The 72,089-nt window shown below is 38.6% G+C and overlaps 1 protein-coding gene across 4 annotated transcripts; it reads right to left on the reverse strand.

The window, feature by feature from the left end:
* Positions 1–16,769: 16,769 nt before the first annotated feature.
* On the reverse strand, positions 16,770–51,163 carry pwwp2b (PWWP domain containing 2B). 4 transcript variants are annotated; one of them, XM_062058784.1, is made up of 4 exons: positions 50,692–50,836; positions 40,572–40,674; positions 31,407–33,132; positions 16,770–18,404 (listed from the first exon to the last, which is right to left on the reverse strand). In XM_062058784.1, the coding sequence occupies exons 2-3, from the start codon at positions 40,595–40,597 to the stop codon at positions 31,407–31,409; spliced, it is 1,752 nt and encodes a 583-aa protein (XP_061914768.1). In that variant the 5' UTR covers positions 40,598–40,674; positions 50,692–50,836; the 3' UTR covers positions 16,770–18,404. The 4 variants fall into 4 exon arrangements, 2 of the variants coding, with proteins under 2 accessions (XP_061914768.1, XP_061914767.1); XR_009827263.1 differs by lacking the exon at positions 40,572–40,674 and having other exon boundaries at positions 16,772–18,146; positions 18,232–18,404; positions 50,692–51,163; XR_009827264.1 differs by lacking the exon at positions 40,572–40,674 and having other exon boundaries at positions 16,775–17,558; positions 18,232–18,404; positions 50,692–51,163.
* Between the last annotated feature and the right edge of the window lie 20,926 nt (positions 51,164–72,089).

Here is a 72,089-nt window from a genome sequence, read left to right on the forward strand (position 1 = left end):
TCTATGCTTTTATGCCCGTGTCTTATGTCCTCTGTGTTCCCCGCAGTATTTCCTCAGTATCCTGTGATCGAGCTGTGCGCCTCTACTTCCCACCGGACTTTGGACTGCTTCCCTCGATCCTCGACCCCCGCTTGGACACGGACCTCGTCGCCTCTCTTCAGACCCCAATCTTTCGCTTGCCCACGGACTGTCTTCTTGCCTTGCCCTTCTGGACTGTCGAAGGATTCATCCAACACGCACAAACAACAAGCTCTAAAAACATTTACATTGCTAAATCTTCACATCGTCTTGCACCATTCACTTAGAGTAGCATACACACCCCAACATATCATCAGCTTCAATAAACCTATTGAACTGATCCCTGCCATTGTGTCTTCTCCTTCCCCCGCCGTACGTAACAATGTCCCCGTTGTGGGATGAATAAAGTCTATCCTATCCTATACTACTTTCTTGAACTCACTTCAACTCCAAATTAAGGGCATTAGAAATTGTCGAATCAACTGCATTATGTATAATAAAAGTGTATATATAGACTACTCGCAAAAAGTTATAGCTCAAGTGAAGATGCTAAAATGCAACCTAGTAAATCATCGCTATTTACAGGAGTTTTGTTCAGAAACCACCTGTAACGCGGTGGTTGCATGGTGGATTGTTCTTCCAAGCGATGCAGCAGGAACTCTGGAGACAAAGGTACAGGTAGGAAATTATTTATTCCTATAAATCATTCAAAAGAAATACAAAAACGAACAAAACAAGCGTGCCTATAGCACGGGAAGCTAACGGAATAGCTCACAAGGAAAACAAAGCATATGGACAACAAAACGCAAAAGGCAAAGCTTAGTTCAGGAATCCAGAGTGACACACGTAACCGTTGCATGAGAGCAAACAAAACAGCCAGACCGTGTGTGGCGAAAGGCAGGACTAAAATAGCTCTCTGGTTAGTGCCCAGGAACAGGTCCCAAACACTAATCAGAGGCAGGTGACACATGACAACTAAAACACAAACCCAGGGGTGCTGAAAACGGAAAGTGAAGGAAATTAAAACAAAACAAAAGTGATCTGGGCAGCGGATCATGACAGTACCCTTTTCTGTCTACACACATTGTGTGCGCTGTCGAATCTGCTCTCAAAACCAGCAATGTCATGACGTGACAACGCGCCGTCATGCCAGGGAACCGGTACTTTTCAAACCGAGTATAGTACCGTTATTTATTCATTAGTACCGCAATACTATACTAGTACCGGTATACCGTTCAACCATATTTCAAACGCGATCCCTAAAATCAGTAGCAACCTCGGGGGGAGAAAGACTGAATGAGAACTTGCGGAAAAACCGAGAAAGAAGATCAAAGAGAGGAAAAGATGGTACACTGTTAGTATTCTATTGTGTCCTCTTCTACTGATGTTTTCCTCAAGACGCTTGAGAACATTCTGAAAGAGCATAAAGAAACAGACTATGGTGTCTATTGAAGAGCGGGGAAGTCAGGAAATATTTATTTTTTGATAATAATGTTAACCATATCAGTTTTGAAGTTTTGATGGATTGATTGAAACTTTTATTAGTAGATTGCACAGTGAAGTACATATTCCGTACAATTGACCACTAAATGGCAACACCCGAATAAGTTTTTCAACTTGTTTAAGTTGATTCATGATACAGCTATATACTATTTTCATAATACAGTCATCACACAAGATAATCATCAGAGTATATACAATGAATGCCCGTGTTTACAATCCGGGGTGTTTACAATCCGGGGTGTGGGATATGTAGGGGGGGCGGGGGGGTTTAGGATTGGTTGGTATCAACACTTCAGTCATCAACAATTGCATCATCAGAGAAATGGATATTGGAACAGTGTAGGACTGACTTGGTAGGATATGTACAGCAAGTAGTGGACATAGAGAGAGAGGGATCAGAAAGTATAAGAAAAAGTGGCTACAATTGATTATTTACATTTGATTATTTACAATCCGAAGAGGTATGATGTGGAAGGGAGGGTGTTAGTTTAGGGTTGAAGTTTGAGTTTGAGTTTGAGTTTGAGTTTGAGTTTATTTCAAACATGCAAGCATACAACATGATACATCACAATTTCCAGTTTCTCTTTTCAACATGTTCGAAGTTGCCTGGAGGTGTTGTTTTAGTGCGGTTTTGAAGGAGGATAGAGATGCCCTTTCTTTTACACCTGTTGGGAGTGCATTCCACATTGATGTGGCATAGAAAGAGAATGAGTTTAGACCTTTGTTAGATCGGAATCTGGGTTTAACGTGGTTAGTGGAGCTCCCTCTGGTGTTGTGGTTATGGCGGTCATTTACGTTAAGGAAGTAGTTTGACATGTACTTCGGTATCAGTGAGGTGTAGCGGATTTCATAGACTAGGCTCAGTGCAAGTTGTTTTACTCTGTCCTCCACCCTGATCCAGCCCACTTTGGAGAAGTGGGTTGGGGTGAGGTGTGATCTGGGGTGGAGGTCTAAATGTAACCTGACTAGCTTGTTCTGGGATGTTTGGAGTCTAGATTTCAGGGTTTTGGAAGTGCTAGGGTACCAGGAGGTGCATGCGTAATCGAAAAAGGGTTGAACGAGAGTTACCGCCAGAATCTTCATGGTTCTTTTGTTGACCAGAGAGGAGATTCTATAGAGAAATCTTGTTCGTTGGTTGACCTTTTTGATTACCTTGGATGTCATTTTATCACAGGAAAGATTAGCCTCTAGAATGGAACCTAGGTAGGTGACCTCATCTTTCCTGGTGATAACAATGTCACCCACTTTTATAGTGAAGTCATTGACTTTCTTAAGGTTTATGTGGGAACCATGAACCAGGGAAACAAAAACATGAAATTAAGTAATCAAAATAATAGTTTTCAATCCTTTATCCACAATGTCTATGCGGGGAACTGGCTCCAGTTCTGTAGATGACGTCACACCAAGTGGGAACAGCATATTGAGTCTGGCGATGGAAAGGGGGTGTTCTAAGTACAATTAGGTATCTACCCAATTACTCAAACTAATGGATATTATGGGAAATTACTTCCACATTCATTTTCAGGAGCAAAAAGTACATAAAGAGAAGTTGTTAGTAACACCTTGGTCATCTGGACACATTTGGTCCTTTAATTGTTTTTAACTTTTGAATGTTTAACTCTTCAATATTTCAGTACTTTATCTAAGTTTTCAGGAGCCGCTTTGGCGGCGTAATTGGGCCCCAAAGCAGAGATCCGGGTAAAAGTCAACACAAAAAGACTTAACAAAAGGCAGCACAGAGGTGTGGAGAAACTCAAAACAACAACACAAGGTTATCGTGAAAAAGTAAGTTTGAGAAAAACACAGTACAAAAAAAGGGCAAAACCACAGAACAAAAACAGGGAAAAGGGGGAACATGGCCAAAAGTCAAAAGTCACTCGACAAGACAGGCAAAGGGTCAAAAGGTTAACACAGAGCTGGCATCAAACTCAGATCCTGGAACAGGCATGGCAGAGGAACAATCCAGTGACCAGAGTTGAAACAGCATGATCGCAGATGCAGTCGGGTGTGGGATAGTGGCCCCACCCCAGGAACACTAAATATGGGCTGTGCAGTAGAAGACATGTTCGGAGCGGAGCTGACAAAGATCTATGAATCGATAAGTACATTCTCATACAAAGTAGGCTTTCCAGTTTCTCTTTAGCCTTGTTGAATTTTTCTATCGAAAACTGAACCTTACTAAAAGTGGGGCATATAAAACCAAGCTACTTAATTACACCATACAATAAAAAAGAAAAACAGAAAAAATGCAGGCTACCTAAATCTTCAATGAGTTAAAAGTGATTAAAGGAGCACTTTTGGACATGTGTTGTGAAAAAAGCTGCAGACCTCAGCTCACATCACAAACAAATGCGACCAAAGGGCAATTTTAGCAGATTGCAGCTATTTCTTTGAGGCTGTTTTACTCACATCTATGAATAAAATCTAATCTAGCATCTTAGATAGTGCTGGAATGTGTGCCACTCAGCCCACGGGGAACAAACAAGAGCGGCCATGTTGTCCTTAACTATCTGCCAAGCAGAAACTACACACAGGATGGTTGCTTTTCTCTCACCTGTCTGACAGATTTATTCTCAACGTCACTTTTAACTGCTGCACACGTCTTAATGTACTTTTCCAATCATTATATGGATCAACATTATTATTGTAATTACAGTTTGCCCTCCTTCCTCACCTGCACAGTGCCTTGTGAGCCAAACAACCCACTGAGCTTTAGGGATAAGCTTTTGATTGCAACATTAACATAGTTTTGAAAACTGTACATTTCACACAGTTCAAATGAAGGATGTTCCGATCAGAGTTTGATGCTGCCGATTCCGATCATGAGTGAGACCGATTGACAGAGGTGGGACCAAGTCATTGCTTTGCAAGTCACAAGTAAGTCTCAAGTCTTTGCCCTCAAGTCTCGAGTCAAGTCCCGAGTCAAGACAGGCAAGTCCCGAGTCAAGTCCAAAGTCAAGACTAGAAAGTCTCAAGTCAAGTCCCAAGTCCTGCATTTTGAGTTTCGAGTCCTTTCAAGTCCTTTTAACCACAGACTAATATTTTTACACAGATTGTGTATGCTTTTAAAACGCTGTATTTATTTATTAAAACAAGTGCATTTGAAATTGCAGGAAAAAAAATAGTGCTGACATTGCAATTCATAATAGCACTATTAACCAGTCATTTTAATAGTTTAAACAATTTTAAACATTTAACTCATTCCTTTACAGAATAAACACATTTGCAAAAACAAACATTAACATACTATTGGTTGTATTTTATGAAAATAACATTACCACAAAGTTGAGAAGGAGCAAAGATCTTCAATATTTGTATGTGAGAATCACAAAGAAATCTTCCAGGGGAGGATGACGCCCCTACAGGGGTTTGGTTTACAAACTTTCAGCCCCACCTAAAACAAAATTCACCAGCCGCCACTGATTATGATGCATTCTCATTTTAGGCAAAGTATAAGACAATACTTTCTTAACAGTATAATTGTAACCAGGAATAAGTCTTCAAGTAACAATATTCAAATACTAACATTGTTGGGTAAGACAGCATTTGGTTTTATTCTGAATCCAGTGAAACAGATTGGTGGTTTTAGCTGATATAATGACTTTCAGGTGTTTATATATGTTTAAGTATTTGGCAGACACTTTTATCCAAAGCGACATACATAAAAAATAGATATAAAACAATCACTGTAAACATTATCATTTAAGGGAAGAATGTAACACAAAATATCAATACAAAGTGTCAAGACAGAATAAACTCTCTGCTGCTGCAGCAACAGAGTTACAGTCTATAGGTCCCTAAAATATATAGATATCTAATGTATTCATACATTGTTTATGTAGGATATACGCATGTATATATAATCTAATCATATTGTTCCTTCAATTTAAAAATAGCTGACCGTTTTTTTCCCCCTTCTCTGGGATTATATTCCCAGTTTTGATCTCGGACGTCTGGTCACTTATAGCGTATAAGAATATTATATTACTGTTAAGCAAACTATGAATAATAAAAACGCCAAAACATGTGTCCGTTATCATAGCTACACGTATGACAAAAAAACGCGTGAAAATCAGTGGTATTCAGTGAGGTAAGATGAATTAAATTTGCTGACAGTTCATTGCTCCTGCCAAATGAATTGCACTGAGTGGAGCGGATCACCACTCCAAGATGGCGGCTCCGCGTCTCGTCTGCGCCAGTAGGCAGTAGCGCTCAATGCTGCGTACCCTTATAAGATGTCTATGGTTATAACGTTAGCAGTGAGTTTGCAGCCTCACTGATTTAACTACACAGCAAATAAAAGTCATGTTACTTAGCCAATAAACGTTATCTTACATTCAAAACGTACCCTTCTTTGTGCAACTTCAAATGTCGAACGAAGTTGGAAGTTGTTGCGTCTCCGTCTGTAATATTCGAACTACGTGATTTGCATACGGCAATTCGTTTTTTGTTGACCAAGTCGTAGTTTTTATACCCGAACGAAACCAACTTTGGCATAATTGTTTCTCACTGCCGCATTGTTTGACAACTCATGTTCGGTGGTTGTCCTGCAATTTGATTGGATGAGAGCTGTGTGATGAAAACAACGTAGATTTAATTTGATTGGCTGTTGTACTGACAGCACACACGCTGACACGCAGCACACACGCTTATAGACACAGACGTATAAAATGAAAGATACGGAGCGCTCCCAAATAACTTTTTAAGGTTTGGGTTTTGGGGAAAGTAGCAAGTCATGTCAAGTCAAAAGCCTCAAGTCCAAGTGAAGTCACAAGTCATTGATGTTAAAGTCTAAGTCGAGTTGCAAGTCTCTTTACATTTTGTCAAGTCGAGTCTAAAGTCATCAAATTCATGACTCGAGTCTGACTCGAGTCCAAGTCATGTGACTCGAGTCCACACCTCTGCCGATTGATACTAATACCCATAACAACTGCTGTGTAACAATATTTCCTTATTCCCTTTTATTAAATATAATTGTTTGTGCAAAACAAAGTCAATAGTAGACAATAACTAAACAAAAGCCAAAACTACTACTATGGTTTATGATATCTGTTTAGTTAAAAAAATGCATACAATTACCACTCATTGAAATACTTTTTGCCCTCAAAGTCTTCCTGTGTCCGGAGAAATTATTCCCTAAGTTTGTACACATTAACAAAAACAAACAAACCAAAAAAAAACATCAATCTGATCTGTCTAGTATCAATCGTATACTGATACTACCCTTGGTATCAGTCATGATACCATATCTGCTTTTTGTTGCAGTGCCTGGGTCATGGGTCGAAGCCACATGCCCGCCCACCTGAGACTCATTGCCTACTTAGGCTCTCCAGTTCGTTCACTCGGCGCCAGTAGATTCCTGATGGTTCACCCTTCCAGTTGTGTACATCGCCTCTGCTTTGGCTCCACTCACGCTTCTCGTTCCCTATAGCTCAGTCCCGCCGTTGCCACGTAGATGCTACCTCAGTAGAAGCATTTAAGTCCCATCTTAAAACTCATTTGTATACTCTAGTCTTCAAATAGCCCCCTTTTTAGACCAGTTGATCTGCCGTTTCTTTTATTTTCTGCCCCCTTCTCCTTTGTGGAAGGGGGGGCCCAGGTCCGGTGGCCATGGATGAAGTGTTGGCTGTCCAGAGTCGAGACCCGGGGTGGACCGCTCGCCTGTGCATCGGTTGGGGACATCTCTGCGCTGCTGACCCGTCTCTGCTCGGGATGGTCTCCTGCTGGCCCCACTGTGGACTGGACTCTAACTATTATGTTAGATCCAGTATGGACTGGACTTCCACAATATTATGCTAGACCCACTCGACGTCCATTGCATCCGGTCTCCCCTATAGTGCGGTCCTCTCCAAGGTTTCTCATAGTCATTCATATTGACATCCCACTGGGTTGTGAGTTTTTCTTTGCCTTGATGTGGGCTCTGAACCGAGGATGTCGTTGTGGCTTGTGCAGCCCTTTGAGACACTTGTGATTTAGGGCTATATAAATAAACATTGAATGATTGATTGATAGTGTTAACTGTTACTTCTCCACATCTTCTGTGTGCCGTTTCTGTTTCTCCACACCTTAAGTGTGCATCTTGATTATTTTTTCCTCACTCCTTTTTGAGTGCGATTTGTCATTATTCATATTTATTTTATGCCGTGCGTTGGGGTCCTACTCCGGTTAAGCCGATCGTGACAGTATCGACACCACCAATTAATGGATCGATCCGCCCTCCTCTTCCATGTCGTGTACTGACTGTGACAATGCTGACACACCAACAGCTGTTGTTATATTGTCCTCTCTCTAGAACAGGGGTGACTAAAGTGCAGCCCGGGGGCCATTTGTGGCCTGCAGTTAATTGTTAATTGACCTGTGGCACATTCTAAAAACATTATTACCAAAAAATTTAAAATGAAAAAAAAAAATAAAAATTAAGAATGTGAAATAGAAGAGCAAAGGTGTTATATTACGAGAAAAAGTTCACTGAAAAAAAAATATTGTTACAATTTACAGTGTTTTTTTAAAGTAAATTACTGTAAATTGAAAAACAACACCAGTTATTTCAACAGAAAAATTCTGGCCAAAAAAAAAAAAATCTATATATTGTATTGAATTTTAAAGTAAAACATATCAAAATGGCGCCCACATCCTTTGATTTTAAGTCTGCGGCCCTCTTTAGAAACCCCTGCTCTAGACTTATCTACTTTTTAATTTCCTGTTTGTCAGAATAATTGTATCTAAGTTATCACAAAACTTTGTGTTGCCATGAGTTCCCGGCGAGAAGACAAAAGCTGTCTTTGATCCTACGAAGAAGAATGCTTGTAAAACTCCACTGTGTAGGATGGGAAGCAACATGAAGGTGTTTTGTTTCTTTGATGTATTGTAATCCACAGAAAGATTTTGTCTTGACCCGAGAACTACAAAGCGGAGAGGAAGCAGGACCAGACTCCCCTCCAGGTGACATGTTCTTTGAACTGTTTTACGACCTCTTCTTTGAACTCTTTAACAACCTTTTCTTTGAACCAACCTTTTCTTTGAACTGTAATCAGAGGCGATGGCTGTTTACGACCCCCGTCCCTTTACAAAAAGCAGTTGCCATGTAATCAGGGAAAGTCCAAATAAAAGAGGAGGCGTACAATCTTTCGTCAGAGCGCGTTGAGACACTGTCCAAGTGTATAGTGTCTACGCGTTTCTCCTCATTGAGCTAAATTTAATTCTGTCTCTGTTTAATTCCTTGCTTCTTGTCTTGTTTCATAGATGTCATCAGTGTTTGAACCTGACACTATTATTAACTGTTTACTTTCTGCTATAACATGCTTACATCTACACTTCTTTAAGCACATATTTCTTGGTATTCTTTAAAGCTAGCTTAACAGTTAGCTTAGCTATTAGCATGCATGTGTAACATGTTTAGCCTTATCCTTCGGTGATAATGTAACTTGATAATGATATCTAATATACTAAGAAATGCAGTTTGTTTGCCATAATGGAGGTGGTTAATCTCATTATCTTTAGGGAGCGGCTCCACACTGTGTATGGAGTACTAGCCGCTTGTCAATAAAGTAAATACAGTGTCAGCCAGAGGGGGTCGACCATTATGATCCGCATTATTAATCACCAATCAAATACTTTTTCACAAAAATCCCTGGTCGAAGAAGCTTGCAGAAATAACAAATATGTAAGCATAAATGGAACTGCTCCAGTCTACACGATCTTTAGAAGAATACTTTAAAAGCATTTTGTGAAATCTCAGCTGGTAAAAATAGCAGAATATAATAATAATACATTCCAACAACATTTTGGTTCATCGTGTATTAAGTCAAGACCTGCCCATGGTCACGTTGTACCATAATGCACCTAATATTTCCACTAAAATGTTTTTTTTTTAATTTTATTCCTGAAACTGACCAACACAAAAACTGTTGCCTGTAGTCGTGGTAATAAACTAATCCGACAAGCAGATGCCTCCTTTATGGCCTATCCCTTCCTGCTGACTCAATGCTTGCCATGAGGCGACTCTGCTCTGACAGAAACCTAACTGAGGGTATGATTATGAAACACATGAAAGGACACTGAGCCAAACCACATTTATGAAATATGAGCGGGCAAGGTGGGGTCGAGGAGGGAGAGTCCAGGTGAGTATCGCTAAATGTTGGGATCAAGTGACCTTTCAAGGGTGTATGGCTCAGCTCACATTAAATATAATATCCTGTTCAACACCACTACTGCCTTCAAAGGAACACGTATTGGTGGAGGCAGAGCCTAAAGTTCATGCAAATGTAGTGCTTTTCTCGTCTAAATGTGCAATATTTTATGTCTTTCAAGTACAAAGTGTCATATAAGTAATATAAGTACAAGTCAGTTCGTTTGGAAACAGCGTTTTGGAGTCATTATATCTGAGCACTTTCTTCGTAAATATTCGCAAAGTTAGCTATCATTTATATGGCCTGGCTAGCACACACACCAGGATTTATTACTTCAATTGTTCATTTTCATCTCAAATCAACGATACACGACATTAAAAGAGTTTGTTTAGTTTTTAGAACAATATGCACACATTTAACACCAGCTAGCATAATGCTAATCCTTCTTATCTCAAAAATAAGGCTACACTAAGCCGGATAACCCCTTAAACGAATAATTATTTAGCCTAAGCCTCGTGTCAGCCACACTAAACCAGCGTTTAAGGTCCCCCTCCTTGGAGAATTTTTTACACGGGTAATTGCGCCGTCTATTTCTTGAATCTTCGGCTCTTAGCTTTGTATCATTGATCGTTTACAAACTGAGTTCGGAGAGAAAGTGACGCCAGAAAGACCGCGCCCCACACAGGAAGTGACATTGGAAAGATGGAGGCGAGTCATCCAGACATGCCCGTGTGGAAATCACACATGAATACCTTAAGAGAAGCAAACGCGCGATTGCAGCTATTTAGGCTACAACACATCTCAGACGGCAACATAGCAATGTTGAGCGACGGTTTCGGATAAGGCCTGGAAGAACGGCAGCCTGGTGGGATATGTTTGTCACTAGAGATGCGCGGATAGGCAATTATTTCATCCGCAACCGCATCACAAAAGTCGTCATCCACCCGCCATCCACCCGAACCAACATTTTATCAAAACCACACCCGCCCGCCACCCGCCCGTTGTTATATATCTAATATAGACGATGCAAGGCATTAGTGAGGTTAGAAAGCTTTTGCCTGTTAAAGAAAGGAGACTGATCCAATGCAACAAAGACATTCAATGCGTTCCACGCATGAATATCTCTTGGCCACGCATTAGTGGCTAAGAGATGTTAATGCGTGATAATATTATTTATCATTATTATGATATTATTGTCATTTCCATTAAGAAAGTGTTGACTATTGTTGCCAATGCCCTCAGATCAGGAGTGCGTTCCTCACACTTTGTGTGCGCAGTTGCAGCAAGCAGAACGATGCTTTTAAAAAGTTAAAAAAATGTTTTAGAAAGACCAGGCCTATATTTTCGTTAGGTAAAAAAAGGTTCTGAATTTATTTCAATGAATATTAACTTGTTAACATTATAATGCTCAAATAGGGACGAGGGCGGGTGCACAGTGAAACAGTGTACAATTTCGCGACAAAGATGAACCTTTATTGATTGATTTGCAGCCATGACAAAATATCAGACAATCTCCATAGTCAACGACAGGCAGGAAAATAAAGATAAACACATAGCCTATGTTGTAGGCATAGGCATAGGCTCATACGTTTTTAAGTTGAAATAAAAAAATAAATAAAAAATGTGCCTCATAAGCCTTAGGCTGTCAATCACGCGCACAAACTTAAATTATACAATAACATATGTATGTCATCCCTATTTAAACAAAACATTTTTTAATAAATAATAATAAATTACCTGCAACTTATTGGCCAAGGCAAATAGCTTAAAGGCCTACTGAAACCCACTACTACCGACCACGCAGTCTGATAGTTTATATATCAATGATGAAATCTTAACATTATAACACATGCCAATACGGCCGGGTTAACTTACAATGTGACATTTTAAATTTGCCGCTAAACTTCCGGTTCGAAACGCCTCTGAGGATGACGTATGCGCGTGACGTAGCCCGGCGAACACGGGTATGCCTTCCACATTGAAGCCAATACGAAAAAGCTCTGTTTTCATTTCATAATTCCACAGTATTCTGGACATCTGTGTTCGTGAATCTGTTCCAATCATGTTCATTGCATGATGGAGAAGGAAGCTGAGCAAGCAAAGAAGAAAGTTGTCGGTGCGAAATGGACGTATTTTTCGAACGTAGTCAGCAACAACAGTACACAGCCGGCGCTTCTTTGTTTACATTCCCGAAAGATGCAGTCAAGATGGAAGAACTCGGATAACAGAGACTCTAACCAGGAGGACTTTTGACTTCGATACACAGACGCCTGTAGAGAACTGGGACAACACAGACTCTTACCAGGATTACTTTGATTTGGATGACAAAGACGCAGACGTGCTACTGTGAGTATGCAGCTTTGGCTTCTAAACATTTGATCGCTTGACCGTATGTGCGCAACTTTTTTTTGCGTATGTACGTAACTTTTTTAACATATATAAGCTTTATGAACCTTGGGTTAGGTGAACGGTCTTTTGGGCTGAGTGATTGTGTGTGTTGATCAGGTGTTTGAATTGTATTGGCGTGTTCTATGGAGCTAGGAGCTAGCATAGGAGCTAGGAGCTAGCATAACAAACACGCAGGTGTTTTTATGCAGGATTAATTTGTGGCATATTAAATATAAGCCTGGTTGTGTTGTGGCTAATAGAGTATATATATGTCTTGTGTTTATTTACTGTTGTAGTCATTCCTAGCTGAATATCAGGTACCGTGAGTATGCAGCCTTGGCTGCTAAACATCTGATAGCTTGACCGTATGTGCGCGTCACGTACGTAACTTTTTAAAAATATATAAGCTTTATGAACCTTGGGTTAGGTGAACGGTCTTTTGGGCTGAGTGATTGTGTGTGTTGATCAGGTGTTTGAATTGTATTGGCGTGTTCTATGGAGCTAGGAGCTAGCAGAGGAGCTAGGAGCTAGCGTAACAAACACGCAGGTGTTTTTATGCAGGATTAATTTGTGGCATATTAAATATAAGCCTGGTTGTGTTGTGGCTAATAGAGTATATATATGTCTTGTGTTTATTTACTGTTGTAGTCATTCCCAGCTGAATATCAGGTCACCCCCGGCTCTCACAGCATCTTCCCTATCTGAATAGCTTCAACTCCCCACTAGTCCTTCACTTGCACTTTACTCATCCACAAATCTTTCATCCTCGCTCAAATTAATGGGGAAATTGTCGCTTTCTCGGTCCGAATCTCTCTCACTTCATGCGGCCATCATTGTAAACAATAGGGAACTTTGCATATATGTTCAACTGACTACGTCACGCTACTTCCGGTAGGGGCAAGCCTTTTTTTTTTATCAGATACCAAAAGTTGCAATCTTTATCGTCGTTGTTCTATACTAAATCCTTTCAGCAAAAATATGGCAATATCGCGAAATGATCAAGAATGACACATAGATCTGCTATCCCCGTTTAAATAAAAAAAATTCATTTCAGTAGGCCTTTAAGGGGGGAAATCAAACCCATCAGACTGCACTTTATCATCAAACTTGAATTATAATAAAAATAGACGGTCGCGACAAACAAAGCAGGCTAAATAGCCTTACATTGTAGCCAATCGGAGATGCGTCTTTAGTATTCCCTTTTTTAGTTTGTCGCGTACCACGTTTGCTGCCGGCGTTGCCATCTTTTTCTTTTTTTCTTCTTCTTCTGTTGTGTTGTGTTGTGCTGCAGTGCCTGATGAATAATTGACTGTTTCAAAGAGTGCTGCTCGTTTTTCGTATGTGGGTAACAACATTTAACTATGTATACATATTTCCGAATTTGTTCAACCGCCACCTGCCCGAATCTATTTAAAGTCTATTTTTTTCGTCATTTCACCCGCCCAACCCGCGGTTTATCCGCAGACTACGCGGTTGTGTCCGCAAACCGCGCATCTCTATTAGTCACCGAGTGTGTTGCGCCACCTGAACGGCAAGAGAACTTTAGAATGTCCAGGTCAGCTGTGATTCCACTTAGTGAAAAACTTTGTCCATTTGTCGAAGGAGAGACAACGACAGACTACGAAAAACAGCGAATACATTTGGACTGGCAAAGCAGACTATCAGTTATTGTCCGCGATGTATGTCGAGGGATTACTCAACGTCTAGTTTTGTACTCCATAACAATTGTGAAGTCATGAAGTGGTTGCGGCTGTCAAGTACGACCGCCAATTTCAGCCTCCAAGCACAGTGTCCTGACCAGATATCTATGATTGTTGTAAAATGTTCTCTATCACATTGTTTACTTTCACACGTCCATTAAAGATACTATTCATGAAAGATGGCTCAGGTGTGATTCACTACAATAGTCTAACAGCTGCTGATGGTGAGGTAAGCAAGGTTTAGTGTTAAAAGAAATGTGGCAATAGTCTACAATGAAACACAGGGTGAGGATACACGGATAAAGTTAGGTGGGATTTACCCTGGATAACCTTAGCCGCAAAACACAGCAACAAACACAGTTATGGTTTAGGTTTATTTCCAACAAGTGCGCAACTACAAGTTTAAAAGAAGCACAATTCAAATAAATGTCATTGATTTTGAGCTGTAATCGATCATGTTACAATTTTACCCTGGAGGTGGCGCTCACACCCGTTAGCAAAAGTAAAGTCTATCATCTATCATCTTAATTGTGAATAACATGAACCTCTGACATCTTACGATTCAGAATTCAAACAAATTGAGGGGAAATATGCTTTTACAATAAAAAATGTGCAAGTGAAACCCACCATCAGCAAGCAGTCGAACATTTTACACGCTGTAAAAAACACAGATTTTACAAAAAAAAAGGGCAGAATTTAATTGTAAAAATAAGTGGTAGTTTTCCCATTTACCGTAATGCACTGTCAAAATGGCCGTAGATTTTACAGTACAAAAAAAACAAAACTAAGAGCACAGCTGCAAGAATTTTACTGTAAAAATAAAAGTGGTACTGTTTTTCCGTTTACTGTAACCCAGTGGTGGGCCGTCCGTTTCCCACCTAGGCCTTCAGTGATGTCCGACTTCAATGATTACCTCTCAAAATACCATCATGTATGTCACCACATGACCATTACTGGAGAAATACTATACAGAAACACATTTACGCACTACTAGACATTGTACAAAACGGGTTATTTTCTGGCGCATTTAAAAATCAATAAACCCGCATCAGCAATTAAAACATATCTTATGTGGTACTGTCAAAATTACAATTTCAAAAAACATAATAAACGTGAAAAAATTAAGGACTAAAATATTTGAACTCACAATTTGTAGCACCCATTGGACGCCGTATAAGCCAGTGGTACCCCTCGTCAATTCGAGTGGAAATGGCGGGCATTTCCCCATTTCATTGCTGACATGGTCTCACAAGATGAAGTTTCTCTTTAAATATCCTTCTTGAAAACAGCCTTGCAATTATATATCTGCCACCTAATCAACATTTTGTTCTCCTTCTTTGTGGGTCAACACTTCCTACTTCCTGCTAAGTAACAAGTGAGTATCCAATCACAGGACGGGGCAGATTTGGTACAGCATGGCAACATAAGCTAGCTGAATTCTGATTGGATAAAAACTCTAAACTAAAAACAACAGCACTGGAAGGAGCATAATATGACATTAAGATAATATGAACACTTTTAGATAAAGTAAATAAAAAAATACTTTAATCTTTATTAGTATGATCATGATTTCTGGTTATGTTAGGCCAGCAGAGAAGGCCTTGCTTGCCCTGACGGCACACCACTGCTGTTATGCAATATAAGATAGGCCGTAGGTTTAAGGTAAGAAAAATAAACTGTCAGCTCAGTTGCAAAAGTCACAGTAAAATTAATAGCGGCTTTTTCCACTTACAGTAATGCACTGTAAAAATAACCATATATATGTCAATAAAAAATAGCACAGCTGCCAGATTTGTACCGTAAAAATAAGTGGTAGTTTTTCCGTTTACCGTAATGCACTGCAACAATGGCCATAGATTTTGAAATAATAATACATTTAAAAAACTCAGGCTGTAACTTTATTGCAAAAATACAAGTGGTACTGTTTTTACATGTACAATAACACACTGTAAAACGACTGTAGATTTGACATTAAATAACTGGCAGCTCAGTTGCCAAAATTTTACAATGAAAATAAAACTGGTACTATTTTTACATTTACGGTAATGCACTGTAAAAAAAACAATCGTTGATTTGACTGTAAAAAAAAAACCTGGCGGCTCAGTTGTTAGAATTTTACCGTAAAAATAATGGTAGTTTTTTCTATTTACAGTAATGCACTGTTATAATGGCCGTAGATTTTACAGTAAAAAAAAACAAAAAAACTGGCAACTCAGACGCCAGAACTTTATGGGCAAAAATAAAAGTGCTAGTTATGAGATTTACCTAAATGCACTGTAGAAACAGCAATTGTAGGCTACAAAAATGGCAGCTCACTCGCCAGAATTTTTCCGTAAAAATAAGTTTTTCCACTTCCAACGACAACCGTAGTTTTTTAGCGCAGAGACTGGCAACTCAGTTGTCACAAGTGTACCATTTAGCGTACACCGTAAAAACCACCGTAGATTTTACGGTAAAAAAAACTGCCGCCTCAAACGCCAAATTTTACTCTGAACATAACAATGGTACCGTTTTTCCATTTGCAGCAATTCTGTGTTAAAAAACCCCCCAGTAAATTTTATGGTAATCTTCTGGCAACAGAGCTACCAGTTTTTAACTGTAAAATCTACAGATTATGTTTTTAACTCAGTTTAGCTCATTAATATTTATTGGCACAATTATTGATGTTTATGCATATGTTCAGTAAAATATTGCCACAGCAATGTATGACATTAACAGGAAGTGAAAATGAAAGAAGTCCTTTAAACCAGTGATTCTCAAACTTTGGTACATGTACCAATCTCCATCTAGTGGTACACCAAATAAGCTCTTTATTAAAGTACAATGTTTTATTTACCTACATTCAAACACAGTGTTACTGTTCAAACCGTGTGTAATGTTATAGTGGCCAAAAACATATTTACTTGTTAAAAAAATTAATGTTTTAATGGATACCTAGGCCTACTGCGCTACTGTATTTTAATGTTGGTCGTGATGGTGGTACTTGGAGAGCTAAGTGTTTTCTGAGGTGGTACTTGGTGAAAAGTTTGGGAACCACTGCGTTCAAAAATTTTTTTTTCATTAATGGAAAATTGGTGAAACATTTCCCAACATGTGATAACGCTGATTTAGTCAAAGTAATCAATTCACAACATCGCTGATATTGCTTGTATATTTTATTTTATGTACACGTAAAAAACAAAAACAAAAAAGAAAACAAAGTAGCCAATAACATTGACCAATATGGGCAACAGTTGATAGCCGTGTTGCACACACATGGGAAAATCCTCACACGCGTTTCCCCTTTTGGGCGTACATACATTTAGAATCTGTGTAAGGCTGCCTGGAAAACGAGCCGGGCTTGATGGCAGTCAAAGCGCAGAGAACCAGAATGGTCGTCATCTGCTCCCCTTGGAAAAAAAACTCAACAAAAAAAGTCCCTCATTCTTCCGCCTTAATCACAAGCTAAGCGTTTGTGGCCAAGCGGATATTAGCCAGGCTGCTTGTCCGAGGGCGACTGTGTGCAGTTCTTAGATACAGGCTGGCCTGTGCTCTACACCAGTGGTCTCTGCTCCTGCCCCTCTCCCTTATTCAAACAGTGCGCCTTTCAACACAAAAGCTCACTAAAGGTCAGCGCTTCAGTTTGCTTTGCCGAATGACTCGATAACCGCGGGCTATGAGCAGTTGACTTCACAGTATTCTTCCAGCATGTTCTGTTGTTCTTCCAAAGTCGACCGTAAAGCTTGAACTGATACTGCATAGGGAAGGTTTACACGCATTTCACCCAGGTTTGTCCAGTAGGAAATGTCACATGTGGGGTTTTTGTAGTGTGGTAGACGAGCTGAGAAAGAAACACACCCATGTGAGAATACAGTGTACGCAACCATCCAAAAAACGTTAGTCATATCTCCAAGGCCGTTGGATAGTCAACCACAAATGATTTCCTAGCTCCCCTGCTGCCTATCAGGGCTGTAGCTCACAATAATAGTGTTTCTGACAGTGAGCTTACAGCAGGCCACCGAGGTACAGATAAAGTGCTTTTTCTTAATGCTTTAAATAATTACAAGTGACGGGAAAAGAAGAGTGAGAAAGGGGCCGACGCCTCTCAAGTTCCAAATGAAATGTAGGAGAGACATACAATGACTGAACATCAGTATCAACATGCACAAGGGGAACACTGGTCACTAGAAGAGCAGGTTACTACCACTCACTGGATGGAGCTGTTCACATTTTATAAACGTAGGTCTGTGGGCGCGGGGGGGGGGGTTGGGGCGAACAAAAAGGGTAAGACTTTTTTAAACCCTTCCATCAAACTGTGCCGAATGACAGCAGCACACTGGGAAGTTCAGAGACAAAAGTGGATTCTAAAACAATAAGAGAATAAATACATTCTGGTTCTTGTAGTGTTGGTCCATTCTAGCCACTCCTTCTAGAAAATTAAACAAGGAGGAACAGTCACAGCATACCATGGGGTGCATGGCCTTTTTTCTTTTTTTTTGCTCCCTTGTCCTCACCTTGGCAGCCATTTTACATCAGCCTTGTGAACAAGAAATGAAAGAAGGGGGGGACAGCATATAAATAGTAGCCCAGGCAACCACACGTATTCCCTCCTGGGTCTTGATGACCGGGGTCTGAGAATTCACGAAAGAAGAAAAACCTTTGCGACCTCCTTTCTGCACCCAGCCTCCTACAGAAGACAAAAGACAAGCAAAAACACAAAGTAAAGACAACGAGCAAACAAGACAGGTTTAATTGTTGCTTTGAGAGTTTCAACACAGATGGTCACCATGTTTGTCATCACTGATTGCACTTACAGTATTCAGTTTATAATAGGAACTACCATTATCTTCATTTATGGAATGTTTCCTCTCAGCAGTAGAGTTCAGCACGGTACAGTTTGGAACACTAAACTTAGGGATGGCCATAACCGATTGTTGGGGATCTTCTGATTGTGTGGAAATTATGAATTGTGTCTTTAAAGTGAGGTAAATGGGAGTGTTCCTTCAGTCTCCAACAACAATCAATACAACCGATTGATAATGCTTACCAATAACTTACTTCTGAAGAAACTAGTGAGTTTTACTTGGAATATGGAGAGGTTTACTTCGTTTAAACGCATTTAATGTGTAAGTGTTAAAAACGGGTTGCAAAAAATATCAATGAAAAATATATCTCTGTGTATGAATGTCAATTATTCACCAAAATAAAGGTACACAACACAGTAAAGGATGCGTTTTACAAACAGTGTTTGTCCTGTTTCAGAGGTGACAAATCTCTGTCACCCAGACAGACAGTGTGCTTTAGTTTGGGATTAGGGATGTAACGATATGAAAATGTTTTTTTTTTTTTTTAAACTAGCATGGTTATCATTATCACAGGGTTGTTGCATTTGCTCATAAAATCTGTATGTATATATTTGAAAAATAAATAAAACAAACAATATATTTTCCTTTTCAGAAAAAATACTAAATAATGTTTTGGCTTCTTAAGAGTAATGTTATTGTTATTTGAGTGTTTTAATGTATTCATAGTGTACTGTAGTGTTGTAACGATACCAATATTTTGGTACCAATACTAAAATTATTTCGATACTTTCGGTACTTTTCCAAATAAAGGGACCACAAAAAAATTGCATTTTTGGCTTTATTTTAACAAACATTTTTAGGGTACATTAAACATGTTTCTTATTGCAGTTAAGTCCATCCATCCATTTTCTACTGCTTGTCCCTTTTGGGGTCGCGGGGGTGCTGGAGCCTATCTCAGCTGCATTCAGGCGGAAGGCGGGGTACACCCTGGACAAGTCGCCACCTCATCACAGGGCCAACACAGATGGACAACATTCACACTCACACACTAGGGCCAATTTAGTGTTTTGATTGATTGATTGAAACTTTTATTAGTAGATTGCACAGTTCAGTACATATTTTGTACAATTGACCACTAAATGGTAACACCCAAATAAGTTTTTCAACTTGTTTAAGTCGGGGGTCCACGTAAAACAATTCATGTTGCCAATCAACCTATCCCCAAGTGCATGTTTTTGGTTAAGTCCTTAAACAAAAATAGTGAACATACGTGTCTTTTATTAGTAAGTAAACAAACAAAGGCTCCTAATTAGTCTGCTGACATATGAAGTAACATATTGCATCATTTATCATTGTATTATTTTGTCAACATTATTAAGGACAAGTGGTAGAAACGGAATTATTAATCTACTTGTTCATTTACTGTTAATATCTGCTTACTTTCTCTTTAAACATGTTCTATCTACACTTCTGTTAAAATGTAATAATCACTTTTTCTACTGTTGTTGATATTTTACAATAGTTTTGGATGATACCACAAATTTGGGTATCAATCTAATACCAAGTAGTTACAGGATCATACATTGGTCATATTCAAAGTCCTCATGTGTCCAGGGACATATTTCCTGAGTTTATAAACATAATATACATTTTTTAAAAACAAAAGATGTTGTGATGCCAAAAAATACCGACATAATCATAGTAGTATCAACTAGATACGTGCTTGTACTTGATATCATTACAGTGGATGTTAGGTGTAGATCCACCCATGGCGTTTGTTTACATTTTGATGCCGCGAGCTTGATTGATTGATACTTTTATTAGTAGATTGCACAGTACAGTACATATTCCGTACAATTAACCACTAAATGGTAACACTCAAATAAGTTTTTCAACTTGTTTAAGTCTTGGTCCACGTTTATCAATTCATGGTAGCTACGATGTGTAGTGAAGCATGTTTAGCTATTCCTCGTCCTGCAAGGATGATAATTGTAAGAAACACTAGCCGCTAGCCATGTCTTAAAGCACCTCTTCCTGAGGGCGTTTCAGTGTTATAACTTCACCTTTATCGTTAGTTTTTAAAGCAAAATGTGTCCGTTCTCCCTTTTCTGTCTACACACTGTGTCTGCTTTTAAGTACTCTGTGATTCTGTGCTACCGAACGTTCTCGTCTGCTCGTAAACCAGCAATGTCACGACGTGACTTCGACGCGGGACCGGTACGTTTCAGAGACAGTATAGTACCGAAAATGATTCATTATTATTGCGGTACTATACTAATACCGGTATACCGTACAACCCTAGTGTACTGTTTAAATTTGTAAAAGATTTTAAGAGTGTTTTTAAGTGATCAAGACAAAACAAGCCACCACGATTTTCAGTCAGTCAGGAATTTTACCGCACATTATCATTACTGTTGGTGATCGAAAAATTATTAGTTGGGGTGCTGAAGAAAGAAAAAAATCATATACGCAACGCAATTCTTATTTATTCTGCTTCTAAATAGGTGGATCATTTTCAAGAATCAAAAAAAAAACTTTAGATTTTTTAAGAATCAATCAAGTGTTTTTAGGTCATCTCTGCAGTTACTTACAGCTTGTATATATTTCATACGTCAGCAGCCAAGAGGAGCTCTTGTAACCTGTAACCCGTTTTGAAATAGTTTTATTATATTTTTTCTACTATATAATTTATTGAAATAATCTGTTTGGATTCTGAATCAAATTGAATTGCGAGTTATTGCATGATTCACACTCCTCATGTTTAGTAGTTCATGGTGGGTAAGTACAGTATTTATGAAGACTACTTTGATATTAAACCCCCATGAATCATGAATCTATCTATCTATCTATCCATCCATCCTATCCAATCCAACCTCATTTGGGGCTTTCACACTCACATACATAATTTAGAGCAGTGGTGTCCAAACTATGGCCCGCAGGACAAGTGTGGCCTGTTGAAGTCACTTGAAGTTATGTGTTATTGTTCAGTCTGTTTATTCAACGCAAACTAAAGTGTTATTTTGGTCCAAATGATTGTTAGTACGTCACAATGAACGCTCTGCTGTGTGGCGAAAAAAAGCGGTGTAACGTGTGTATTTGTGTCTCTGTGTGTGAGAAAGTTTGAGAAACAAACATAACTTTGTTTCATCAGACAACATTAACCCATCGGTCAAACAGACCGATGTGTATAAATATTAGACCCATTTAGCTGCAGCAATGGGTTAGGCATTGAAACCTTTCCAACAAATTCTGTTGAGTCCCATTGAGCATTAATGGACATACGCTAACAGTTTTTAGATTATTCACACACATTATCGCATTGTGGCAGTTTCCACGGGAGTGCATTGTCCCAGTGCAGCGCAGTACACTCCTTCTAAGTCATTGGAAAGTAGTGATGGGTTGATGAGGCCTCATGAAGCGTTTCGACACATTGCAAAACTGTATTGATACTGTGTCGATACTGTGTCACTAAATACTGACATCTGCTGGACATTAAAAATCCCTACAGGCAACCTATGGACCGACTCAACTGACACTGATTTTATGACCTAGTATATACAATAATATAAACCAAGTCATTGTATTTCATTTAGGATTATTTCATATCTTCATTTAAATAAAAATATATTTTTATCTTTTTTAGATACAGTCAATAAATAATGTGAACATGTATCGTGACTAGGATGGTAGAAGGTGGGGATTGAACCCCAGTAACCAGCAACCCTCCGATTGCTGGCACGGCCAGTCTACCAACTTCGCCACACCGTCATCCCTGTACCTTTCTCTAGTAACAGTAGTGATGGGTCCGGCAACACCGATGCATCTGCGCATGCGTAGAGCTCATAGAGCGAAATCCTGTGTCGGTGCGCGTACCGCTTTTAGAAAGTAACATGACCGATCATGAGCTGCTTTGGTCACGTGACCGATACGCGAACCGTATCGCACTGACGCCTCCTCTGTGCCCTGTGAGCAATGTTCCCTCTAAGGTGCGCGCCTGCGCAATTGCGCAGTTCTCAAGCGTCCTCCGCGCACACTGTGCGCCGCACAGCAAATATGTGCCGCGCACCAAATCAAACCCATTTGAATTCTAAACAAAATAAACACATTTATACTGTGTAATTTTGAAATGCAACTTTGAGTGACAGTGACAACAAGCGGCCCTAACGGTGTTCGTCAACAACACGCATTGCGCCGCTTCCTAATAAACACAGTTTGGCGCGCAGGCGTCAGTGCGATACAGTTCGCGTATCGGTCACGTGACCGGAACAGCTCACGAGCGGTCACGTGACCAGAACAGCTCATGAGCGGTCACGTGACCAAAACAGCTCGTGTTCGGTCACGTGACTTTCTAAAAGCGATACGCGCACCGACACAGGGTATCGCTCTATGAGCTTGACGCATGCGCCGATGCATCGGTGTTGCCGGACCCATCACTATTGGAAAGGTTAGTTAAAATTTGGAGATCATGTGAGGATTTTCCAGTAAAAACATCTCTTTTATCCAAACATCCATAAATTTGCAAGGATCCAATGTACAACTTTATGGGAAGAGGTCGCACAAAAACATGGGGGAGGTTGAAGCATCAAAGAACTTAGTTAATCTTCACTTAAAGCAGTGGAAAGCTCCTGAATCCACTGTGGGTGGTAGTGTAGCCAAAAATTGTACTCAAGGTGACTCTTCCTGTTTTATCGACAATTTATTCGCCCTCTGCAGCACTCATTTTAGTGTCTCTTCTCACTCTGCACAGAATCAAACGCGGGACAACAAGATGGCGCAACTAAACGTGATAGTTGATACTGTTACCTGATTGGCTGTTAGTGTCTCACTCCCACTAATCAGTGATCCCGTTTTGCTCGGTTACCAAAGAGTGCCTTTGTTCATGCAACCAACCGTCCTTCGAAACTTCCCGTTTCTTCCGACAAAGAAAAAAATATATACACTACCGTTCAAAAGTTTGGGGTCACATTGAAATGTCCTTATTTTTGAAGGAAAAGCACTGTACTTTTCAATGGAGATAACTTTAAACTAGTCTTAACTTTAAAGAAATACACTCTATACATTGCTAATGTGGTAAATGACTATTCTAGCTGCAAATGTCTGGTTTTTGGTGCAATATCTACATAGGTGTATAGAGGCCCATTTCCAGCAACTATCACTCCAGTGTTCTAATGGTACAATGTGTTTGCTCATTGGCTCAGAAGGCTAATTGATGATTAGAAAACCCTTGTGCAATCATGTTCACACATCTGAAAACAGTTTATAGCTCGTTACAGAAGCTACACAACTGACCTTCCTTTGAGCAGATTGAGTTTCTGGAGCATCACATTTGTGGGGTCAATTAAACGCTCAAAATGGCCAGAAAAAGAGAACTTTCATCTGAAACTCGACAGTCTATTCTTGTTCTTAGAAATGAAGGCTATTCCACAAAATTGTTTGGGTGACCCCAAACTTTTGAACGGTAGTGTATATATATATATATATATATTTCCAATGTTTTATTAATCACATTTTTATTGATATTCATTATGTGTCTATCACGATATATATTGATATTGTTTTATCGCCCAGCCCTAGTTTAAATGACACTCGTGTTTATTGTGATCGTCAAAGACATACAAAAAAATATCTATTTTGGTCAACTTTTTGACTGCAGTGAATTATTTTCAATTACCGGTTTACAAGTCAATGACATTGCCAAAATTGTTGTATAAATGGACATTTAATTCTTACATCACTAAATAAAGTGTGAATAACGATGTTGTGGATGATTTGAATCAATAAGATCAATGGTTTCTTGAAGTTCTTTGATCTATGTGGTGTATTATTTTTGGTCTACTGACTAACGAAACATTCAAATTATTTTACGCCGAATTAATTTCACGGTGTAAATATAACTTAAGCTAGACGGTGGGGTTATTGTTATATTTTTTCCTTTGAATTATATTACTGTCACACTGCAGCATGTGTGACGTCATGACATTATGTCTGAATTCGAGTCAGATTGTGTTCACAGTAGAGTTCGCATTTTATGTAATGTGAAAGACTACATAAAAAGATCAGATTTAAAAAAAAAAATTGGAATTGGACATCCTACTCTGCAGTGTGAACGTAGCCGAAAAATGTTACGGTGAGAAAGTTGCAAACAGTACCTTTAAGTAAATGTACTGCGTTACTACTCACTTCTGGTGGCAATAAAGTACAAAATCCACAGGGATGAGTCAGCGTAATAAAAACTGTGATGTAAAGATATTAAAATCCATACAGAGGTGCTGACTTATAACATTAGCAACTAGCACTAACTACTTTAACACCAAATGTCAAGGTAACTGTTAAAGTAGCATTTTACTGATTTGACAGTGATTAACTTTTGACATGTGTGTCAATGTTAAGAAATTTTATGTGAGACGGATCTACGTTCAATTTCTCATTTTCAAAAAAAGAAAAAGTAAAATAAAAGTTAGGAGTGATTACGAAGTGTATTGCATTATATACATTGGCACCTCAACTTTAGAAATACCCCAACTTATAGTAAGTGTATTTTGTGATACAAGCTGCCTCTAAACTTTTTATTAAGTTGAGAGCATAAATTTGAGGTATGAGTTTTTGAGTTATGAGCATGGTCGTGAAACCAATTGAGCTCGTAACTTGATGTACCCCTGCTATACAGTGATTAACTTTTTAATAATGTTAATTAAAACTGCCAGTAAAGTTAAACGGTTTTATGATGGCAATGGACTCTAGAAACGATCAAATCATATTAGTTTTCTTTTGAAAAAATTATTTTGAAAGCAAAACAATTTGGAGGTCGACCAACATCAGAGAACAAATTGTGTTCCACTGTATGTTCGATTTACACTATACAATGGTACCTCGATTTTTGTTTGTGAGCTGTTACAAAAGTTCCAACGAAAACCGAAGCAAAATTTTCCATCAGAAATAATGTGAATCTAATTCATTTGTTCCAGACACCCAAAACACCATTTTAAAGATAACTATAATTTTACATGCAGCAAATGTTAAATACATATATTATTAAAGACTCTAATTGGCAGAGATGGCGATATGCGCAGAGGGAGGAGGGAAGAGTTGAAGGCCTTGTTCACACGGCAGGTCAATTCCTATTTATCTTTCCATATGAAACCTGTATCCCATTTTTTTCATGTTGATGTGAACAGTGCAATTCCAAATTTTTTAAATCCTACTCAGGCCTCCTTTGTATATGGAAATAAAACAGATACGTATGTATCGCTCACCCGAATAATAAGTAATAAAAAGCGATAAGCGTTATTTCATAATTATTCGTCAATATAGACTGTTGCTAAATAGTTGACAGCAGAGGTCAAAGCAAATGCCCCACAAACTGCACAAGCCAGAATGCTTGCCCTCTTTCTTCTTAATCTTCTACGTGCAATATTTTGGTTCATAAAATTCTTGAAATTGCCACAAATGCGCCAGGACTGAGACCTACTCGAATTGGAGCCATGTTTACTTCTGTCAACACTGCAGCGTGTGTGACGTCATGACATCATGTCTGCATGCCAGTCAGATTGTGTTCACCTTAGACATCGCGTGTTTATGTAATGTGAATGACTACATAAAAATATAATTTTCCACCAAAAAATAAGAATTGTACATCCTACTCCACATTGTGAAAGTAGCCGAAATGAATAGTGTTTCACACCTTCTTCATCAAAGTGCTGACATTACATCTTTCTTTGGCCCCCCGGGGGTTTTATTTTGTAGTCATTGTCAGTTAACAAAAAAGCACAAGGACTGAGTGGCCAACATGTCGGATTTTTTGCTTGAGCACTCGATTCCACGGAGTTATACGCAGGCTCGGAATGCAACGATAAGTGGTATTAATGATAACCACGGGAAAACTCCTGACAGTTAGTATTACCGTTTTAAATTGAAATTATCAAAAAAAACGTGATTGATAACTGCACTTTGATAAACTAAGACTGAATGGTGACAGCTTGCTGGCTTTAATGCTAACATAAAAACAAGTGACATTGAGGTCTTTCTCCATTAGGAGACGACACACCTCAATCTAAATTTATATAAACACATTGCTGTCTGCAACTAAGCTATTTAATTGTGCACATTGAACCTACAAGATGTGCTCTCTGAGCAGTGCACATAGGGATCATTCTATATACTACAATACGAAACGGAGTGTTTACGGTGTGTTCAAGGGCCGCTCAAAAGCGTAGAACGCCACGTCTGCCAGAAATAACAGATTTTGTTACACAATTATCACGCGTGTATGCTGTCTGACCCTTGATCCATTCTACAGTGTGGGAAAATGTAGTTGCGTTCCGTTCCTGTTAAGCCACGAGCGGGGTTAAATAGCGAGCAGAAATGGAAAATCAAAATGGTCCATTATGGAAAGCCCAGGTCCAAAGCCATGGCAAGTCGTTCCCCCGACAACTCAAAACTATTTTACTCAACGATCGCCGTGAGCCGTCATCACAAATCAGCAAATGCCTGCTGGCACACTTGCACTCAGAAGGGTGGAGCTTCACTTCCGTGTTTGGATTACAGTTTACTGCATTGATAACACGAAATGTAGATTCTTACTGCAACTGGTTTTGTAAAATGCAATAAAAAGCTCAGCAGAAAGGAAAACCGCTAGGCAGAAAGTTTAGAGTCACTACTTTAACAAAGACTTTCACGTCTTCAAAACATGTCTTCTTAAACCAATCACACACTTGCAGCTTCACAGAAGAAGCAATATGCGTCACATTTGGTCTAACTCCACTAACAAAATGAAAACATTTCTTACATAACGATCATGGATAGTCAAAGATGTTTTGTAATGTAATCTGTGATATACATAAATACGAGTACATCAGTTGAGGAATATGGGGAGGTGGGGGATTCTGGCAGGCTGAACTATTGTGTATATTCTTTGACAACATGTTCTGGTAGATAGTCCTCAATTAAAGAATGTTTAGCAGACTGAATATTTCACTTAATTAATAAATAGAGAAGGTAAAGACATGCAGTGATATGAATACCATTAACTTGTAAACCAAGTAATGTACAAAATATCAGAAGCATTTATTCAGGTAAAAAAAATATCACAGATTACATTCCCAAACATCTTTGACAATCAAAGCATGATCGTAACAGTCCACATTTTGTGTTGTTAACGTGTGAAACTGGTATTTAAACATGGAAGTGTAGCTCCTTTTCTCTAAATGCAAGTGTTCTTACAGCAGGAATACAGAATACAAATTCTGTATTCTGTAGGAACACAAATTCTGTCCATCCATCCATCCATTTACTACCGCTTGTCCCTTTCGGGGTCGCGGGGGGCGCTGGAGCCTATCTCAGCTGCATTCGGGCGGAAGGCGGGGTACACCCTGGACAAGTCGCCACCTCATCACAGGGCCAACACAGAAAGACAAATTTCAAAAATTCCTACAAAATACAAAATCTCGCAAAACACCAACACACTGCAGGTAATTTTCTTATTGTTTATGTCTATCTTGTGTTGAGCTGTTTAAAAAAGTATATTGTTTAAAAAAACTAACATTTAATTAAAACTAAATGTCCAGTCATGGTCTGAAAAACTTAAAAATGATCCATCCAGGGTGCACTTAATAATGATGAACAAAATATATGTCATTAATTGTGATTCATTTTGAGTTCACTTTGAACAAAATGTGATTAATCGCATTAATATTTTAAATAACTTGAAGGCCCGAAAAAAAAACAACATTCAAATCAGTGGGTTTTCTAACAGTGTGACAATTTTTTTTTGTTATTTGAACAAATAACTTGATCAAAAATGTTTTGTGTGTGCATAAGGACTTTTTGAGCACATTCAACAATATCGCAATGTTAACGTGATCATTTTGGTCAAGATAAGCGTGATATGAAATGTTCATATCGTTACATTCCCAACACAGGCAAATGATCTAGATTGTTACGCGTAATGTAATTGTGCGTAATTGTAATTGTCACGCATGATAACTAAGTCGAAATATGAAAACGGGGGGAAAATGTTTGCAACATTTTTCATCAAAAACCAAATAATACAAAAAGTGGGGCATACAAAAACTAAGGGTACCGCTCCGGCTGGGCGATAAAACGATAAGTATATATCGCAATACACACATAATCGATAAAAATTCCGTTCGAAAAAACATTACGATAATTTTTTCGTCTTTATCGGAAGAAATCAGACATTGCTAAGCAAAGTTGGTTGCCTTAACAAAAGAACTCGCTCTCTGATAATCAAGCAACCCAGAAAGTGATCACTGATCAGTGGGAGTGACATGCCAACAGCCAATTTGGTAACAGTATCAACTATTAGGTTTGGTTGCGCCATCTTGTTGTCTCGCAGTGGATTATTTGCATGGAGCTAGAAGAGACACTAAAAATGAGTGCCGCGATAGGGATGGATACTAAATCCAGTACTTTTTTGGCACAGACCAAAACCAGCCGGTCGTACCGGGCACTGTTTCACATAAATCCAACGGTGCCATATCATAGTACCTGAGTTGTGCGTGACGACACACTTGTTTGCCGACTCTATTTGCACTACAGCACTTGGCAATCTCTCCAGCAGCACTGGCAGTGGGCTCAGCCAAACTAATTTTAGATAATGTTGCAATTTTCAATGCCAACAAGGAAATTGACCCAAAAACGCTCCAACAAAAATGAAGTAGACTCCAGTTTTCACAAAAATGTGCTAGCTTGATGCTAATATACCGTATTTTTCGGATTATAAATCGCTCCGGCCGAAAATGCATAATAAAGAAGGAAAAAAACATATATACCGTACGTCGCACTCGAGTATATGTCGCATTTTTGGGGGAAATTTATTAGATAAAATCCAACACCAAGAATAGACATTTGAAAGGCAATTTAAAATAAATAAAGAATAGTGAACAACAGGCTGAATAAGTGTACGTTATATGACGCATAAATAACCAACTGAGAACGTGCCTGGTATGTTTACGTAACATATTATGGTAAGAGTCATTCAAATAACTATAACATATAGAACATGCTATACATTTACCAAACAATCTGTCACTCCTGATTGCTAAATCCGATGAAATCTTCTTCCTCGTTGTCGCTCCTGGTATGCGCCGCTAGCGTCCATTCTTTCTGCTGCTCGATCGCCGTTCTCTGCTGCATATTTCACTACGTCCAGTTTGTACACTGCAGTATATGATTTCCTTTTCGGTGCCATTTTTGTTCAGCCCTTCTCAGTTTTTTTTTTAAATGAACCATTTTAATAGCTACGGCAGTAGCATATAGCATATAGCAGTTAGCATCCCATGACCCACAATGCACTTCTGCCATGACCCTCCCCCGCCGAATTCTTATTGGTTGACGTGTGTGTGACGATTGCTGACATTTGCTTCGTCTCTTCCGTGAATTAGATAAATAATATTATTTGATATTTTACGGTAATGTGTTAATAATTTCACACATAAGTCGCTCCGGAGTATATGTCACACCCACGGCCAAACCATGAAAAAAACTGCGACTTATAATCCGAAAATACGGTACATTGGGTTTGCTGCTAGCATTAGCGATTCCAATACCTCAAAATTTCGTAATGAAAACTACAACTAAGATGAACGTTACAATCAAGCTGCTGGTAGTACAATACTTGCAGTATTAACACTTTTTAGGGCCCAACAAAAAACACAAACTATTCATCACAGCTATTTAACGTCTTGGACTTGCAACTTAATACTTGCAAATGATAATAATAAAACAACATATAACAACTGGACAGACGTTATCATATTTAGCTAATTTTTAAATGTTGCAATAAAAAAATTACATTTTATTACCATATAACTAATATATTTTAAACACACACAAAAGTACCAAAAATTGGTATTGTTGAGTAACCGGTATTGAAATTGGTACCGTTATGGTTGAAATGTGAACCATCTCTATGCTACATGAAGCGAAGAATTGTCGATAAAACAGGAAATGTCCCCTCATCTTTATGGCAGTTTTTTAAATTTTTTAATGTGGTCTATAAACTATGCAAGGTGCTTGTCCCTACCAACACCGGTAATACCACCATCTTTGCCGCGCTTGCTCTTGAGCACAGCCATAACTTCCTGGCACGAAACCTGCTGAAAATAGTTGTCGGGTTTCTCTGATTGCATTTTCACACTTTGCACTATTTTGTTACACTTCATTTAGCATTTCTTGCATATTCCTTATTTTTGCACCTTAAGTTTAGGAGGTTATTGTTAAGTGTTAAATGTCATTTTAGAATATTGTTTACATTGACTGACTTAGTGTTTTCCATGGTTGCATTGACATTTCCTTATGCCTTGATAGCAGAGGAGAATATAATCAGAGAAAGGTTGCATTTTAAACAAAAATGTTTTTTAATTTTACAGATTTTTCTCCTGGTCCTTATTTTCGATAGGTCATTAAAAATACCAACAATTATCGATATCAACCGATATAAAACACATATTGTGATATAGTTTCCCGCCATATTGCCCAGCCCAAGGTCCCACTGTACTGTACTTATAATTGTTGCTGACAAAGATGTCAGCTCATGTAGCCAACACAGAAAGTCCTTTTTAAAATGGCAATAATCAATGCCTAAAAATAAATGCTTAAAAATGTTTTAAAATACTCCCCTATGTCCTTAATTAATTCACAAATTTTTAGAGGTAATAATGGATCATTTACGACATGTATTCTGCTTTGGGCAACATAGTCCAGCATTCCACCTATATTTTCACAGCATCCTGCAAAAGACTCAACATAGTATTTTTCAAATAAATTATTTCCCAAAGTTTAACATTATGGTTATAAAAACAGTCAAAGATTAAAATGGTCTTGCGTGGAAAGTTGAAGTGACCACACATAATGTAACAACTAACCTATGTGTCGCCATGGGAAAGTAGTGACGTAATCTCTGGGCTCATGTGTCCAACAGCCTTGGCTGCCTCCAGGATGGCTCTGCGGTACATCCCTTTCTTTTTACGATTGAAACGGGACCTGAAGAGCTCTCTGAAGGGTGAAAGTTTGGCAACAGAAAGTTGGGATGTTGTAGGAGAACCAAACCATGCCACCTTTGCCTGGGGCCACTGGGCCTCCGAAGTGGCAGTCTCCTCCTTGCGGGTGCCGCTGATACTGAGGACACGTGCAGGCCACCAGGGGAAGCCATGGATTTTTCCCCACACAATGTCCCCCACCGCCACAGCGTGACCCTCTTCTGTCACACACTTTGTCATGCTGCGGGTGTGTAGCCGCACTGTGAGTGGGGGAACAGTCTTGCAATCGTCCCGTGATGGTAGTGAAGATGAGGTTACAGATAGATCCTCGCCAGGTGCCAAATCACACAGCTCTGGTGACGTGCCATCAGAACTGAAAGACTTGGATTCATCCAAGCTGTCACTGCTGCAAACTGACAGACTGGAGGAATCTGCTTTTCGCTTACGGAAATTGATGAGAAGGGTAAGGTCATTGTGGCCGTGTTCCGCCTCCTCTCCAGAACTCGCTGACCACAACTCCAGGGAGTTTTTGCCTTCCCCAGAGTCTTCAGAGTGGGCGAGGCAGGGTGCTGTTGCCCTTGGGCTTCGTCTCCTGGGATCTCCTACAAGTTCTGCCTCATATTCGACCACGCTCTCATTGCGCTGCCTCGGTGGGTGTTTCAAGCGGATCTTTGGAGATGGCAAATCCTGACAAACGGTGGTGAAAGGTCTCGTCAGTTTGAGTTTGGGAATGGATACAGTAAGACCGGACCGTCTAGCATCTAAAATGTGTCTTTGCTCCTTGGTAGGATTAGATGGAATCTTGCCGTTTGCAGTTAAGCCATTCTGCACTAGTTGCTTGGGACAGAATGGTTTTACTGAACCATGGACTCGCGAGGGGATCTTCATGACCTCTCCCTTGCCCTGTGGAGTGCTGTATGAAATCTTTATGACTGGACTGTGGGGGATAACGTCACTTCCAGAGAACTTCTCCCCTTCAGATTCCCCCTTTTTATCTTTCCTGAGGCGTTTGCTGTCAATGCTAGTGCCGTTTTCCCGTCTCTTACTGTCCTTGGTTGCCACTACATCGTCTTTTTTTGAGAGCTTATTATTAGGTATATCTTTGTCATCTCCATCGTCATCGCTCTGTAGTGTATTCTCTTTTCTAGAGGTCTTGGTATTGTTTATGCCATCTTTGCTGTCCTCATCGCTATTCAAGGTATTTTTGCACTTTTCACAAAGTACCTGCCGTGGCCGCAGACGGATGGTACTGATGGCCATGCGTCCCTGCTCTCGTGTCCGCCTCTTCCTCCTTTTAATTGGTCGTGGAGGGGGCTGTGGTACCCATTGACTGTAGCTGTGGCGCACCCATAAAGGTTGGGGGAAGGGGGCTCCTTCAAAATAAGGAGGGTATGGCATTTGCCCAGCTGGCACCGGTGTTGGAACTGGACAAAGTGGTGGCGCAGCACCGTTTTCTGGGAGAGTATTTTCATCCTTTGGTCTGTGTGATGACTGGCTGGGAGATTTAAAATCTGGCTCGTCACCCTGCACTTCTGGGATTTCACAAGTTGTCTTGGATATCGGGAAGTCCACTGGTTTTGTTGTGAAATCTGGTAAACAGAACAGTCCAGTCCTAAAAGAATATAGAGAGGGGAGAAAGATCAATAACTTAATCAAGCATCTCAGTCATCCAGTAATATTTCTAGAGTAATGTAAATGGCAAATTGTCATGAATAGTTTGCCTTTTTAATGTTGTCCAAGGGCAAACAATAGAGGGCAGACTTTCAGTTTTTTTGTTTATTGAAAAGACATGTCTAAAACACGTGTCAAAGAGAACAAATCAAAGAAACAACTTTTACAACTATCAAAAGATACAAAGCAATGCCCTTCTCACTAAAACCAAGAAAATAAAGCATGTGCTTTTTGGCAGTATGTCTAAATGGTTTAAACAAAATGGCCTCCACATCTAACCCCTTCCCTTGTATTGGGCTTCCAATACTACCCAGAATGCCTGACTGTCACACACAGGTTGGCTTACAGACCAAACCTAACATTCCAAAACCTACAAAACAGTTTGATTAAATTAAGGCTGTACGGTATACCGATATATTTTAGAAAGAGGTATGTATTTGTGATAATACCGCCATAAATATAAATGTATTCCTTAATGTTTTGACACAGAAGTCTCTCTGCACATTCTGTCTGCGCCGTGTGCTGTCCCGCCTCCTCCAAGCACAGAGTTGGGCGGGGTAGAAGCCACTGCTCACTTGACATAAACTCCAGTACGAAGAGTGTGAGGCATACCTGTCAACCTTCCCTTTTTTTGCCGGGAAATCACATATTTTGTCCTCCTTTCACGGAATCTTGCCGTTCCCGTTTTTCATTTTGCGCTTAATAAATAAATAATCCTCAGCACTATTGTTGCCAGCAATCGGGTCTGTTTGACTCAAGCCTTGGCATCACTGGGGTAACACGCGTTCATGACAGCAGCGTGGCGAGTTGCTATCGACATGATTCTACCAAATCAACCCCATGAGAGAGATGGATGCACTTGAAAACGATGGAGAAGATATTTCTGCCAAAATATAAACTTTGTGAATATAGATATGTTCCTAGTTGCAACTGTATGAAAAAACAGATTTAAAAAGCTGCCAGAAATAATTAATTTGTTATATGACCTTCCTTGCCTGTCACAATTACTTTGCTCAAGAAACACTGCCACAACAAATGTACAACCACAACAAATGTACATACAATCTGAAAGGGTGTTTAACTGCAGTGGCAATATTGTGAGCGGCCACACAGCACCCTGCAGTTGGCAGATTGGTGTTCCTGGCTTAAATTTTTAAAGGAACAAATGGTCTTCTAAAAATGTTGAGTTGAAAAAACACCATTGTTAATGATTTTTTTTTTCAAGTTGCTGCTGATGTTTAAAATGTCCTCTTAAACCAGAGACTTATAAACATATTAGGGTTGTCCCGATACCAATATTTTGGTACCGGGACCAGTACCAAAATGTATTTCGATACTTTGATACTTTTCTAAATAAAGGGGACCACAAAATATGGCATTATTAGCTTTATTTGAACACAAAATCTTACGGTACATTAAACATATGTTTCTTATTGCAATCGAAGAACAATTTTGGCCTAAAATAAAATAGTGAACATACTAGACAACTTGTCTTTTAGGCAGAGGGGTTAGTGCGTCTGCCTCACAATACGAAGGTCCTGAGTAGTCGTGAGTTCAATCCTGGCCTCGGGATCTTTCTGTGTGGAGTTTGCATGTCCTCCCTGTGACTGCGTGGGTTCCCTCCGGGTACTGCGGCTTCCTCCCACCTCCAAAGACATGCACCTGGTGATAGGTTGATTGGCAACACTAAATTGGCCCTAGTGTGTGAATGTGAGTGTGAATGTTGTCTGTCTATCTGTGTTGGCCCTGCGATAATGTGGCGAGTTGTCCAGGGTGTACCCCGCCTTCCGCCCGATTGTAGCTGAGATAGGCTCCAGGCCCCCGCGACCCCGAAGGGAATAAGCTGTAGAAAATGGATGGATGGATGGATAAGCTAACAAAGGCTCCTAATTTGTCTGCTGACGTATGCAGTAAAATATTGTAATTTCACATTCTATTATTTTGTCAAAATTATAAGGGACAAGCTGTAAAAGTTGATTATTAATTTACTTGTTCATTTACTGTTAATATCGGATTATTTTTCCATTTCAACATGTTCTATCTACACTTATATTACAATGTAATAATCACTTATTCTTTTGTTGTTTGATACTTTACATTAGTTTTGGATGGTACCACAAATTTAGGTATCGATCCGATACCAAGTAGTTCCAGGATCATACAGTGGTCATATTCAAAGTCCTCATGTGTCCAGGGACGTACTTCCTGAGTTAATAATCATAATATGAATTTTTTAAACAGGAAAAAAGATTTTGTGACGATTAAAAAATATCCATGTAATCATTGCAGTATCGACTGGATACGCTCTTGTACTTGATATCATTACAGTGGATGTCAGGTGTAGACCCACCCATGGCATTTGTTTACATTAAGAAACGGCGTCATTAGTGGTGACACCAGTGAGTGTGTAGTGAAAACATATTTAGCTAATCCTCGTTCTGCAGGGATGATACTTGTAAAAAACTTACTTTATTTGTTGCCATAGTGATTTAGAAATAGCAGTCACTGTAAGCATTGACGACTGCTGCCTGTCAGCTGGTACTGCTGCGCCGATAGCGACATGCTAGCATGAATACTAGCTCCATGGACAAGAATGCAGGCAAAGTTTACTGATTCAATGTTGTCAACAAAAGTAGCACAGTTAAGCCTTTGCTAAACGGACAGCCATCGCATGCAGGACATCTAACATCTGTGGAGACCAAGTCATTCATACCACCACAGCTGATCTGTCGTACAATGCCTTTAGGAGGCACAATTACAGCCAACATAAACCAACTGTACTACACAAACAAGATCATAAAGATGCAACTACAGACTAAATGTGAATTTATTTTTGCTTTCTGGAGAACGTTGGACATCTATAAGTAATCGCAACAAGCTGGGGTCGCATTGTACCAAAAAAAAAAGATCAACATTGTCATCTGAAAAAGGTAAACAAGCTTGTTTGTTTCAAAAACTGTTTAAACTAAAGAAGAGTAAATGGTGCACTATGTTAAGTTGTTTGAGTGTGTTTACTACATTATTGATTAGTAACTGTACCTTGTTTGCAAGATTATTGCAAACTGCAAAGACTTTCAAAATGTGCACTTATTTTTTTTATTATATAACAATGGATGTCCAGCAACTTTTTGCATCTTGATGCTAAGAAAACAGAAATGCTGATTATTGGTCCTGCCAGACACCGGCACCTATTTAATAATGCCACCTTAACATTTGACAACCAAACAATTACACAAAGCGACTCGGTAAAGAATTTGGGTATTATCTTTGACCCAACTCTCTCATTTGAATCACACATTAAGAGTGTTACTAAAACATTCTTCTTTCATCTACGTAATATCGCAAAAATGTGTCCTATTTTGTGCACCACCGATGCTGAGATGATTATTCATGCATTCGTTACATCTCGTCTCGATTACTGTAACATATTATTTTCAGGTCTCCCTATGTCTAGCATTAAAAGATTACAGTTGGTACAAAATGCGTCTGCTAGACTTTTGACAAGAACAAGAAAGTTTGATCATATTACACCTATACTGGCTCACCTGCACTGGCTTCCTGTGCACTTAATATGGGACTTTAAGATTTTACTACTTACGTATAAAATATTAAACGGTCTTGCTCCATCCTATCTTGCTGATTGTATTGTACCATATGTCCCGGCCAGAAATCTGCGTTCAAAGAACTGCGGCTTATTAGTCATTCCCAGAGCCCCAAAAAAGTCTGCAGCCTATAGAGCAGACCTGGGCATTCTGCGGCCCGCATCCGGCCCTTTGTACGTCCCTGTCCGGCCCGCGTGAGGCCAATTATAAATTACAAAATACATTTTAAAAAGTATTTCGAGTGTGCAATACAACAGTGCTGCTTTTGTTTTGAAAAGCGTTATTTGTTTTACTTCCGTGTGGACGTATGCTCGTGCGCGCAGCGGCAATCACAAATACAAAATAAATAAAAAAAAACATCTTTGTCGTGCGTGCAATACAACTGCTGCTTTTATTTTGAAAAGTGTTATATGTGCGTATGTCCTGTGAGGGAAGGCGCACAGCGGTTATCCCCGAGACGCTAAAAAGAGAAAAGTTGATGACGAATGGCGTGTTTTAAAAAATACATGGACTGCCAAGTAAAGGTAAAGCCGTGTGCTTATTTGTGGTACACATGTTGCTGTTTTTAAAGAATATAGTGTAACGACCTGCTGAAGTAGATGTTGTCTTCTTGAGTTGTGTAAATGAGAAGTGAGGAGACGTGCGTGTGGAAGGAACGAGATATGTTGAGCTGTGTTAGTATAGCTTGCTCAATAAAAGTTAAAAAATTGCGTCAGACTTGCTGTGCACTTCTTCTGGACGCTACAATTGGTGTCAGAAGTAAAACTTTGCGCATACTGCGCTGCTTGTGTGCTACGTCATCGGGAGGTACGTGCCACGTGAGGAGCTCGTCGCAAATAGAGAGAGAGAGAGACAGCGTTTACAGGTGCAGCCACGCTGCTTGCCACGGGGGGAATTCCGCCCTCAATGAAGACTCCCAGGTTTGATGGCAAGGCGAACTGGGAGGCATTTCATCCCACTTGTGACATCAATTGTAGCGTCCAGAAGAAGTGCACACCAAGTCTGACGTTCTTTTTAAACTTTTATTGAGCATGCTATACTAACACAGCTCAACTTATCTCGTTCTTTCCAAAAGGAAAAACAATCCTCACTCATTTCCGCACCAGCAACGCTTCTTCCTTCGCCAATCACCTTACAGACGTGCTACGTTCACAACAAAGAGGATGCAGGATGAAGTGACAGAAATTGAAATTTTTGTATTGTAATATACATCAGGAAGTGTTGTGTAAGAAAGTGTTAAAAATAAAACCATCAAAAGCCATCTGCTTTTGTATAAAGATAAGTTAGGTTAAATGAAAATATTATTATTATCTATCTTACGGTATATCAAAAATAATTTGTGCAAAACTTAATTGAAATATTGTCGTGTGGCCCTCCAGCAGTGCTCGGGTTGCTCATGCGGCCCCCGGTAAAAATTAATTGCCCACCCCTGCTATAGAGCATTTTCTACTCGGGCTCCAGTACTCTGGAATGCCCTCCCGGTAACAGTTAGAGATTCTACCTCAGTAGAAGAATTGAAGTCCCATCTTAAAACTTGTTTGTACACTCTAGCCTTTAAATAGACCCCCTTTTTGGCCAGTTGATCTGCTGTCTCTCTTTTGTGCTCTGCCCCTCTCTCCTGCGTGTAGACGTTATCATGTGACCACGGATCAGCCTCTACGGATGTGACGCTAGCTGTTCACAGTCGGGAACCAGGATAGACCACTCATCTGTGCATCAGTTGGTCACGTCTCTGCGCTGCTGACTTGTCTCCATTCAAGATGATCCCCTGCTGGTCTCCCAGTGCACTGGAGTTTCACATGAAGTTGGGACCCGGGGTGACCACTCCTTATGCATCAGTCGATGACGTCTCTGCGCCCCCATGTGTCTACATGCAGGTGGATCCCCTGCTGGCCCCACTATGGGCTGGACTCTCACATTATTAACTGCATCCACTCGTCATCCATTGCACCGGTCACCCAGGGGGGGTCCCCACATCTGCGGTCCATTCCAAGGTTTCTCGTTTTTCCCATTGGGGTGAGTTTTTCTTGCCTTGATGTGGGATCTGAGCCGAGGATGTCTTTGTGGCGTGTGCAGCCCTTTGAGACATTTGTGATTAAGGGATGTATAAGTAAACTTTGATTTATTGATTGATATAAACTTTCCTTGCTTTGGCATATATATAGTGTTTTGGTTTATAATGAATCAGAATCAGAAAAGTTTAGCTTATTACTACTATGGAAACAGCGTTAGGGATGGACTGCATTTTGCATGTAGTTGAAAACACTTATTGTGCAAACGGTACATTTTTCAACATAATCTATCAGATATAATTTTAATACCAAAAAATCAAGTACTACCTAGGCATAAATCCTCCTGCAAAAAGCAGATAAGCAAAAATGCAAACTTCCATCAATCCATTTTCTACTGCATGTCCCCTTTGTATGCAATAGAATCTATTTCTATACTTTATTACAAAAAGATTTCTCAAGTGATTAAGGATTATACGTCGGTCGCCTTCCCAGACATTTCAAACTATTGTGCTCCAGACGCCATTCTACACGACTAAGCAGATGGGAACTTGTAAATGCATGGAGGTCTACAGCTTATTTGTGTGTGGCTGGGTCAAGGAAATTGGTATCAAGACTCTACCGGATAATATGCATTATTTTTGCTCGGGTAAGGTTGCATTTCATGATTTAACTTCGCGTCCACTTCCATGTTTGTTGCTGTTGCACACGTTATTTACAAGTAGGGTGTTAATGTTAATGTTTTATGTTCGTGTGGTTTGGATTTGATATCAGTGCCTGAAAGGTGATTGCCGGAGAATGAGGAAGTGTTGTGTGTCCGGCGGGGAAGCGAAGACTGACGGAGACGACGATGAAGCGTATGTAGCACTTGGCTTCACTGTAACTACGGTGGGAGACGAGGAAAGGCCAGTGGGTTGTTTCCTTTAATGTTAATAAGCTAAAAAGGCAAAAAAAATATGTATACATATATTTAAGAAAAATCACTGTTGTATGTATAAGTATTAACACATTTGTTCTTATATCGTTTTGCTCTCTTTTTCAATTGTTGCTGCTAATGTAACACAGGCTGCACTATATTCTGTTCTCTCTGAATGTTGAAATTAAGTTTGCCAAATATATAAACAGTCCATGAAGTCACTGTAAATCTAAACGCACTGACAAAGGAACGGTTATCAATATACTAATGAAGTGCACATGTTAATAAATGTACAATACAGTTTAGATCAACTGTATTGTACAAAAAGCAATACAATTAAACAGGATGAAGGTTGGCTCTACCTGGACTAGTTTAATGCTAACATATAATGGACCACCTCATTGACAGGCTAACAAAAATTAGCGGATCAAACTTGCACATCCATCCATTTTCTATACCACTTACCCTCATTAGGGTCGCGGGGGGTAAGCTGGAGCCTATCCCAGCTGATTTCGGGCGAGAGGCTGGGTACACCCTAGACTGGTCGCCAGCCAATCGCAGGGCACATACATACATAGACAAACAATCATTCATACTCCCATTCATGCATAAGGAAAATTTAGAGTCTCTGAAGAACCTAACATGGATATTTTTGGAATGTGGGAGGAAGCTGGAGTACCTGGAGAAAACCCACACATACACAGGGAGAACAAACTCCACACCACAGAGATGTAAAAACTCAGATTTGAAGACTCACACAGTGTTGATTATAGATTACTGTCGATAGTAATGTCAAAATTAGGGTAGTTTTTGCAGGTTTGAACAGAAAAATGCATTAATTAACTTGAAATACCTTCTTTTCATGACTTTCTTTTGCATAGAGCCAACTCCATTCCAGGGTTGATCAGGTGTGCGACCAGCTGTAGCATTTTATGTTGACAGATGACTCAGATGCACTTTTTTCAAAATAAAGCAGAAACATTTTTATGATATTTGAAATGTTTTGCAAACTAATCATGGCCAGTAGTGCGTATATTGGCTATACAATATATAGCCATACATACAATATGCTGTATAATTTAAATTTGTTATCACGTTAAAAAACAACACATTTTTAAAGGTGTAGCTGCTTTTATTTGGCTGTGGCGAGGCGCTATGATCAATTACATGTAGGGGAAACCCTGAGTATTTTAGTATTGGTGTTTTTTTTTGCTTTCAATCATGTTTGCTTATTTCATCAATAATGTTTTGCAGCTTGTTGCTTTCGATTGTGTAGGTCTTGAGTGGATTACATAAAATCTCTGTCATAGGCCATATTTAAATGATCAGATATTGTTTCTGGGATGCATTAATAATAACACTAATAATGATAATAATTATGGTTTACATTTATATAGCGCATTAATTATTGTCTATTCTTGAGAAAAAACACAGACTGAAATATCCTCAATTATTGGTGTTGTTCAATCATCGAGCCAAACATGTTTTTAACTAATAATTTACAGATATTGCCAGATCAATATCTGTAATGACAAACAGTGATAGCGGATCATCAACTGTCATGTGGGAATTTCAACATTTCCTTGTCGCCTTACAACACTAATCTTGTAATTTCACTATTTTACTTAACTTTTCTGTGTACTCCTATTGCTTCTTCAAACCAAAAATTAGAAACAGTGAGTAAACTCAGATGTTTACTACTTGTTTCATTTGACTGGCCAACCCAGCTGCACTCCTTGTCACCTGCATGTTGAAAATTCTTGACATGTGGGAGTTGGGAGCTTGTGAGCAAGCTTGCAGACGTAAGACGTAGTCCCGTGTTTGCCACAGGACAGCGATCTCTTTGTGGTGGGGGACATTTTCGATTCCTAAATGCATTATGATTCAGATGTCTGCGATTTTGAATGAATTCTTAAACGGCTACAGTTCAATTATTTAAATCCGTTAAAAAAAGTTGTGTATAATTGGTCAAGATAATTATTGTGATTAAGTAATTAGTCATATCTAGCATATTATGTTTTTTAATCATAATCTATCATTTTTAATCGCCAACATTACAATTTCTTAATGCCAGTTACCTTGTTTCATATTGTGCTTGACTTATTGAGGGTGTAAAAAAGGGATGTAAGAATATGAAAATGTCATATCACAGTTATTGTGACCATAAGTATTATTGCAGTAATGTTGAATGTGCTCATTAATTACTTATACACACACTGAAATATTGTTACCAAGTTTTATTTAATAAATAAAACAGACACTTTCTTGGCAGGCGAAACATTAAGTGTTATTTTTAAGAGGCGTATTTTTTATTTATATTTCAATGTCAAATATGTTTTTCTTCTGCCATTTTAATTTGTAAAGGTTTTAGTTATTTTTTTTAATGATAAAAAAACGGGTGTTGGAGTGCTTCACTTTCAGTTTGTGACATCACGAGAGTTCACTTCCCGTTGTTTATTATTATTTCTTCAAGTATATAGATCGACAACTTTGTACGAAGAGAGTACAGCCTGTAGGTTCAGTGTGCACAGTTGAATAGCTTATTTGCTCAGACAGCATTGTGTTGATACAAGTTTAGATAGGGGTATGTACTTTCTCAATTGGGAAAGACGATGTCTCCTGTATTCATGTTAGCATTTAATCTAGCTAGTAAGATAGCGCTGGCTTGCTTCTCCAGTAAATGAGCGGTGTCCACAGTCAATAAGTTTATCAAAGTGTGGTTATCAATCACGGTTTTACGATAATTTAAATTTGTAATACTAACCGTCTGGAGTTTTACTGCAGTTTATTATTACACCGTTTATAGTTACATCCCTAGTGTACTGTAAAAACAATGGTCAGTCACACCCTGAAATGGACATTGATTGGCTGTCATTGTGTTTGGGCTTGTTTATAGCATAAGGCGATAGGTTACCATTGCTGGTACACGTGACCTACAAGCGCTTCTGGGTTGCACATGGTGGTAGGCTTGGGCCGATACATTTTGCTGGACGATAGATTGTCCCAACGAATATTGCCGATAAACAATATTATTGTCAGCCTTCTTTTGAGACTAAATTGAGTAACTTATAACAATAATACTGCTTTAAAGGCCTACTGAAATGACATTTTTTTATTTAAACAGGGATAGCAGATCCATTCTATGTGTCATACTTGATCATTTTGCGATATTGCCATATTTTTGCCGAAAGGATTTAGTATAGAACAATGACGATAAAGTTTGCAACTTTTGGTCTCTGATAAAAAAAAGCCTTGCCCCTACCGGAAGTAGCGTGACGTAGTCAGTTGTTCACCTCCTCATATTTTCCTATTGTTTTCAACGCAGCTAGAGCGATTCGGACCGAGAAAGCGACGATTACCCCATTAATTTTAAAGAGGATGAAAGATTCGTGGATGAGGAACGTTAGAGTGACGGACTAGAATGCAGTGAAAGACATATCTTTTTTCGGTCTGACCGTAACTTAGGTACAAGCTGGCTCATTGGATTCCACACTCTCTCCTTTTTCTATTGTGGATCACAGATTTGTATTTTAAACCACCTCGGATACTATATCCTCTTGAAAATGAGAGTCGAGAACGCGAAATGGACATTCACAGTGACTTTTATCTCCACGACAATATATCGGCGAAGCTCTTTAGCTACTGAGCTAACGTGATAGCATCTGGCTCAAATGCAGATAGAAACAAAGTAAATAAACCCCTGACTGGAAGGATAGACAGAAGATCAACAATACTATTAAACCATGGACATGTAACTATACGGTTAATAATTCTCAGCCTGGCAAAGTTTAACAATGCTGTTGCTAACGACGTTGAAGCTAACTTAGCAACTTAGCAACCGGACCTCACAGAGCTATGATAAAAACATTAGCGCTCCACCTACGCCAGCCAGCCCTCATCAACACAAGTGCTCACCTGCGTTCCAGCGATCGACGGCGCGACGACGAAGGACTTCACCCAATCACAGATGCGGTTGGCGGCTAGCATCAGCTAGCGCGTCTGCTATCCAAGTAAGTCCTCCTTGTTGTGTTGCTGCAGCCAGCCGCTAATACACCGATCCCACCTACAAATTTCTTCTTTGCAATCTCCATTGTTCATTAAACAAATTGCAAAAGATTCACCAACACAGATGTCCAGAATACTGTGGAATTATGAAATGAAAACAGAGCTTTTTGTATTGGCCTCAATGGGGGAGCCATACCTCTGTTCTACTGGCTACGTCACGCGCATACGTCATATCCAAAGGAGTTTTCAACCGGAAGTTTAGCGGGAAATTTAAAATTGCACTTTATAAGTTAACCCGGCCGTATTGGCATGTGTTGCAATGTTAAGATTTCATCATTGATATATAAACTATCAGACTGTGTGGTCGGTAGTAGTGGGTTTCAGTAGGCCTTTAAGTAACCCTTTTAAAAGCAATAAACCTTTATTTCTCATTATTTGTTACCATTGTAATTGAACGGTCATGAATTTTAATCATCAAAATAAGTAGAGACTTTCAATCGCCGCAAAAAGTGCACTTCAATAAATATTGAGCAACTTGCAACTAAGAAACTGTTTTGGTTTTTTTCAAATAATCATTTACTTAGAATTTAATGGCAGCAACACATTGCAAAAAAGTTGGCACAGGAGAATTTTTACCACTGTGTTACATGGTCTTTCCTTTTAACAACACTCAGTTAACTTTTGGGAACTGAGGAGACCAATTTTTGAAGCTTTTCAGGTGGAATTATGTCCCATTTTTGCTTGATGTACAGCTTAAGTTGTTCAACAGTTGTTCTCCATTGTCATATTTTACGCTTCATAATGCGCCACACATTTTCAATGGGAGACAGGTCTGGACTACAGGCAGGCCAGTCTAGTACCCGCACGCTTTTACTACGAAGCCACGCTGTTGTAACACATGCAGAATGTGGCTTGGCATTGTCTTGCTGAAATAAGCAGGGGCGTCCATGAAAAAGACGTTGCTTGGATGGCAACATACAGTATGTTGCTCCAAAACCTGTATGTACCTTTCAGCATTAATGGTGCCTTCACAGATGTGTAAGTTACCCATGTCTTGGGCACTAATACACCCCATAAAATTACAGATGCTGGCTTTTAAACTTTGCGCCTACAACAGTCCAGATGGTTCTTTTCCTCTTTGGTCCGGAGGACACGACGTCCACAGTTTCCAAAAACAATTTGAAATGTGGACTCGTCAGACCGCAAAACACTTTTCCACTTTGCATCAGTGCATCTTAGATGAGCTTGGGCCCAGCAAAGCTGACGGCGTTTCTGGCTGTTGTTGATAAATGGCTTTCGATTTGCATAGTAGAGTTTTAACTTGCACTTACAGATGTAGCAACAAACTGTAGTTACTGACAGCGGTTTTCTGAAGTGTTCCTGAGCCCATGTGGTGATATCCTTTACACACTAATGGCGCTTTTTGACACAGTACCGCCTGAGGGATCGAAAGTCACGGGCATTTAATGTTGGTTTTCAGGCTTGCCGCATACGTGCAGTGATTTCTCCAGATTCTCTCAACCTTTTGATGATATTACGGACCGTAGATGGTGAAATCCCTAAATTCCTTGCAATAGCTTGTTGTGAAAATGTTGTTCTTAAACTGATCGACAATTTGCTCATGCATTTGTTCACAAAGTGGTGACCCTTGCCCTATCCTTGTTTGTGAATGATTATAGCCAATCATTGCACCCACCTGTTCCCAATTAGCCTGTTAACCTGTGGGATGCACCAAACAAGTGTTTGATTAGCATTCATCAACTTTCTCAGTCTTTTTTGCCACATGTGCCAGCTTTTTTGAAACATGTTGCAGGCATCAAATTCCAAATGAGCTAATAGTTGCAAAAAATAACAGTTTACCAGTTCGAACATTAAGTATCTTGTCTTGGCAGTGTATTCAATTGAATATAGGTTGAAAACGATTTGCAAATCATTGTATTTTGTATTTAATTACAATTTACACAACGTGCCAACTTTACTTGGTTTTGGGTTTTGTACGAGCCAGTCTGCCCCACAACAAGAGGATAGAGAAAAAGATGAAGCTTACTGACAACATTGTCAGACTACAATGGCGGACTCGCGCAAAGCACTTCGGGTAAATTTCTACCATGTATGGAGATATTCGCTGACGTCCCAGTTGGGAAAATGGCATAATTAGGGCAAATTACAAACTACTAGATTGGAGGAAGTATGATGGAAGTATGAAGGAAGGCACTATAGTTTTATAACAGCTCCGTAATGCCGCCATTGTTTGATTTCTCATTTTCGGAACAAAAGTAGATCCCAAAAACACAAAAACAAGTACCAATAAGACAAGACAAGTTGGTTTTGCATAATAGCTCCCTTTTAAAGGTTTGAAAGCCAATATACATTCCAAAAATCATGAAAAAATGTGAATGTGATGGAGTGGATCCATACACTCTTTAAATTGGGATGGGAATATTCCCGGTTCCGATTCCACTTTTGATTCTGTTTAACAATTTGGTTCCATCACGGTTCTCTTATCGATTCTTATTTGGAAAAAATAAATAAAAAACGGTGAATTAGCATGAGTGTTGTTTAGTTTGGAGGTAACATGACCTTACAAAGCCTACAATGAGGTCTCAAGAGGCATAAATGTAGCATAGAAGAACAAAAACAATTTTGTAAATAAATATAACAAATTAATATTCTTCTGTAGAATGTAATCATGTGCAAATTACACAGGGATATTAGTAGCATCGTATATTAACTTATTAATACACTTTATGTGAGACATGTCAAGACTATTGGTTATAATGTTGATGATTATGGCTTATAGTTTTCGAAAACTTTCAATTGAAAATCTTACAAAATGTAATTCATGATGATCAAAATTATAACAAAGGCTTGACATATCTCACTTTGCATGGAATGAGTTAATATCACAGATTAGTTTCACATTTGAAGTTAATTGCGAACATGAAGTTAATTGCTGACATGAATAAACTTTTACACCACATTCTAATGTTACGAGTTTCACCTGTATAATATAATGACTGAAAGAAAATATGGTTGCCGGAAAACATGTGAACTGGGGCTGCCCGCATCAGAGCCAGTCAGTCTGTCGTCAGGCTCATCTAAAGGAGAAGGCATTCATTTCAATTGAACAAATAATAGCGCTAACATGATAGGAGTTGTTAGTTAGTACATGTTGTATTCAGATGACGTACTCGGGTTACCGCTGCGTGACTTTTATTTTTATTATTGTATTCTGAGTTCAAATGTTTCAGCTTATTGCTCATATGTCCTCCTCTTGATAAACTAGCAACCTTATAATTATTACAGGTAGCGCTGTTACAATCTTTTCTTGTAAAATGTAGTCAACTTTAGAATGTTCGTTGCGGCCGGGCTCTGACATTTTGAGATCTGATGTCACTAAGTGAAGTGCAGTGAAGTGAATTATATTTATATAGCGCTTTTTCTCTAGTGACTCAAAGCGCTTTACATAGTGAAACCCAATATCTAAGTTACATTTAAACCAGTGTGGGTGGCACTGGGAGCAGGTGGGTAAAGAGTCTTGCCCAAGGACACAACGGCAGTGACTAGGATGGCGGAAGCTGGGATCGAATCTGGAACCCTCAAGTTGCTGGCACGGCCACTCTACCAACCGAGCTATACCGGTTGGTTAAGCATGTTGCATAATGGCAGAATCGATAAAAGAAAAGAGTGAGAAAATGACAAGCCATTCCAAGGTATTGATACATTGGGAACTGGTTCTTACAAGAACCAGTTTTCGATTCCCATCCCTACTCTTAAGAAATACTTTCCTTAAGATTAAAATTATTCAACATCACTGAAGTGATGGGTTCAGCTATAAAATATATGAAGAATGAATGTCAGTGTTCATTTCACGGTGACAACGCAAACACATCAGCTTTAGCGTTAACTTGTTAGCATTAGCATTCGGTTCACTCGTGTTGAGGCTAATAACTACAAAAATGGACTGTCACCTACTACTTTTACAACATGTAATAAAGTAAATAGTTAATATTTGTTGTGTTTCACCTTTGTTCCACTCGTGTACTGCCTCCTTTTTTTCACATTTATCCAACAAAGTCTCAGAGTAGTAAGCAGCTGAGGTCGCCATTTCGAGTCAGGCTGAATACTTTATTTTCCTGTAGATACGTTTAGAAGAGCTGTCCAACTCTCATAGTTTAGCGTATTGAAATGAAGTTTGTAAAAAAAACAAAAAACAGCTTTAAACATCATACAAGTTTAAAGACTATATGCCTGAGCAAAAACACTGGAAGATAGTTCCACTGAGCAGCAGTCTGCAGCACACAAATATCACTCAAGGTCCTGCAAGTTGAAAGTTTCTTATTTTCTTTTTTCTCTCCTTTGTCAAATATTTTGTAATCGAAATATACAAGAAATAAGAAATAAACAAGTCGCTGAAAATGGTTCCTGAAACACTAAATCTACCCGGGTACGTGTAGCAAGAGCTGCACAATTAATCAAATTTTAATCTGGATCACAAATTTGGAAGCTACAATTAAACGAAGGTGCCACAAGCCGGACGCTAACTACGTAGCTAAAATGCTACCTCAGTGGTTGTATAGCAACCTGAAGCTATCCAGCAAGACAGAGTTTGGACACATTCAAAGCATTTCTGATCACGCAAAGTGATCTCTTCGACAGGCTCACATAGCTCTGACCGGCTGAAGTACGACAATTGTGGAAATAAACTCGTTAGAAGTGCCATTAGCATCGAAGCTCTTCGAATAGGCTGCGCCAGTGTGTTCAGGATGTAAACAGGATGTGACATAGGGGGCCCCGCCTCTTCAAAATGGCTGTGCTTGCGTGTACAGGAAGTGATGTCATCAAAATGGCAGCTCCCATAGGGCTTCCAGCGGCACACAAAATGAATTAATGAATAAATGAATGAAGCGTTTGTAAACAGAGACATGGTCCACACACAGAGGCATAGTTGGCGCAATGTAAATGATTGTAACCCGCAAAGGACGCAAATAGAGGTGTTCGTAACAATAAATATATACTGTATATAATATATGGAAATCTCCAAATATGGTACAGATTTACCAGAAGAGCTTTGCGCAAGTCCGCCATTGTAGCCTGACGTATTCAATAAGCTCCTTCTTTTTCTCTATCCTCTTGTTGTCTGGCAGACTGGCTCGTACATGCACATGCATCATCCACTGTTGCCATTACTGTTACAAAGTAGCATAGAGTTCTAACTTACATAAGTCAGTAGACTGGCTATGGATGCCCAAGGCATAGGAAACTACAACCTGGCTGACGGGAAGAAGACGCTGTCGAAGTGGAGGCACGTATATAAGATGGAGCATCCGGACGAGACGGTCAGAAGGCGGTTTGAAGATGGTTTGTAAAACATAATCTAAGCAACATTTTGACCAAGGAACTACCATTACTGTACATGTTGCGAATGTAGAAAAGCAATCATAATATGATCCCTTTAAGAAACAGAGTTACCTAACATGTTGCATCATATCTATTATAGTATTCCAAATCTGTTTGTGAAGGGCCGCGAGAAATAAATTAATTTAGGGGATGAACTTTAGTCCTTGTTGTTGTTAACTGTGATTCAGGTTGGCCTAAAAGTTATATTCATGTATTACAGTGACTGGTAAGCAATAATTTTGTCTGTGTTGCTTTCATCCGTTTTAGCAGACAAAGACACTGGATACCCCCACCTTCCTGTTCATTTGGCCTTTGATTGGAGCAAATAAACATGGATCACATGGGATTTTGAGGCCTACTCTTAGTAGGGACTCAGGAGTCAGAAGATTTCTATTTATTTACACATCCCCATGTACTTGGGCTTTATGTGTGGTGAGATTATTAATTAATGCACATTAAGGGCACCACTGGAGAACAGTCACCTCCGAAATAGTCTCCTGGTGAAGGTTCTTCAACTCCCCTTACGGAAATGTGCCCCTAAGGAACCGGAATATTCACCTTTGCAGGGACTGTCTCAGCACACTGTGCTGCCTGTGACATGGAACAGGCAGGGCCGGTCAAGCATACTAGGACACAGCGTATGACTCAATGCAATGTCATTTTATTTAGTATCCAGACACATCTTAAAGGTTTTAAATGATGACCTGAAAACAAGTACATCACATTTTTGAATATCCAAAGTTGAGGCCTGTTTAAAATGACTCCCGTGCCAAATGAAAAGCAATCCACATACTTAGGAAGCAACACTCAGTCCAATCTGATTCTGCTCATCTATTAATAGTAGAAAGAAAAAAAACTTACACAAGGTTTATAGTGTACATGTGACACATGCAGTGTTACATTGATACATGTGTGCCTTTAAGGCCCTCACATATCAACTGGGCTGACTTAAACATTCAAAATATACCCCTTTGAAGAGACAACATGCACAACTGAGTTTAGTATGGCTTTAGTCATTCCCTTTGTATCTGCAAATTCTACTGAAAAATGGCTGTTTATCAACACAGCTACATTAGTTTAGTTATTTTGCAAGGAAAATTATTTTTTGAAAAGTCAATCCACGACTAAAGTATAAGTATAGATACGGTGGGACAGCACATATTTACAAGATGTCGAACAATCATTTCGTGAATTAATAAATACGTGAGAGCTGATCTGTATGATTTGGCTAACAATAAGCTAGAGAGATGAACCCACTGACATTAGCTATTGTTCACATCAAGGCATTTTTAATGTCAGAAAATGTGACAAGTATGTCGCCACACATGCCTCTCTCGTAATGAAATGGCGCATTTAAGTCCGTTTATGGGACCTTTAAAGGGAAGAGTTATTTGCCAGGATGCTAGCTATCACTGTCAGCTACAATAAGCCATGTCTTTTGTATCGAGGCCCAGGCGGCTAACTAGCTAGCCGTTAGCAGCTAGCTCCGACGACAAGCTAGCCGCCAGCTAAGTGAAATTTAAAAAGAGGCAGAAATGATCAAAGTGAAAGTAAAAAATGACACTCACTTTTTGTTACAGTCGAGTAAAATCCCCGTGAAGCTCCGTTCTCGATAGGTCAGCGTCACCAGCAGCGTATCGTTAACTATTTGATCGATTGTGACAGGTACCCGAGAGCCGGCCAGCAGCTCCTCGGCCGCAGCCTCCATGTTTCCCGTGGCGAGGTGTCCGGCTCGGCGGTGCTCGATCCGGGCAAAGGGAGCCACGGTCGCGTCCGCTAAAGCTCCGTCTCCCCCTTTCGCTATTGAAGCAGGAGGCTACAGCAGGGCATAAAATGACGCCATCACCCCTAGCAAGTCAATTACACCGACACTGCCACCGCTGACATCACACTGAAGCACAAGTCTCCCAAGACAAGGCCTTCCCTTCCTCTGCCCCACTTGGACTCCATCGCCTTCATTATTCCAGCCTTCTTCCTCGGGAATGTCTCCGCTTTTCGACACCATCAACCGAGACGCAACATTTAGATGGATTTATTCGCGACAATGTAACAACATCCACGCGCGTTATTTTTTTATTATTATTACTAATATTATTATTAAATGATGTATTGTAGTAGTCACACGACGAACAGCATCAAATACATTTATTTAGCAAGATTAGATATATTTTAATTGTCTTTGGCAATATTCAATTCAGACATTTGGAAATAAAATGACAAAAAATGAAAGTCACTGATCTGGTCCATCACAAAGCAAAACAAAACCTACTCCATGGTTCTCCCATCGTTTTTATTTTATTTTTTAACAAACACTACTTCACAGAAAAACTTCTCCAACCCCCTCCAAATCCCACCCCCCGGATCGTAAATAATGTAAATAATTCAACGTATATACTCTGATGATTAACTTGTGTGATGACTGTATTATGCTGATAATATATATTTGTACCATGAATTGATTAACGTGGACCCCGACTTAAACAAGTTGAAAAACGTATTCGGGTGTTACCATTTAGTGGTCAATTGTACGGAATATGTACTGTACTGTGCAATCTACTAATAAAAGGTTCAATCAATCAATCAAAAAAACACCACCACAACGACCAACTTTAAAATACAGTAGCATAGTAAGCGTAAGTATTCATTAAAATAAGGCAGAGGTTTATTTTAACAAGTATATTTAATGTTTTGGTCACCTTAACGTGACACAAAAAAGTAACACTGTGTTGAATATAGGAATATTAAACGCTGAACTCGCTATCCACTAGATAAGGGGTGTCAAACATACGGCCCCCTGGCCGGATCAGGACCGCAAACAAGGTGTTATCCGGCCTGCGGAATGAGTTTGCTAAGTAAAAAAATAAGCCGAAATTTTTGAATAAAAAAAACTGCTGTTGTAAATGTGTCCACTAGATGTCACAATAGCAATTATTTGTATCTTTGTAGATGATGCTACATATGTGCAAAATAAACCACATGAAGAAACACACCAGTCGAAGAAATCGAGCAAACTACATAAATAACATCCTGTAATTTGATTTTGATGTTATTTTCTTATCTTGATAGATTGAAAATGAACACCAATAAGTTGACTGATGAACATTATCAGATAATGTATTCAGAAAGTATAAATAACGACAAATAAAGATAGAATATTATTAACCGCAACATGTAAGTGTAAAAAAACAACAACATTATGATTTGTACATTTTCAGAATGTGCTTGTTCTATTTTTAAACAAAGAAAACAATCTGATGTTGTCTTTGTTTTTAAGTTATCGTGCCTTGATTTTACCAGTCCGGCCCACTTGTAAGTAGATTTTTCTCCATGTGGCCCCCGATCTAAAATGAGTTTGACACCCCTGATATAGAACCTGCGTACCACTAATGGCAGAGTCGTTTATGTACAGGGTATGGACAATAAAATGAGAGGTGCCATGACTGCTACCAAGAGCATGTCTGAAAGCCTGCAATTGCCGTTGTTTTGATGTTAGTTTTTCTGATGAAATAAACCAAAACCCTCCATCCATCCATTTTCTACCGGTTGTCCCTTGCGGGGGTGCTGGAGCCTATCCCAGCTGCATTCGGGCGGAAGGTGGGGTACACCCTGGACACACACGACATAACAGCATCAAATACATTTATTTAGCAAGATTATATATATTTTAATTCTGTCTTTGGCAATATTCAATTCGGACATTTGGAAATAAAATGACAAATAATGAAAGTCACTGATCTGGTCCATCACAAAGCAAAACAAAAACCTACTCTAGTGGTTCTCCCATCTTTTTATTATTATTATCATTTTTTTTAACAACTACTACTTCAGAAAAAACTTCTCCAAGTACTACACCACCACAACCACCAACTTTAAAACACAGTAGCATAGTAGGCGTAAGTATTCATTAAAACAAGGTAGGGTATATTTAATATTTTGGTCACCTTAACATTACACAAAAAAGTAACACTGTGTTGAATATATGAAAATGAAACGCTGAACTCTAATCATGTGATTCTTTGGCGTACCACTAGATAGAGCCTAATGGCAGAGTCGTTTATGTACAGGGTATGGACAATAAAAGGAGAGGCGCCATGACTGCTACCAAGGACATGTCTGAAAGCCTGCAATTGTCGTTGTTTTGATGTTAGTTTTTTTGACGAAAAATAAACCAAAACCCTCCATCCATCCATTTTCTACCGGTTGTCCCTTGCGTTGTCGCGGGGGTGCTGGAGCCTATCCCAGCTGCATTCGGGCGGATGGTGGGGTACATCCTGGACCCACACGACATAACAGCATCAAATACATTTATTTAGCAAAATTAGATATATTTTAATTCTGTCTTTGGCAATATTCAATTCAGACATTTGGAAATAAAATGACAAATAATGAAAGTCACAAAGCAAAAAAAACCTACTCCAGTGGTTCTCCCATTTTTTGAATTTTTTTTTTTACCAAATACTACTTTAAAAAAAACTTCTCCAAGTACTACACCACCACAGTGACCAACTTTAAAATACAGTAGCATAGTAGGCGTAAGTATTCATTAAAACAAGGCAGCGGTTTATTTTAACAAGTATATTTAATATTTTGGTCACCTTAACATGACACAAAAAAGTAACACTGTGTTGAATATAGGAAAATGAAACTCAAAACTCGCTATCCACTAGATCAGGGGTGTCAAACGTACGGCCCACGGGCCAGATCAGGCCCGCAAACATGTTTTGTCTGGCCCGCGGAATGAGTTTGCTAAGTAAAAAAATTAGCCAAAGTGTTTTAATGAAAGAAACTGCTGTTCTAAATGTGTCCACTAGATGTCACAATAGCAATTCTTTGTATCTTTGTAGATGATGCTACATATGTGGAAAATAAACCAGTCGAAGAAATCGAGCAAACTACATAAATAACATCCTGTATTTTGATATTATTTTTTTATCTTGATAGATTGAAAATGAACACCAATGAGTTGATTGATGAACATTATCAGATAATTTATTCAGAAAGTATAAATAACGACAAATAAAGATAGAATACTATTAACCGAAACATGTAAGGGTAAAAAAAAACAAAAAACATTATGATTTGTACATTTTCAGAATGTGCTTGTTCTATTTTTAAACAAAGAAAACAATCTGAAGTTGTCTTTATTTTTAAGTTATCATGCTGTGGTTTCACCAGTCCGGCCCATTTGGGAGTAGATTTTTCTCCATGTGGGTCCCGATCTAAAATGAGTTTGTCACCCCTGAGATAGAGCCTGCGTACCACTAATGGCAGAGTCGTTTATGTACAGGGTATGGACAATAAAAGGAGAGGTGCCATGACTGCTACCAAGGACATGTCTGAAAGCCTGCAATTGCTGTTGTTTTGATGTTAGTTTTTCTGACAAAATAAACCAAAACCCTCCATCTATCCATTTTCTACCTTTTGTCCCTTTTGGGGTCACGGGGGTGCTGGAGCCTATCCCAGCTGCATTCGGGCGGAAGGCGGGGTACACCCTGGACAAGTCGCCACCTCATCACAGGGCCAACACAGCTAGACAGACAACATTCACACTCACATTCACACATCGCCCACCTCTACTTAAATGTAACCTTGTATATGCATGTGCCAAATATGGATCGGATTTATGGATCTTTGATCTCGAGGAGCCATTCCTTCCAAAGAGCCATTCAAAAGACTGGTTTGTTGTTATAGTTCTTTTTTAACAGTTTTTTTTTTCAATCTAGGAAACAATAAAATGCAGCAGTTATAAGATACGATGTACAAACGTTTGTAGATCAAAAGCATTTAACCAACTATTTGGGGTGATTAATCAGAAACTATATTAAAATTTTTGTTGTGCTTTTATCCCATTGACATTTTGTATATTTGCCTCTAAACTTTTAAAGCGGAATTATTATGCAAAACTTATCTGATCTATTGGTACCTGCAAGGGTCGTACGGTAAACCGGTATTAGTATAGTACCGCAATACTAATGAATCATATTCGGTACTATACGGCAAACTAAAGATAAAGGTGACGTTATAACACTGAAACGCCCTCATGAAGAGGTGCTTTAAGACATGGCTAGCTAAAGTCCACCCGCCGTCTGCAGTGTTTTAGCTACTTTTAAATCACTAATCCTCGCCTCCATGGCGACAAATAAAGTAAGTTTCTTACAAGTATCATTCCTGCAGGACGAGTAATAGCTAAACATGCTTCACTACACACCGTAGCTCACCGGCGTCAAAATGTAAACACATGGGTGGATCTACACCTAACATCCACTGTAATGATACTAAGTACAGTAGGGTATCTAGTCGATACTACTATGATTATGTCGATATTTTTTGCCATCCCAACATCTTATTTTGCTTTTTTTAAATTTATATTATGTTTATAAACTCAGGAAATATGTCCCTGGACACATGAGGACTTTGAATATGACCAATGTATGATCCTGTAACTACTTGGTATCAGATTGATAACCAAATTTGTGGTATCATCCAAAACTAATGTAAAGTATCAAACAACAGAAGAATAAGTGATTATTACATTTTAACAGAAGTGTAGATAGAACATGTTAAAAGAGAAAGTAAGCAGATATCAACAGTCAATGAACAAGTAAATTAATAATACATTGTCTACCACTTGTCCTTAATAATTTTGACAAAATAACAGAATGGAAAATGACACAATATGTTACTGCATACGTCAGCAGCTAAATTAAGAGCCTTTGTTTGTTTACTTACTAATAAAACACAAGTTGTCTTGTATGTCCACTATTTTATTTAAGGCCAAACTTGCAATAATAAACATATGTTTAATGTACCCTAAGATTTTTTGTTAAAATAAAGCCAATAATGCAATTTTTTGTGGTCTCCTTTATTTAGAAAATATCGAAATAATTTTGGTACCGGTACCGGTAGCAAAATATTGGTATCAGGACAACACTAGTACCTGCTTTTATGCATTTGGGATCTGCGTAAGTCCTGAAATTTTGAAATCAAACCATGTAGGCATTGCGTATATATTCAATAAATAATCTTGACTTCCTTCATAGTTTTTTCAAACGACCCGTTTGAAATTTTCCCCATTGCTGACGTTGTTGCCCTTGGTGACGTTGGGGGATTATCCATATATGGTAGAAATTTACCCAAAGTGCACCATTGGTAAATAAACTTTTTTCTATTCTCTTGTTGTGGGGCAGACTGGCTTGTACATGCACAAGCATCATCCGCTGTTGCTTTTTGTAATACAAAGTAGTGTATAGTTCGGATTCATAACTGGCAGTAGTCGCGTTATGGAAGCGCTAAACCTACAGCAAAGATGGCAGGGAGAAGATGCTGTCAAAGTAGAGGCACATAACTACGACCGCCCACAAAACAGTGCATTTTGTAGAGACGGTCAGAGAGTGGCTTAAATACGGCCTGTAAAACACGCTATAATAATGTTTGGCAAAAGAACCAACCTTACATGTTAATGTAAACTAGGGGTTCTTAATATTTTTGACCTTGGGGCTCGCCTTTATCATTACTCTGGGGCCCGGGGCCCACTCTAATATTAACACTGAATTAATAATCTTACTCTTGGTTTTAATAGTATTCAATAACAACCTTGTCAAATGATATACAGTAAAACCATGTGTTAATCACAAATATTATTTATCAAGCACACATAAAGTTTAGGCTTAAGTTAGGCTAAGTACTAACCAACTATACTTCATAAGAAGGGACTCATAAATAAATGACACAAAATACATTTACATACAATTATGTTGTGCTAAAATAATTACAATTAATTATTAATGAATATGTTTCTTAACTAAACTGTCAATAAAATGAAAGTGCAAACGTAAATAGAGCTTCACCACTTTAGTCATAGTTTTAATAATAAATGTCTTTAGCTCCAGACTTCTTGTTTGTTTGATATTGTCATTACTGCCATAAGTGGTGGAAAAGTGTATTACAACCGAGTACCGCTGGGGCCCATAAGGACCACAGCTGAGAAACAGATCATTTTTGGTGGCCCTCTGAGGAGCGCTCGCGGCCTAGCAATGGTTAAGAAACACTGATGTCAACCAGAAGGAAGCGTTTTAAAAGCATCATGTTACATTTAAAACTTAATCTGTTGCACTAAAAAGTGGTGCCATATAAGGCTGAAACGACGCGTCGACATAGTCGACGTCATCGGTTACGTAAATACGTCGACGCCGTTTTTTTGCGTCGACGCGTCGCATATTTACGTCACACTACCGTCATGGCGGAGCGCAAAGCAGACTGTGCGAGCGAGGGGAAAAACGCACGCCAAAAGTCGTCAAAAGTGTGGGAGTATTTCAATACACAGCCTAATAATGTTGTTGAATGCACACTGTGTCGAGCGGAAATGGCCTATCATAGCAGCACAACGGCTATGAACGAACATTAGAAAAGAAAACCATCAACCATCAACTAGTCAATCGTCCGCGTGAGCATACGTTGTCATCTTTACACAAAAACATGAATGTGTCATTTGTATCTGCTAGGGGTGTAACGGTACGTGTTTTGTATTGAACCGTTTCGGTACGGGGCTTTCGGTTCGGTACGGGGGTGTACCGAAGGAGTTTCTAAGCTAAAGCTAACTTTAGCTGCTAAAGTCTTAACAAGTTGCTTTGCTCCTCTGCCTCTGTCTCAGCACTCAGCATTGTCCCACCCATACAACCATCTGATTGGTACACACGCAGCATTGTCCCACCCACACAACCATCTGATTGGTACACACGAAGCATTATCAGCCAATCAGCAGTGCGTATTCATAGCGCATGTAGTCAGCGCTTCAGCGTCGAGCAGATAGGTGTTTAGCAGGTGAGCATCAGGCAGCGGACTCTCCCCAAATGCTAATAAACACCTCTCAGTCAACTACTAGTAACATCACTATGAGCCCGTTGACCTACTAGAAACTTAAACTGCAGCTCAGCTCGCTCGCAGTCCTGGCTTGAGGTGAAGGCTAATTACCTCTCAGTTCCAGCCACATCGACCCCTTCTGAGCGCCTATTTTCAGCTGCTGGGAATATTGTAAACAAAAAAAGAAGCAAAGCAAGTAGACATGCTAACCTTTCTTCATTACAACTGTTAGTCACTCACTGGAATGAGTAGAATTGGTTATTGTGTACTGTGTTGGACTGGATGTTTATTTTGCACATTTTAAAAGCAATACTTAATGTTTACAGTGCTCCAGAATATTTAGATTGGCACTTTTTTGTATTGGATTTTTATCTTTATTTTTGCACATTTTAGCAAATAAGCAATACTTTCACTTTTGTTGAAATGTTTGCACTGTTGTTACAGAATATTTCGTTTTGCACTTTTTTGTATTGGATGTTTATCTTTATTTTTGCACATTTTAAAGCAAAATAAGCAATACTTTTACTTTTGAAATGCTTATACTATTGCAGAATATTAAGATTTGCACTGGATGTTTACTTTTATATTTGCACATTAAAAAGCAAATAAGCTACTTTTAATTTTGTTAAATGTTAAAAGTTTTAAATGTTTACATTGTTACAGAATATTTTGTCATGTTGTTGTCAATGTTGACTGAGTGGCCATACTTTTTTTTTTGTAAATAAAAGCCATGCCTTTTGAAAAAAACTGGCCTACTTTTATTTTTTCATCTTCATTTTAAATTAAAAAAAAAAAAAAAAAAATCGGTAAAAGGAAAAATAATCTATAGATGAATCGAAAAAAATAATCTATAGATTAACCGATTAATCGAAAAAAATAATCTATAGATTGATCGATAGAAACATAATCGTTAGCTGCAGCCTTAGTGCCATACCCTTATACCTTGTTTGATGGTGACATCACTATTTATTTTTTTAAGTTTCCCTCACCTGTAAAACTTTGTTGCACAAGAGTATTTGAACAATACAGATAAAAAAATGCACAAATAAGAAGCGACAATAAATTGCATACAACAAGTATAAATAAAATATAAATGAGGACATATATATGTAAATACCAAGTTGTACTACCTTACTTAGGGTGTGTGTACGTTTTGAACTACAGTCGTCCCTCGTTTGTCGCTGTAAAGTCACCTTGACACATAGCAGTGATGTTCAAACTAAATACGCCAAATAATCACTTGATTAAGGTACAAAGTTTTATTTTCCTAAATTCAAACACAGTGTTACTGTTCAAACTGTGTATAATGGTACAGTTGCCAAAATATAGTTAAATAACTGACTGTTTAATGAATACTTAGGCCTACTGCGCTACTGTATTTTAATGTTGGTCATACATGCACCTGGGGATAGGTTGATTGGCAACACTAAATGGTCACTAGTGTGTGAATGTGAGTGTGAATGTTGTCTGTCTATCTGTGTTGGCCCTTTTTTTGTATCAGCATAGGGATTAGGGTTGTACGGTATAGTAGTAGTATAGTAACGCGATACTAATGAATCATATTCGGCACTATACCGCCTCAGAAAAGTACTGGCATCACAAAATCTTCTTTCGTTTAAAAAAAATGTATATTATGTTTATAAACTCAGGGAATATGTCCCTGGACACATGAGGACTTTGAATATGACCAATGTATGATCCTGTAACTACTTAAAGTTAAAGTTAAAGTACCAATGATTGTCACACACACACTAGGTGTGGCGAAATTTGTTCTCTGCAATTGACCCATCCCCTTGTTCACGCCCTGGGAGGTGAGGGGAGCAGTGGGCAGCAGCGGTGCCGTGCCCGGGAATCATTTTTGGTGATTTAACCCCCAATTCCAACCCTTGATGCTGAGTGCCAAGCAGGGAGGTAATGGGTCCCATTTTTTTATTTTTTTTATAGTCTTTGGTATGACTCGGCCGGGGTTTGAACTCACAACCTACTGACACTCTAACTACTAGGCCACTGAGTAGGTTCGGATTGATATCCAAATTTGTGGTATCATCCAAAACTAATGTAAAGCACCAAACAACAGAAGAATAAGTGATTATTTCATTTTAACAGAAGTGTAGATAGAACATGCTAAAAGAGAAAGTAAACAGATATTAACAGTAAATGAACAAGTAGATTGATAATTAATTTTCTACCACTTGTCCTTAATACATTTGACAAAATAATAGAATGGAAAATGACACAATATGTTACTGCATATGTCAGCAGCTAAATTGGGAGCCTTTGTTTGTTTACTTACTACTAAAAGACAAGTTGTCTTGTATGTTCACTATTTTATTTAAGGACAAACTTGCAATAATAAACATATGTTTAATGTACCCTAAGATTTTTTGTTCAAATAAAGCCAATAATGCCATTTTTTGTGGTTCCCTTTATTTAGAAAAGTATCGAAAAGTACCAAAAAGTACAGAAAAGTATCGAAATAATTTTGGATAGCCAAAATATTGGTATCGGGACAACACTAATAGGCACTCATCTGCCATTCAAAAGGCCAACACGTAGAGTAAATCATTGACTGTAAATGCGTATGGAAATAGTATCAGCATTTATGGATGGAACAAGATGTCCTTCATGTGGTGTGATTTGTCCATCAACAAACCTTGAAAGATTAGACGCAATGTGACGTAATCTTCTCTCAAAACCATAAAAAACTAAGTGAATTGAAACAAAGCAGAATGCAGATTTCCTTTTGCGGGTGTCACAATGTCCACTAGGAGTCTCTCGTCTGCCTTAGAGCAGGGGGGTGTCCACAGCACTGCACTTTCCACCATCAAACTCATAGTATGAAACATGCTCATAAATGCAATGTAGGTCAAGATATACCAAATAATGAATAAATACATACCAGATGTGCGTTATATTTTACAAAGCAAATGTTGTCAGCATGAGTATCCTGGAGGAAATGTGCGTATTTTAAGGGTCCCAGACACATAACCTTTAGTATATCAGTATGTGGAATTAAATTATGGAATGGATTAAGCAAATAAATCAAACAAAGCACCAATATGATTCACTTTAAGAGACTGTTCAAACTACAAGTGTTCACAAAGTACACAGAACAAGAATTATGATGAACAGGTATATTAATATACCTGTTCATCATAATAAATAATTATTTATTATCTATTTATTCACTGTTCTGTTACAGAGAACAAGGAAAATGGATAAAATTGCTATGATATGAAAAGGGGTAGGATTAAATATGCTCTACTTCTTCTTACTCCTTTTCGGACGTGCTGTAATGAAACTACTGGAAAAGTTAAAGTTAAAATACCAATGATTGTCACACACACTAGGTGTCGTGAAATTTGTCTTCTGCATTTGACCCATCCCCTTGTTCACTCCCTGGAAGGTGAGGGGAGCAGTGGGCAGCAGCGGTGCCGCGCCCGGTAATCAAATATGTGATGCATTACATTATATCGTATGCATGTTCGAAATAAACTAAAACTGAACTGAACTGAACATATTATAAGCATACTAATATAATTTGCACCTGCCAACAGATCCACTTGACACCAAAGTCAAAGTTCTTCATGGCAGGACACGTGAACATCTAACTATGCGTGAACATCCTATGCCTGATGATGCAGAGGTAGTCGGCCATTTTGGTTCTAATGTGCCATTTTTTATTTTAGTTTGGTCATTTCTATTTAGTTTTCTGTGTAGCCCAAAAACTCATTCGTAATGTTCTATTGCAGGCCACTTTTAATTTTATTTTTGAATATGCCACGTAAAAAACAATCTGTAGGCCACAAACTGCTGGACTCTAGAAAGAGGTTCTGCAGCCTCTGTTGCAGAACCTCCAGGTTCTGTAACAGCTTCTTCCCTCAGGCCATAAAACTCTTGAACGCATCATAACAATCCCCGCAATTCCCACCAAAAAATTAATTAACTCGCTGGACTATAAAGACAAAATAACATACATCCATAAACGTGGATGCATATGCAAAAGTGCAATTTATTTATCTGTACAGTAATATATTTATTTATATCTGCATCTTGTTTTGTAAATGCAAACACTCTGCACCTTATTGCTCTTGTATACTACCATGAGCTAATGCAAGGACATTTCATTCTTATCTGTACTGTAAAGTTCAAATTTGAATGACAATAAAGGAAGTCTAAGTCTAAGTCTAACAAATGACACACTTTTGAGATAGGCTTCTCAGAGGTTACTTCATTATACCTAAACTTTCGATATGTTTCAAAGGTGCAAAAATAACTTTGAAAAGCTCTGGAATGAAAAGATAGAAATAATGAAATAAAATAATTGCTTTCTTTTCAAGTCTTACTGACCAAATAACTAAAATACTATGAAATATTTGTATTTTCAAATCTAGCTTGAACAAAAATAGCTATTACAAACATGTCAATGTCGTGATGTAAGTAATACAAAATGTACTACTGTATATATTTAGTTATAGAATTCTAATATTTTTTGGGCGGAGACATTTGGTCTATAATTCATTGAGAGCGGGGCCAAACCGGCAAAGATGGAGCTGGTCGGTAGAGAGTTCAGATTAAATAAAGACATGTTAAAAACACGACACTATGTTTCTCCAGGAAAAGCTCTACTACATTCTTAAAACATTCTCTCTTATTCTCTCTTAGTTGCGGTTTTCCTCTCTGTAGAAAGATGGCAGCGACACGGCGAGCCAGAGAAGTGTGCGCCTCGCCATACCTTATGGCATTTATGTGCAGTTTATTGTCCGACTAGCAAGAATAATGATGTCACACTTACATTAAACCAGTGGTTCTTAACCTGGGTTTGATCGAACCCTAGGGGTTCGGTGAGTCGGGCTCAGGGGTTCGGTGGAGGTCAAAACACACCCGACTCATCGTGTAAATAAAAACTTCTCCCTATCGGCGTATTACGGATACGGCAACAGCAGAAGTCACACTGATTTGCAGGTGTGTAATTTGTTGTGAGTTTATGCACTGTGTTGGTTTTGTTCTTTGAACAGGGTGATGTTCATGCACGGTTCATTTTGTGCACCAGTAAAAAAACATGGTAACACTTTAGTATGGGGAACATATTCACCATTAATTAGTTGCTTATTAACATGCAAATTAGTAACATATTGGCTCTTAACTAGTCATTATTAAGTACTTATTAATGCCTTATTTGGCATGGCCTTATTATAACCCTAACCCTCTAACCCTGGCCCTAACCCTCTAACCCTAACCCTAACCAAATAACTCTAAATTAAGTCTTTGTTACTTAAAATATGTTCCCCATACTAAAGTGTTACCAAAAACATATAACTTTGTCTTGAATTTGAAAAAAAAAACAAAATTGTATTTTTCACTAAAGAAGGGTTCGGTAAATACGCATATGAAACTGATAGGGTTCGGTACCTCCAACAAGGTTAAGAACCACTGCATTAAACACATTGCACAGGTTGTAAAAAGTCATGGTGTATAAAAAATATTCCTGAAAACATTATATTGTTGTCACGCTGACAAACAGAAACGAGTATGCAGTAACTCTGTTTAGGTTAGATTGTGCAATAGGAGAGTATTATAGGCTTGGCTCGTGGTATCTCATCTTTCTGCAAATGTAAAATGCCAACGATTTTTACTTAATAAAATGTTAAGTACAACTGGAATCATACAGAAAAAAACATTCATAACACCGTTCAATTGCCAAATATGAATATTTACTTGGTTATCATTCATATTCTTTTTTTATTTTTTCATGAAAACAGGGGATGGCACAGCCTGGCCTCAAGTCACTAAAAGACATTCATGTGAGGCATCAGTGTGATTCCAATTGTATTTGTGGTTACACATTGTTGTGAAAGTACACTGATGATGGTGTGTAGAATTTGGCACACTGCAATTGTTGGTTACAAAGTGGTAACTGGTGTCGTCCAGCCAAGTGGTGGGTGAGTCAGAGGTTTTATTTTTAATCTGGCTGCTGTTGTCGTCTATTCCGGGTTTTACCACCTGAAATACAAAACCTATTGTTTTTGTACCACCTTAGAAAAAACTAGCTTTCCAAGTACCAACATAATGACCAACATCAAAATACAGTAGCGGACTGGGCCTAAGTGTTCATTAAAACCAAGGCAAGGGTTTTATTTAACAATACATTTTGGCCACTGTAACATTACACAGTTTGAAAATGAACAGTGTTTGAATATAGGAAAATACAACACTGTACTTTAATCAAGTGGTTCTTTGGCGTACCACTAGATGCACCCCGCGTACCACTAGTGGCAGAGTCGTGTATGTAGAGAGTGTGGCCAACTGAATGAGAGGCGCCATGACTGCTACCATGGACATGTGCGGCTGTGCCTAGATGCATGCATTTGCTGTCATTTTGTTTTTCTGATGAAATAAACCAAAAACAATAAGTCTATACTGTATATAGTTCTAAACATACTTCAGCTCATAAACTTACAGTAAAACATGTTTTTATTTCGTCAAAGTATAATTTTGCGGCGTATTTGACGCACTCACTTCTTGACCAGCAGGCATAGCTTATTATCCTCATTTTACCACAATCTTCATTAATTTTGGACCAACAGTCACAGAGAAATTGTGACTTTTGTGTGAAGTTTGTCTCCAATGTATTTGTAATCACTATACACTGCATACTTGCCAACCTTGAGACCTCCGATTCTGGGAGGTGGGGTTGGTGGGTGGGGTGGGGTGTGGTCGGGGGCGGGGCGGGGGCGTGGTTAAGAGGGGAGGAGTATATTTACAGCTAGAATTCACCAACTCGTGTATTTCATATATATTTCATATATATATATATATATATATATATATATATATATATATATATATATATATATATATATATATATATATATATATATATATATATATATATATATATATATATATATATATACACTACCGTTCAAAAGTTTGGGGTCACCCAAACAATTTTGTGGAATAGCCTTCATTTCTAAGAACAAGAATAGACTGTCGAGTTTCAGATGAAAGTTGTCTTTTTCTGGCCATTTTGAGCGTTTAATTGACCCCACAAATGTGATGCTCCAGAAACTCAATCTGCTCAAAGGAAGGTCAGTTTTGTAGTTTCTGTAACGAGCTAAACTGTTTTCAGATGTGTGAACATTATTGCACAAGGGTTTTCTAATCATCAATTAGCCTTCTGAGCCAATGAGCAAACACATTGTACCATTAGAACACTGGAGTGATAGTTGCTGGAAATGGGCCTCTATACACCTATGTAGATATTGCACCAAAAACCAGACATTTGCAGCTAGAATAGTCATTTACCACATTAGCAATGTATAGAGTGTATTTCTTTAAAGTTAAGACTAGTTTAAAGTTATCTTCATTGAAAAGTACAGTGTTTTTCCTTCAAAAATAAGGACATTTTAATGTGACCCCAAACTTTTGAATGGTAGTGTATATATATATATATACTGTATGTATGTATATATATATATATATATATATATATATATATATATATATATATATATATATATATATATATATATATATATATATATATATATATATATATATATATATGGTGGCAGAGGGGTTAGTGCGTCTGCCTCACAATACGAAGGTCCTGAGTAGTCGTGAGTTCAATCCCGGCCTCGGGATCTTTCTGTGTGGAGTTTGCATGTTCTCCCCGTGACTGCGTGGGTTCCCTCCGGGTACTCCGGCTTCCTCCCACCTCCAAAGACATGCACCTGGGGATAGGTTGATTGGCAACACTAAATTGGCCCTAGTGTGTGAATGTGAATGTTGTCTGTCTGTCTGTGTTGGCCCTGCGATGAGATGGCGACTTGTCCAGGGTGTACCCCGCCTTCCGCCCGATTGTAGCTGAGATAGGCTCCAGCGCCCCCCGCGACCCCGAAGGGAATAAGCGGTAGAAAATGGATGGATGGATGGATATATATATATATATATATATATATATATATATATATATATATATATATATATATATATATATATATATATATATATATATATATATATATATATATATATATATATATATATATATATATATATATATATATATATATTAGGGGTGTGGGAAAAAATCGATTCGAATTCGAATCGCGATTCTCACGTTGTGCGATTCAGAATCGATTCTCATTTTTAAAAAATCAATTTTTTTTGTTGTTTTTAAAAAAAATAATTTTATTTTAATTTTTTTTAAATTAATCAATCCAACAAAACAATACACAGCAATACCATAACAATGCAATCCAATTCCAAAACCAAACCCGACCCAGCAACACTCAGAACTGCAATAAACAGAGCAATTGAGAGGAGACACAAACACGACACAGAACAAACCAAAAGTAGTGAAACAAAAATGAATATTATCAACAATAGTGTCAATATTAGTTACAATTTCAACATAGCAGTGATTAAAAATCCCTCATTGACATTATCATTAGACATTTAGTTTATGAGATGCGATGGAGGGGAAGCCACTGTGACACTATTGTTCTTTTTTTTATTATTTTTTTTATTAATGTTTGTAATGATAATATCAATGAGGGATTTTTAATCACTGCTATGTTGAAATTGTTACTAATATTGATACTGTTGTTGATAATATTCATTTTTGTCTCACTACTTTTAGATTGTTCCGTGTCATGTTTGTGTGTCCTCAATTGCTCTTTTTATTGCTATTCTGAATGTTGCTGGGTTGGGTTTGTTTTGAAATTTTATTGCATTATTATGGTATTGTTGTGTATTGTTTTCATTTTAAAAAAAATAAATAAATAAATAAATAAATAAATAAAAAAAAAAAAATCGTTTTTGAATCGAGAATCGTGTTGAATTGAAAAACAAAATCGATTCTGAATCGAATTGTGACCCCAAGAATCGATTCTGAATCGAATCGTGGGACACCCAAAGATTCCCAGCCCTAATATATATATATATATATATATATATATATATATATATATATATATATATATATATATATATATATATATATATATATATATATATATATATATATATATATATATATATATATATATATATATATATATATATATATATATATATATATATATGTGTATGAAATACTTGACTTTCAGTGAATTCTAGCTATATATATATATTTATTTTATTATAAATATAAATAAAATAAATACTTGAATTTCAGTGTTCCGGAGGCTATCCAGTAGATGGCAGTATTGTCCTGTTTAAGAGTGTCACAACAATGCTGTTTACGGCAGGCAAACTGCTTTACGGTAGACGAAAACGTGGCTGCTGTTGTTGTGTGTTGTTACCGCGCTGGGAGGACGTTAATGAAACTGCCTAACAATAAACCCACATAAGAAACCAAGAACTCGGCCTCGATCATTCTACAGTTATAACGTGATTGGGCAGGCACGCTGTTTATATCGTGGGAAAGCGGACGTGAAAACAGACTGTCGCCGCTGTCCCCACTCAGGTCTGCATGGAGCTGGAGGGGGCGTGGCCTCCAACTCCGGCTGAATTCCGGGAGATTTTCGGGAGAAAATTTCTTCCAGGAGGTTTTCGGGAGAGGCGCTGAATTCCGGGAGTCTTCCGGAAAATCCGGGAGGGTTGGCAAGTATGCTATACAGCAGTGTTTTTCAACCTTTTTTGAGCCAAGGCACATTTTTTGCGTTGACAAAATCCTGAGGCACACCACTAGCACAAATCATTAAAAAACCAAACTCAGTTGACAGCAAAGAGTCGTTGTCGCTATTGTTGGACATGACTTTAAACCATAACCAAGCATGCATCACTATAGCTCTTGTCTCAAAGTAGGTGTACTGTCACCACCTGTCACATCACACCATGACTTATTTTAAGTTTTTTGTTGTTTTCCTGTGTAGTGTTTTAGTTCTTGTCTTGCGCTCCTATTTTGGTGGCTTTTTTTTTGTATTTTCCTGTAGCAGTTTCACGTCTTCCTTTGAGCGATATTTCCCGCATCTACTTTGTTTTAGCAATCAATAATATTTCAGTTGTTTTTATCCTTCGGATGTACATTGTCTTTGCTCCACAGTAAGTCTTTGCTGTCGTCCAGCATTCTGTTTTTGTTTACTTTGTAGCCAGTTCAGGTTTGTTCTGCATAGCCTTCCCTGAGCTTCAATGCCTTTTCTTAGAGGCACTCACATTTTGTTTATTTTTGGTTTAAGCATTAGGCCTCCCGCTGTTTCCGACATCTACAAAGCAATTAGCTACCGGCTGCCACCTACTGATATGGAAGAGTATTACACGGTTACTCTGCCGAGCTCTACACTGTAAAAACTGAAATCTGAGTAAGATGAAATATCTCAAATAAGGGTGATATTTGCTTATTTTCTGTCTGATAAGATCATTCTTCTCACTAAGCAGATTTTATGTTAGTGTTTTACTTGTTTTAAGTGTTTTGGTCCTAAATGATCTCAGTAAGATATTACAGCTTGTTGCTGAGATTTGATGACCTATATTGAGTAAAACATGCTTGAAACTAGAATATCAACTGTTGTGTCATCAACACTCACAAGTATAAAACTGCTTTTTTAAAGTAATAATTTCTTACTTCAAGCATGAAAAAAAAAATCATGATGCCGAGCGCATATCATTATGTCAAGATAATGGCACTAACATATTTTTCAACATATTGAGCAGAAAGGTCTCTTTTTTTTTCTACCAAGAAAAGTGCACTTGTTATTAGTGAGAATATACTTATTTTAAGCTATTTTTGGGTTCATTGAGGTTAGCTATTTTTACTTGTTTTGGAAAGTCTTGACAAGCCGAATTTTCTTGTTCTATTGGCAGATAATTTTGCTTAGTTCAAATAAAATACCCCTCATTTTATTTATTTTTTTCTTGTTTTTGAACACTGACTTTTTGCAGTGTAGACAGCACCAACACTCAATAACACATAATTTTCAGACTATATTTACTGGTTTGCATGAAATATTTTCACGGCACACCAGACTGTATCCCACGGCACACTAGTGTGCCGCGGCACAGTGGTTGAAAAACACTGCTATACAGTATGTATCACTTGTTATGTAATATTCTGATCTTTCTGTTTTGTAACATGCTAAGTATACTTTTGTGGTTATTTCCCCTTTTTTCTGCATAATAACTCAAATATGGTAACACTGGCAAGCAGTTGAGAATATGGAGTGATTTTTGGTCCAGAACATATTTTGCTTTATTTATTAGTGACGTATTTCTTGCCACTTTATGTTGCATATTTTTTAATGAGATTTTCTCATCTACAATTACACCCAAAATTATTCTCCTGAACAAAACGCAGACACGTCATGTGTTTACCTCGCACAAGACACTGTAATTGGTGGTTCTCCAATTCTTATACTTGCCTTCTTTCCGCATTGCGGGGCAAGCGATGTCAAAGCTTTCCACAATTCTCACTGGTGGAGCAGCCCCATGTTGCACAACAGGACATTTTTACACGTCGAAAAACTTAGGAGGAAGCGCCCTGCAAACACATAACATCAGCTCAAAGTTGGTAGAAGTCATAGCCCCCTGTAGTCACATGAGGGCTTTTTAAACCAATCATTGAGGAGAAGATCGCCTGAAACCCAGTTTGCCATGTTCTCTTTACTTGACTCTGACTAGTTGTACACGTACCACCGTTCGAGAATCACTGTCTTTCCTGCGGCACCAAAGCTGTGCCCATTAGAGACATGTTTCATCTGTACAATAAGGTTATTTCTTTGTCGTCCACACTAGTGCAGAGTACAGTAAAGAAATAAATATAAAAAAGGTGAACATTTAAGATATATACTGCAGATATGGTTCTCGCCCGTGAAAGGGTGGAGTGCCATCTCCGAGTTGGGGAGGAGATCTTGCCCCATGTGGGGGAGTTCAAGTACCTCGGAGTCTTGTTCACGAGTGAGGGAAGAGTGGATCGTGAGATCGACAGGCGGATCGATGCAGCGTCTTCAGTAATGCGGACGCTGTATCGATCCGTTGTGGTGAAGAAGGAGCTGAGCCGGAAGGCAAAGCTCTCAATTTACCGGTCGATCTACGTTCCCATCCTTACCTATGGTCATGAGCTTTGGGTTATGACAGAAATTACAAGATCACAGGTACAAGCGGCTGAAATGATCTATCTCCAAGGGCTCTCCCTTAGAGATAGGGTGAGAAGCTCTGTCATCCGGGAGGAGCATCTGGTCAGGATGCCACCCGGACGCCTCCCTAGGAAGGTGTTCAGGGCACGTCCGACCAGTAGGAGACCACGGGGAAGACCCAGGACACGTTGGGAAGACTATATCTCCCTGCTGGCCTGGGAACGCCTTGGAATCCCTGCACAAAGTGGCTGGGAAGAGGGAAGTGTGGGCTTCTCTGCTTAGGCTGCTGCCCCTGCGACCCGACCTCAGATAAGCGGAAGAAAATGGATAGATTAATGGATATATATCTTCTGCAAATAAAATGGTAGCCTACAGTCCACTTGCCCAACTTCCAAGCTGCATAATATTGGAAAGCTATTATGTACAGTAAGTGGACCGAACATGTTGACTACTTGTCTTACACAACACAAAAACTGTATGAAAAAGTCTGCCTTAACATTTTTTTCATTGTGGCCGTAATTAACAGCGATGTGGAATTACACTGCATCATCCTGAGACTCATTTATCTGCAAATGATTTGCTGGAAGGTCAGTTTGATGTTCCATCGAGACAGAATTATTCAGCAATTAAATCATTCTACCAGAAATGGAAAAAGAAGACAAACATAGTCCTCATTAACTTTTTTGTCCATTCATTCTAAGGTCACTGATGTCAGACTTTTTCTGTTCTAAGGCCCTTTTCCACCGCAGGAACTTTTTTAGGAACTTTCCTACTTACCCGCGTAAGTAAAGTTCCCCCTGTGTTTCCACCAAAAATTACCCGGGTAGATTTAGTTCTTCAGGAACCTTTTGGAGTTTTTCCTAGCGAGGTGTGCTGCCAAACACTGACTTGTTGAACACCGTTGAGGGTGTTCCTAAAATTGATTTTTCATACACACGACCGTCATTGCGGAGTATGCGAGGATGACTTGTTTATTTCTTATTACTTGTGTAGTTGTATTACACCACACCACACAATGGAGAGAAAGAACAATGAAATGAACTTTTGAAATGCAGGAACTTTTGTGTGGCATCTTTGTGTTGAAGAATGCTGATCAGTATACCATGAATTGATTAACGTGGACCCCGACTTAAACAAGTTGAAAAACTTATTCGGGTGTTACCATTTAATGGTCAATTGTACAGAATATGTACTGTACTGTGCAATCTACTAATAAAAGTTTCAATCAATCAATCAATCAATCAATCAGTGGAACTATATTGCAGTGTTTTTTGCCGTAGTCTTTAAACTATATCTATGCAGTTTATTGTTGTTTATTATTTTTACAAACTTCATATCAATATACGAAGCTTTGAGAAGTGGACTGACTCTTTAAAAGCCAGACTCTAAGCTATGACCTCAGCTGCTTACTACTTGGACTTCATTGGATAAATGTGAAATAAAGAAGGCAGTACACAAGTGGAAAGAAGGTGAATAGCATCAAATATTAACGATTTTCTTTATTACATGTTATTAAAGTAGTCAGTAACACTCCATTTTTGTACTTATTTGACTCAACCTGAGTGAACGGAATGTTAATGCTAACAAGCTAACACTAAAGCCGATGTGTTTGTGTTGTGTGAGATAAACAGTGACATTTATTATTTATATATTGTGATTTACAGATGAAATGGACCATGATGAATCACCTGACCGTCATGAATTCATCATTTACTGAGAGGACGACTTTCTGACTGTTGGACATTGCGGACAAAAGCCTGACGTTTTACAAACAATTCGGTACGCTTTATTTTTTTAAATCATATAGTTTTGTAAATGATTGCTTTGTATTTAATTTACTTACTGTTTAGTAAAAAAACTGTGACCTAATATTGTCTATTTATTTACATGATATCAGTGTAGAAATATACTAAAACACTCTTCCATACGTGATTTGTATAAACTACCATGAACTGTGAAATGCAGTATAAACACAAACAACATTTCGACAAGAACCTCTAACAAGAGGTTCCAAGAACCAGAAATTC

Source organism: Entelurus aequoreus, linkage group LG09 (genome assembly GCF_033978785.1).
Source record: "Entelurus aequoreus isolate RoL-2023_Sb linkage group LG09, RoL_Eaeq_v1.1, whole genome shotgun sequence".
Lineage (NCBI taxonomy): Eukaryota > Metazoa > Chordata > Actinopteri > Syngnathiformes > Syngnathidae > Entelurus > Entelurus aequoreus.

What these genes read in the sequence shown, in the direction of transcription:
- pwwp2b (XM_062058783.1), bottom strand. Translation starts at nt 50,831, where the DNA reads ATGGAGGCTGCGGCCGAGGAGCTGCTGGCCGGCTCTCGGGTACCTGTC. An exon ending in TTACTCGACTGTAACAAAAA is followed by an intron (nt 33,133 to 50,691) that starts GTGAGTGTCATT and finishes ATATTCTTTTAG; the next exon opens with GACTGGACTGTTCTGTTTAC.